General features: G+C 50.2%; 3 protein-coding genes across 6 annotated transcripts; 1 reads left to right on the top strand and 2 right to left on the bottom strand.

The window, feature by feature from the left end:
* Nucleotides 1-2,401: 2,401 nt before the first annotated feature.
* Nucleotides 2,402-9,580, bottom strand: LOC127034774 (uncharacterized). 2 transcript variants are annotated; one of them, XM_050923997.1, is made up of 3 exons: nucleotides 8,875-9,580; nucleotides 7,324-8,282; nucleotides 2,402-4,737 (listed from the first exon to the last, which is right to left on the bottom strand). In XM_050923997.1, the coding sequence occupies exons 1-3, from the start codon at nucleotides 8,982-8,984 to the stop codon at nucleotides 4,529-4,531; spliced, it is 1,278 nt and encodes a 425-aa protein (XP_050779954.1). In that variant the 5' UTR covers nucleotides 8,985-9,580; the 3' UTR covers nucleotides 2,402-4,528. The 2 variants fall into 2 exon arrangements, with proteins under 2 accessions (XP_050779954.1, XP_050779955.1); XM_050923998.1 differs by lacking the exon at nucleotides 8,875-9,580 and adding an exon at nucleotides 8,529-8,826.
* Nucleotides 9,581-14,006: 4,426 nt separating this feature from the next.
* On the bottom strand, nucleotides 14,007-53,130 carry LOC127034762 (thyroid adenoma-associated protein homolog). 3 transcript variants are annotated; one of them, XM_050923979.1, is made up of 31 exons: nucleotides 52,868-53,130; nucleotides 50,351-50,528; nucleotides 47,878-47,964; nucleotides 46,930-46,957; nucleotides 45,866-46,014; nucleotides 45,482-45,604; nucleotides 44,623-44,743; nucleotides 43,929-44,077; nucleotides 42,665-42,749; nucleotides 42,126-42,262; nucleotides 41,239-41,436; nucleotides 39,325-40,036; nucleotides 37,647-37,799; nucleotides 35,986-36,095; nucleotides 35,387-35,547; nucleotides 34,512-34,678; nucleotides 33,555-33,740; nucleotides 32,514-32,662; nucleotides 30,451-30,594; nucleotides 29,396-29,500; nucleotides 27,664-27,864; nucleotides 26,031-26,181; nucleotides 24,802-25,048; nucleotides 24,169-24,405; nucleotides 22,538-22,763; nucleotides 21,844-22,050; nucleotides 21,229-21,467; nucleotides 20,084-20,266; nucleotides 17,872-18,138; nucleotides 16,198-16,403; nucleotides 14,007-14,978 (listed from the first exon to the last, which is right to left on the bottom strand). In XM_050923979.1, the coding sequence occupies exons 1-31, from the start codon at nucleotides 53,113-53,115 to the stop codon at nucleotides 14,707-14,709; spliced, it is 5,826 nt and encodes a 1,941-aa protein (XP_050779936.1). In that variant the 5' UTR covers nucleotides 53,116-53,130; the 3' UTR covers nucleotides 14,007-14,706. The 3 variants fall into 3 exon arrangements, with proteins under 3 accessions (XP_050779936.1, XP_050779938.1, XP_050779937.1); XM_050923981.1 differs by lacking the exon at nucleotides 52,868-53,130 and adding an exon at nucleotides 49,393-49,556 and having other exon boundaries at nucleotides 50,351-50,436; XM_050923980.1 differs by lacking the exons at nucleotides 46,930-46,957; nucleotides 47,878-47,964; nucleotides 50,351-50,528; nucleotides 52,868-53,130 and adding an exon at nucleotides 46,632-46,914.
* A 10,517-nt stretch (nucleotides 53,131-63,647) lies between these two features.
* On the top strand, nucleotides 63,648-68,707 carry GSC2 (goosecoid homeobox 2). The gene is made up of 3 exons (XM_050924382.1): nucleotides 63,648-63,886; nucleotides 67,815-68,016; nucleotides 68,603-68,707. The coding sequence occupies exons 1-3, from the start codon at nucleotides 63,648-63,650 to the stop codon at nucleotides 68,705-68,707; spliced, it is 546 nt and encodes a 181-aa protein (XP_050780339.1).
* Nucleotides 68,708-68,949: the final 242 nt, after the last annotated feature.

The raw sequence follows: 68,949 nt of genomic DNA, 5'->3' as shown, positions 1-68,949 counted from the left end.
TTGGCACTTGAAGGCTCCCCACAGACCCTTAATTATGCCCAGCAGGTTCTTATCAGACTCTGCAGAACAGCCACGGCAGTCTGCAGTGCCTAAGTCATGCCTGGAGGGTGCAGGTAGATTCACGGGACAGCAGCTTATGCAGATATTCCTGCAGAGAACTCAGAGGAAGGCCTATGAAGCAGCAGGTAGCTAAGCACATTAGCCTGACAGGAACTGTGTGCTTCAGTGCATTGATCCTCACGTCCCCTTCTCTACTCATCGTCCCTTGGTACCTTACCCACTGCAAGAGGAGCAGGGTGCTTGAGAATCCCCCCCACTCGGTGCAGAGGACTGCAGCTAGTGCTGAACCCTGGGCTCTCATGTGCTGCTGCTGACACAGCTCTGCCTTCCCAGAAGCAAACATGCAACGCTGGCAGCTGAGCGGGCCACAGACATGGTGACAAGAACAAAGGTGTGAAGTGACATGAGATCCATTTCACTGACCTGCATAAAAAGGCTTCCACAGCCGCTACTTTAAGCATGTACCACAGAAATAAAAGTGGAATTCCTGGCATGTAATGGACAGGGGCAGAGATGGTCTGATGTTTGTGTGAACTGAGGCAGGCATGAAAGGTCTGCGGTGCCTATGAAATCCCTAATTCACTGACCAGCTGGGCCTCTGAATTCCAAGGGGACAAGGAGGAAGGTCTGGTGTTTTAATGAATCTAGTTCTATCATTTGTAATAGTTCGTTAGTGGAGCCATTTTCTCCCAAATATTTAAGGCACTGCCTCGGGGGAATGGGTGTTGTCCATCTGGGCACAGAGATTACAGAGAACAGCTGGAGACTGACTGTGGTGCCAAAAGGATGGATTCATAAACTATGCATCAATGTTGCCACCTGCAGATCTGTGGAGAACTGCTGCTCTGCTGCTTCTTCGCCTGCTCTCTTCCACTGGTGCTGTATTGCCATCAAATGATGCCTTCAGAAGCAGCCAGGCAGTGACATCTAGTGCCCGCCGGACAAAGGAGATACGTGCTCTGTCACCCCCACTTTACGCAACTATGCTACATGAAACTAAAAAATGTTTGGAGCAGGGGTAGGCAAACTTTTTGGCCTGAGGGCTGCATCGGGTTTCACAAATTGTATGGAGGGCCGGTTAGGGGCAGCTGTGCCTCCCCAAACAGCCAGGTGTGGCCTGGCCCCACCCCCTTTCTGACCCCCCCCCTTCTCACCCCCTGATGGCCCCGTTGCCCCATCCATCCCCCTGCTGTCTGTCCCCTGACTGCCTCGGGACCCTCTGCCCCTAACTGCCCCCTTGCTGCCCCATCCAACCCCCCCTCCTTCCTGACTGCCCCACCAGGGCCCCTGCCCTATCCAGCCACCCCTTCTCCCTGACCGCCCCTGGAACTCCTGCTCCCATTCAACCCGTTTTCCGCCCCCACCCCTATCCCTAACCACACCTCCGTCCCTTGCCCTCTATCCAACCCCCCTCCACTTTTCCCTGCCCCCTTACCACTCTGCCTGTAGCACTGGTGGCTGGTGGTGTGGCTGCACCAGGACAGGCAGCCATGCCGCCCGGCTGGAGCCAGCCACGCACCGTGCAGCACAGAGCACCGGGTCAAGCTGGACTCTGCAGCTGTGCTGCCCCAGGAGCTCGCAGCCCCGCTGCCCAGAGCACTGCACCCACAGCACAGTGAGCTGAGGCTGCAGAGGAGGAGGAACAGCAGGGGAGGGGCTGAGGGCTAGCCTCCCGGGCCAGGAGCTCAGGGGCCAGGCAGAACGGTCCCGCGGCCTGCTCACCTCTGGTTTAGAGTATTGCAAAATGAATTTGCTTTGTGCTGTTGGTCTTTCACTTGGGGATGCTAGGACTGGAGGAGTTCCTCAGTGCAAGTCTGACTTGTGAAAATACTTCTGTGAATCTCGACCGTGAAGTATGATTTCAAATCCTTTCTTTAGTGAGGAACTATTCTCCCCAGTTTGCAGGTGAGGACATGGAGTTGCTGAGGTTAGCTGGCTTGCTCAAGGTGCCAGTGTTAGAGCTCAGAGAGCACCCAGAGGGGTCCTAACTTCCAGCTCCCTGTCCTAAGTGCCAGGAAATGCCTAGTCCTCACTTGTGCCATGTGCTAAGTTGCTAATTTTCAAACTTATTTAGTTCAACCACTTCAGTACGTCAAGCTGCCAAATGTAACCCGAAGCCATGCAGCCTCCGTTGTATGCCGGGGGCAGGGTCACTAGTGATGATGGCTGCGAAGGAAAGAGCCCAGCTTGGCTGCAGGATCAAGGTTAATTTGGCAGGGCTGGCAGTTAAGAGTTGGAGTCACAGACAGGGGAATAAGCATGGAACCCCAGGATACTGCTTTTGCTTGTCACGGCAATCATTTCACTGGGGTTCACAGGTAAGACAAAGGGAAGCGAGACATTCAGTTACTTTTCAAATGTATTTCATTCCCTATGGACACCCACGTTCCCCCAGGAGAGACAGCCAATCTGTACACTTCTCATACTTGTCCCCACAAGACAAGCTAGTGTGCTGCAATCTGACAGGTGTCACCACCTTCTGGCTCCTAGATCCCACATCAGCTTTTGAATGTCCTGCTTTGTTTCACACAGTGATTGGCAATAACCTGACCTAACCCACACCAGACATCTCACAGATTTGTTCTTTCTGAAGAGCTCAAGTTTATTTGGCTAGGCATCCGCGCCAGTTACTGGTACAGCTGCTCGTCGGAGCACTAGCTGAGCTTGCTAAAAACCTCAAAGGCAACAGGAGTCGTCGGGCTTCTGAATGTCCAGGGAGCAGAATGCAACCAAACTCAGTGGAACCTTATCCATCCCCAGCATTTAAAGTCCTCTCCCCACCACTCCCTTGGGCAAGAGCTGCATCAGAGCAACCCCCATGAACGCTGCTCTGGGTTCATCCAACCAGCACAAGGCTCAGTCCCAATTTCCTGTCCCAGGGTGGAGCGTGCTGGCTGCACTGCTCCTCCAGCCAAATCCTGAGGTCTCAACTCAGGCAGCCCTCAGAATACGTCAGCAGGTGGGCCTCTGGTAATGGTTCTGTATCATGGGAGGGAGCAATTCCCCAGGAGACTCTTTTCCTCCCCACGCAAGGATCCGCACCAAAGAGAGGGCTGGAGATAAGATGGTAATGCAGGAAGATGATGCTTGCAGTAGACTAGTGCAATGACCTTTCACTTCTGGATGCTTCGGTTCCCAGCTGAAAAGAGGTCATCTCTGATCAATCTAACCAGTCTTAGTTCTCTGTGGGCTTTTTCTTGCATCCCAAAACCACCACATGCTTTGGGACTAACAGAAGTGACGGACCAGGACTGTCATGGAAAGGCTGATCCAGGTCACACTGGAGATTCTTTGGCAGAGTTGTGTGGGAAGCCTGTAGTATCTGCTGGGGTCTTGTCTGGCTCTAGCCAGGGTCAACAGCAAGGCACTTTCCCAAGAACTAAAATGAACTCTAAGCAAGTCATATACAAACAAGGCTGTTCCTGAATGGTGGCCCAGCTGGCCAGGATGAGGAAATGGCTAGGAGTAGGTGTGCCTCCTAAGGTATCTGGGAGAAACTTAGACTATCCAACTTAGGCATGAGATAGACAATCCTCAGAAGGGGAGGTCAAAGCAACCAGACCCGTGTGCGCTCTGGTTCTTGTTGCCTCTGGCAACGAGAGGAGAGCAGAAAACCAGGCAGTGCCAGCAGGGAACGAGTCTGGCGGTGCTCACTTGTTTATTTTAACTTAATACGTAAACATTAAAGGCCAAACCCTAAGTTCTTACTCAGGTAAAACTCCTGCTCTTGTCACCAGGAGTCTGCCATGAGAAAGACCCTTTGGCTTTGCTCTGTAGCTCCTTACACCGTAGTAAAGGGCTGGATCCTGGCTTGGACAGGGAGTGGGCTGCTATGCTGCTTCTCTACTTAGTGAGTTTATATCAACGTGGAAAAAAGAAGATACTGGTTTAAATTCCCTGCTCGTGGCTTAGCAGCTAAAGGGGGAAGGACCCGCAGGGACAGGAAGCAATGGTGTGGCTACATGTTCAGTCTTCTCTGCAATGCGCGATGCAGCAGGTGAAGCCCGGGGTGATGCGCTGTGCTGCTGTACCACACACAGATACGACCGTCTTTCCTGGCCCACGGACTGCTCTGGCACTCTGCTGAGGAAGGGACCCCGCGTAGGCCCACGCAGAGTTATTTTCTTGGTGCTGTGGCTCTCCCAAACATATGCGAGTTTTATGCTATGCCACCAAAGCCACAACGGGTGCCCCCCAATGTCCTGGGTGTGGCTCTCACTGCAAGTTAAGAGCATCAATGGAGTGATTTCTCTGGCCTTTTCTGCACAGGAACCAGAGTCCCTGCCATTCGCGTCTGTGAAGTTCAGCACCAGCTCAGTCCTCTCCTGCTCATTCGGAGCAGCAAGCAATTTTTGTTTCACTCAAGCACATGAAGCTCCAGGGAACAGCGTACTTGGAGCCGAGTGGGTCTGAACTGGGCTCTGAGCTCCACAGACTGGGGAGAGGCAGATCATTCCCTGGCAGCTGGTCACGTGTCCAGCTCTCGCCGCAGTTTGACAATTTCCAGTAAGAGTTTCTCTTTCTCCAGCATGATCTTTTCCTTCTGCAGCTGCAAGGTCTCTTTCTGCAGCTCCAGGATCTCGGTGTGCAGCCGGCTGTGCTTCTCCCAAAGCTCCTTGGCTGGCTCGACACAACCCCTCTGGCTGGGCAGCGAATCTTCGGTCACAGATGCGCTTGCTGAACCAAACAACAACCCCCCAAATGGTTAAAGCAAACGGAGTCAAGAGAATACAGAAATGCATGGTTCATCCCCAAAACCAGCCCCCGTGGGGCAACATCCCACCCACCACAAACAGCAGGATCCAACCTCCTCAAAATAAGGGTCATGCTCCAGTTCTGCCAGGACCAGTGACCTAACACTGCTCTGTCCTGCATCCAGGAAAGCTCGTCCAGACTACAGGAAGCAGCTCTACAGAGATGCCCTTTCTGATATAACACCCTTGTAGCTCTCTCTCTCCTATCTTCCCTCTTGTCTTTCTCTGGCCTCTTTTTCTCCCCCCTTCCCTCGCTACTCCCCTCCTGTTACCCACATAACTTACCTAGACATGAGATGTGTGGTAGCTCTGATGTCCTAGAACCACTAGTCATGCCAAGCATCAAATAGTGGTGAGGCCTGTAGTGCCTGATGCTACAAACAGTCATTTAAAGCTGAACTGGCACCTTAAAACTAATTTCACTTAGTGCTACCAGTGAGCCAAGCCATGGGACAGCCTCCCATGCAATCCCAGGGGGAGGAACAGCAAGCAAAGTCAGCATGGGCTTGTGTACTCAGGGTGGGACCCTGCCTCGAGAGCAGATGAAGGTTCTTTCAAGATGCCAGAGCATACTTAAGGTTGAGGGTGGGGCTGTCTTAATAGCAATGGGAGATCTGCAGCTGCCCTCCCCAGGGGAGTAAGCCCTGCCCCTTCTGTCAGATTTAATCATAGTGCCATGCGGAGTTTGTTAACACTGGCTGGGGCAGGCCACTGTCAACTTGTGCTGAAGCTCTAAGCAGCCTGTTTGGCAAGCTGGACAGAAGCAGAGCTGGAGACGCCCTCACTGCAGTGGGCTGAAGTGAGCGAGTGATACCTTAATGCCAACGTCCAATGCATTCTGGCTTCAGGAAGGAGCATGATCACACAGACAGCAGAGTGGAGTGAAATGTGATTCATTGGAGAATGAGTGGGAATATGGGGCATATCTGTGACACGATTCTACGCGTGATCTGGAGCTTCAGGACAGTTTAGCAACACTAAAAACGGTTACAGAACTTCTCCCCAGCCTCAAATTGTATGTCCACTCTCTTAAAAGCAGCGGTTCTCAAACTGGAGGTCGTGACCTCTCAGGGGGTTGTGAGGTTATTATGTGGGGGGTCATGAGCTGTTAGCCTCCACCCTCAAACCTGGCTGCACCGCCAGCATTTATAATAGCATTACATATTAAAAAATGTGTTTTTAATTTATAAGGGGGGTTGTACTCAGAGACTTGCTGTGTGAAAGGGGTCACCAATATAAAAGTTTGAGACCCACTGCTTAAAAGCAAGGTATCTCCTCTCGCTGGATTTGACCTGTTCCAGCTGACCCGCATTTCCTCTCTAGCTGCAATAGTAAGGAACCAAGATGGTTCTAAGCCAGCGGTTCTCAAACTGTGGGTCAGGACTCCAATGTGGGCCGGGGTCCCCAGGACTGGCTCAGACGTGCTGGAGTCTGGGGTCGAAGCTGAGCCCCACTGCCCAGGGCCAAAACCCAAGAGCTTCGGCCCTGGGCAGTGTGGCTCAGGCCTTTGGCTTGGGCTTTGCCTCCCCCTCCCCCCCGCCTGGGGCGATAGGGCTTGAGCTTTGGCCCTCCCATCCGGGGTGGTGTGGCTCATGCGGGCTCAGCCTTCAGTCCCTCCTCCTTGGGTCGTGTAGTAATTTTTGTTGTCAGAAGGGGGTCGCAGTGCAATGACATTTGAGAACCCCTGTTCTAAGCTGTTTACACCTCTGGGCACTGGGATGGAAATAGTATTTGTCACTTGACTGTTATCACAGCTGGAGCAGGAGAGAACAGGGCTGTATTTCTGCAGAGGCATCTTAATAGCAATAGTAGGAAAAATGCTCCCTGATGGACTGGAGATACGCTCCTGGGGGCACTGCTCACTGACTCAGAGCCATTTTCAGGGGAGATGTGTTTGGCCCAAGCCCTTGGCGATGGGCTGGGAGGAAAGGTCAATTCTTGGGAATTCTGGGCATCTTAATTCTGGGAGTCTTAATTATCAAGTGATAACAATGTGCTCCTCTCATGGCAAGCAGGGCCTGCTTAGGAAGGGGTGGTGCCTATTAATGACACTCCGTAACAGAGGGCAAAGCGGCACAGGCAGCTCTATCACCGGGGTAAGACCAAGTACAAATCCTGGCTCAGGTCACATGTGAAATAAGATTGGTGCCTCTTCCCACCCACTAGGTAACCTGGCACTGATGGAAACTTGTACTCCAGACAGGAGCAGGGCAGTGACTGGTCAGGGCTGAGAGATACTGGCAGAGCTCACATGGCTCCTGCTCAGAACAGGCTGAGTTCTGCTCCTGGTGACACTGATAAGTATCCAGAGTAGCTCTGCTGAACTGCATGGAGCATCTACAGCTATATGCTGGTGTAACGGGAGGCAGGATTGGGCCCGTTTGCCAGGCTGCTGCCAGTAACGACAGCCTCTTCCTTTCACGCACCAATTCAAATACTGAATTCTGCTGGGAAGGAGGAGGAGGAGTCGGGCACTGCATGGCCTGGCTAGTGGGCATGGCTGTCTCACCATTATCATCCACTGCTGTGTGGATGCCTTCGGAGCTGGGGCTGTCAGTCCTGCTGCTGTGTGTGACTGGGCTTGAGATGACCCCTAGGCAAGGCCATTCGAATACAGGGCTCAAAGGGCACTTGATCTTGTAGGCCAGTGCAAAGTCTGGGGAGCAGTTCAGAGGCACCGGAATCCTGCCAGGAGCAAGCACCTCAGGTCCATGGCTAAGTGGTGAGGTAGTTCTGGGAACTGGCACAGGGTGTGTCTCAGCTACGGGCGTACAAGTCAGAGGAGGATCCTTACTGGGGCCCAACAGTTTCTTTTCCACACTCCCTTGAGATCCACCCAAGCACAAATCGCTGGGCTGCGGGTCCCCTGGCACATGGATGAAGCTCTTTCCTGGACAGCCAGTCCCTGGTGCCATTTCTTCATCTGCGTCCAAAAGGACTTCCGTTTTGCAGAGCAGTTTGTTCCCCTGGCTCAGCTGAAGTCCATCATTCTGGCTGTGGAGGAATAAGTCTGACGAAGACTCCCGCATCCCCCCCGCTGCGCAGAGAGGCACTGCAGTTCCAGCCGGGCTGCTGGACGGCTTCGTTCTGAACCCAGGGCCCAGAAGCAACGGTTCTGCCAGCTCTGGCCCTGTCTTATTGAAGAGAGCAAAGATGTTGTGGAAGAGCCTCTCCTGGGGCCGCTGCCTCAACAAGGGGTGTTTCACCGTGGTCAGCTCCTTGCGGGCATCAATGACCATGTTATGCCACTTCTTGCGGATCTCGTCAGGCGTGCGCCGCACGAGTGGGCTGAGGGAGTTGACGGCAGCAGTGATCTCTTCCCACGCTCGCTGACGGTCCATCGTGTTCCTGTAGCGCCCGCTCTTGGGGATCAGGATGTCCTTGCGCAGGCTGAATTCTTCAAGGATGAGGAACTTCTCTTCTTCGGAAAACTTGAGTCTTTTTGGCTTGGCTGTGGTCATGTTGCCCCTGCGATTCAATTACAAGTCACTATTATAGCACTATTTACCATGAGATCCTGCTTAACTGTAGTGAATAGATGGGGCTCCGACTGAGCCCAGGTGGGTAGAAGAGGCTATTGTACAAGGTGGATCGTGACTCCATTCAAGTTTGGGTTTTTTGGGAGCAATCAATTGGCTGATAATTATGTTTCAGTACCTATAGGACCCTCTGCAACTTTAAGTTCAGGTGATTTAAGCACATAAATAAGATTACCTTACGATTAGATAACTTGGCCTTAGCCACAAATCCAGCTGGGCGCCTCACAATCAGCAGTGGCTGAACGTTGCCTAACCAAGGGCCTCACTGACAAACTGCCACAGCCTTAGACACACGGGATCCGCGTACAACTGAGCTGCCTGTGGCCATGCTGGCCTTTAATGCCAAAGTGAGGCCTGGTGGAGCACAGGTCCCAGCCTGCAACACAGCAGCTTCATCCAGCAAGGCCCATCATGGAGTCTGCATCTTAAAAGCACAAAATCCTTCCTATTAAGCAGTTACCCTCTATAATCATATCGAATCTCCTAGGGCTTTATGAAGGAAGGTAAATATCATTAATTACCACATTAAATGCAGGGAAACTGAGGCAAACGAAGGTGAAACAACTGGTCTGTCACAGAGCAAGCCGAGGACTAGAGCCCTGGACTGCTGACTCCCAATCCCGTTCTCCATGGAAGTATAGCCCACAAGGATTACAGCTTGCTAGGATCAACAAGCAGTAGCTCACATGGGCATCAGCTGTCCCTGAAGGCCAGATCTTTGTACTGAAAGTGCCACCTGTTACTTTGAACTGGAGAATTACAAGCTGCATCCAGCCAGCTCTGCAGGGCCTGCAGCTCTCTATTATTTTGTCAGATTTGTAGCATATGCTCCTTGGGGCAGGGATCAGGCCTTCAAAGGCACCCATGCCAGAGAGAGAGGCAGGAGGGACATCTCCTCAGCGCTGGGAACTTTGACCCGCTATGACACTTCCTGACACATGGCCCATCTAGCCCAGCATCCCATCTCTGTGCCAGGGGCCAGCACCGATGCTGCAGAAGAAGGGATAAAAGCCCCCCTCAAATGCACAATTATGCAATAACCCCCTGACAGGGGACATTTCTTCCTAATCCTTAATTCCTAGTGCCTGGCTGATGCCCCGAAGCACCAGCGTTTAGCTCTCTCGTTTTTTACTCCAGATGCTTTCATTGCTGGTCTAAACCCCCAAGTGGGCTGGGCCCCTGCTGAGCTCTCTCCCGCACCAGTATCCAGTGGCGGCTAACGACCTGCGGGGCGGAGCGAGCTGGGGGCGCTCCCCGCCCTGCGGTGGCCCCGCACCTCTGAAAATGGGGCGCAGCGCAGGGCCACTGCACGCCGGGAGCGGCCTCGGGGCCGCTGGGGCGAGCACGCGGGGCGGCACCTACCTGCCGGCGGCGGCCGGAAGCGGGAGCGGGGGGAGGCCGCGGCCGCCCCGGGCCCAGCTCGCCGGAAGAGGCGGGTTGCCACGTATCCCGTGACACGCGGGGCCGCCGTGGCCACGCCCCGGCCTGGCTCCGGGATCCCGGCCGGGCCCTGCCCCGTCGCTGGGGCTCGGTTCCGGTCCCGCCGCCCAGCCCCGGCCCGGGGGCTCTTTGGTTTCCTCGCCCAGCAGCCCGCTGCCGCCGGCCCCGCTTCCCCGTCCGGGGCCTTCCTCCCGCCGCGCTCCCCGGAGCAGGGACGGTGTCCTGGGGCTGGGCCGGGCCGAGCCGGGCCGGGCCGGGCCGGGCGGCAGCAGGGCAGTGCGGCGGGCGCTCGGGGAGCCCTGATGGGTGGGGGGTGCCAGAGCCCGGGCACGCGCCAGGCAGTGCTGTGGGCTGGGCAGGGGGCTGGCCCTGTGCCGGAGCAGAGGTGGTGATGTCGGGGGGGCTCCTGCAAGTGATCCAGCCTGTCAGGGGTTGGCCCGGGACCGAGATTTGATATTTTCAGTCATGACTGGCGCAGAAAATAGTTGGGGGCTAATGACCTTTGCCGAGCACAGGGAGCTGGGCAGCGGTGCCGCTGCAGAGGACGATCGGAGTATTATACAGGAAGACGCGGGTGACCTAGAGGATGGAGTGGTAGAGGTGGGATGAACTGTAGTGGGACAGAGTGTGAGGCCAGGCCCTGCACATAGGGACGAGTAGGAATTTCTGCTATAAGGTGGGGGGCTCATCAGTCGGAAACAACAGCGAAGGAGAAAGACCTGGGTGTGCTGGTTGGTTACAGGTTGACTATGAGCCATTAAATGTTCTGTGGGCCAGGGCCCACCCACTGAGCATCCAGGCCCGACTCCCAGCTGCGGCTCTGCTCTGCCCTGCTCCACCCAGGGAGCAGGGTTGGGGTGTGGGGGCTTGTCCCACTCTGCCTGTGTGCAAACCCCTGCGCCCTGGCCCTGCTTCCCAGCTAGAGTGGAGCAGGTGGGGGCACCCTTTTTCCAGGGCCCCTCAATTGGCCGAGGCCCCTGGGCATGGCTCTGCTGGCCTAGAGGCTAATTTGCAACTGCGAGGAGGGTGGGCGGCTGGTGGTGGTAGAGGAGATCCTCAAAAAAGCCTGCTGCCTCTGGGAGCCAGGCCTGGTGTGGGGCAGTGGGATGGGGAAGAGTGCCTTGTGTACTGGAGAGTGGCGTCTCCTCTCAGAGCTGAGTGCATGCTGGGACCCTCAGGGTCCCTGGTCAGAGCATCCATTGTCCCCAAGGCTGGCTGGAGGGGGGAGGGTGGGCAGGTGGGCTCACCAATCCCTCCTGCCCTTCAGCCCCCCGTCATTGCCTGCCCACCCACCTGAAGTTGGGGCCCTCCCAAATGTCCCATCCTGGCTATACCACTGCTCTGGGCATAAAAATGGCACATGTGGTCCTAATGTGTAGCAGGTGAGGTATTTCCAAAAAAGATGGGATGTATTAATGCCATTGTGCCAGGCACTGGAAAGACCTCACCTGGAACACTGGGCATAATTCTGATCACCTGTGTTCAGGGAAGCTGAATTCAAACTGGAGCAGATGCAGAGAAGGGCCACTAGAAAGATCAGGAGACTGGAGAGCTGAAGGTCGGTGAGCAGACTAAAAGAGCTTGTTTTGTTCAGTGTAGCAAAGTGAAGGCTGAAAGGGGATATGATTGCTCCCTATAAGAACATCCACACTGGGTCAGACCAAAGGTCCATCTAGCCCAGTATCTGTCTTCTGAAATGGCCAATACCCGGTGCAATAGAGGGAATGAACAGAACAGGTAATCATCAAGTGATCCATCCCCTGTGGCCCATTCCCAGCGTCTGGCAAACAGAGACGGGACGCCATCCCTGCCCATCCTGGCTAATAGCCATTGATGCACCTATCCTCCATGAATTTATCTAGTTCTATAGTCTTGGCCTTCACAACATCTTCTGGCAAGGAGTTCCACCGGTTGACTGTGCGTTATGTGAAAAAATACTTCATTTGTTTTAAACCTGCTGCCTATTAACTTCATTTGGTGACCCCTAGTTCTTGTGTTATGAGGTGTGATAGATCCAGGCCAGTTGGGAACAGCATAGTAGAAGGGAGATATACTGACCACTGGACAAGCAGTTTTCTGTTCCCTGAGTGACTAGAGCAGGGGGCTGCTCCAGGCTAATGAGAACACCTGACTCCAATTAACCTGCTAAGAGTCAGGTGAGGCTGTTAAGCACCTGACTCAAATTAAGGCCCCTCTGATGCTATAAAAGGGCTCACTCCAGTCAGGCCAGAGAGAGCCAGGGAGACAGAGGAGAGGAAGTGCGTGCGAGGAACTGGGAGCAAGAGGCATGCAAGAAGCTGAGAGTGAGTAGGCATACTGCTGGAGGACTGAGAAGTATAAGCGTTATCAGACATCAGGAGGAAGGTCTGGTGGTGAGGACAAAGATGATGTTTGGAGGAGGCCATGGGGCAGTAGCCCAGGGAGTTGTACTTGTCACGCAGCTGTTCCAGGAGGCACTCTAGACAGCTGCGATCCACAGGACCCTGGGCTGGAACCCGGAGTAGAGGGCGGGCCCAGGTTCCCCCCAAACCTCCCAACTCCTGATCAGACACAGGAGGAATTGGCCTGGACTGTGGCTTCTACCAGAGGGGAAGGTCTCTGGGCTGTTTCCTGACCCACAGGGTGAATCTGTGAGGCGAGCAAATCTGCCACTAAGTGCAGGACCCACCAAGGTAGAGGAGGAACTTTGTCACAGAGGAGTAAATAACACTTCCTTATTTACTTTCTCACCACCAGTCGTGCTTTTATAGACCTCAATTATATCCCCCCTTAGTCGTCTCCTTTCCAAGCTGAAAAGTCCCAGTCTTATTAATCTTTTGTCATATGGCAGCTGTTCCATAGCCTTAATCATTTTTGTTGCCCTTTTCTGAACCTTTTCCAATTCCAATATATATTTTTCGAGATGGGGCGACCACATCTGCACATAGTATTCAAGATGTGGGTGTACCATGGATTTATATAGAGGCGATATATTTTCTGTCTTCTTATCTATCCCTTTCTTAATGATTCCCAACATTCTGTTCACTTTTTTGACTGCCGCTGCACATTGAGTGGATGGTTTCAGAGAACTATTCACAATGACTCCAAGGTCTTTCTTGAGTGGTAACAGCTAATTTAGACCCCATCATTTTGTGTGCATAGTTGGGATTATGTTTTCCACTGTGCATTACTTTGTATTTATCAACATTGAATTTCATGTATAAATACATGAGGAGGGTAAACACCAGGGACAGTGAAGAGCTATTTAAGGTAGAGGGCAATGTTGACACAAGAACAAATGGGTATAAGCTGGCCATGAATCAACTTAGGCTGGCAACGAGACAGGTTTCTAACTATCAGAGGAGTGAAGTTCTGGAGTGGCCTCCCAATAGGCATGGTGGAGGCAAACAACCTAACTAGTTTTAAGATGGCGCTTGATCAGTTTATGACTGGGCTTGTATCCTATGAATGGAATTGTGGGCATGTTGGACTCTTTATAAACAGGTAAAGCAGTTGGGAAGTGAAGTGATGAAGTTACCTGTGACAGCACGGGACTGGACTCGACCCAGGAGGTTCCTTCGAGTTCTGGATCTTAATTCTCGTTTGAAATGGCCTAAAATGTCAGGTTCTTAATCTGAATGTCAGGCTTTAAAAATGTTATTTCCAAAACATTTTGAAAATAACACTTGTCTGCCATGGCTGTTGCTTTGTGTATTTTAAGTCCTGTAGGAGGGATTAGCACAGCTGAGTTCACGTCCCTACCGAGGCTTTAGATGTTTCATTGAAGTATCGGTGATAGACAGAGAGTCAGTCAGCCTAGGACTTCAGTTCCTACAAAGAGGGGAGCGAAGGAAAGTTACAGCATCCCTGACTTTGTGTGTGTGATCTGCTCTCAGACGGGATCAGCTCCTGTGCGTATTCCCCACCCTCTCACTACATCATACTGGAGAGTGACATGTGAAGGGTCCCTTCTGTACTCTTGAGCACAGGAACTCTGGGACAGAGGCTGTATCAGTGAAGCACGTGCGCAACAGAGACAAGACGAAGGCTTTGTTGGTATGAGATTGTTGTTGCACCAGCAGTTTGGACTAGAGTTAGTGAAGCAGCAGCTAAGCTTTGAGAGTCAGAGACTAACATTTTGAGGAATCAGAGGGCATATGCTAACTGACTGAAGACTTTTCAAATGGAAAATACAGAGACCCAGATTGCTTTATAACACTGAGTAACAGCAACACCCAATTAGGACTCTTTATTAGTGATAAAGTCCAAGCGATACTTTCTTAAGCCAAAAGCATGTTTATTGACTCCTTATAACAGGAGTCACAAACCTGGATAAAAAACAGTGAAATAAGAGCAGAGGAGCCGAGTTTGAGATGTGACCTCTGTCCTTCGAGATGTGTTCTCTCTGGTCCTTCGGGGAGTAGTGCATCCAACTCTCCTCATTACAGGGAAGCAATGTCTTGACCTGAGAATATCGGGCATACCAAGGAGCCTATGCTTTTCAGGTAGAGAGGAGCAGAAACATGGGCTAAGACCATCACTGGTATTTTATGTTGGTAGTGATGTAATTTGCAAAGCTGCCCTCTAAATGAAGAACTGGAAGCTATCACCTCCTGGTCTGATCCAGAGAATGTGTGGTTGATAAAATAAGTCTGAGGAACCAAGATAACCTGAGAAGGAGAGGGGCCTGGATCCTGGGTAGCAGGACAGTGTACCACTGCCCTTTCCTGGCTGGTGAATGGGGGGCACCTGAGTTACATCAATAACCTACCAGTTCTGGACAGCTCCCAGCAGAGAAATCAGGAAGGTGAGCACAGAGATCCAGCAGTGTCTCAGAACAGACATCTAAAGCACAGTGTGAAGAGAGCACACTCTGCCCCTTGGCTAATGGCTCATGGTAACTCAGTACAACACAGTTCTGCCACCCAGGATGATCAGACAGCTCTTACTGAGGACCTTGTATCTGTGATCCCATAGTCTAAACTGAAGGTGGGGGCCATTCCATGCTGGGCCAGCAGTTCCTGTACCAGCACAAGCTCACTTCTCAGCTCCTGGGAAGTGCAGTGGATCTCTGAAGCACTGATGTGGGTCCTTTCCAGACCATCCAGCACGTGGACCAGAAGTGTAGCCTTCACCAGTAACGCTGTGACAGCAGCATGCACCTTTGCACACCCCAGAGCTTTCATATGCAAAGGTGCAATGGCCTCTAAAAGGGAGCAGAACAAGGCATTAATAGGGTTAGGGTGTATATAGGATATCGGTGGCTGTCAAAAGTAATTTATAGAGACAGACGAACGGGCAAATATTCCTGTTCTCACTGTCCCATCCTCTCCACGAGCCAAATTCCCATGTACGTCAGAGTGCAGATAAAGCACCACGCTGCTGCAGCAGGAGTTGAGCTGTCACTGAAAAACCAGTGCCACTCAGCAGCAGCATGACGGTGCAGAGCCATGGATACCCACCAGGGACTTCTGGCTTTTTTCTGTTCCTGGCACAGGTGAATTCCAACACCTGACTTGGCCTGTCCACACACGGCCCAGACACGGGCTTGTGCTTAAGCCTGTGCTAAGCTTCTCTGTTTGTTATTTAGCTTTTTTCATTTACACAAATGCCAGGCAGCTCCACTGGGCATTTGCCTCAGCTTACCTTGGCTGCGCAGAGCACAGCCAGCCCCTCCCCAACATGACAGCTCTAGTACAGAGACTCTACTGCAGTTTCCCTTGCCAAGGGCAAATAGTTTATTACGCAGGTAACATCATGGGGATTCCTGGATGCAATTTCCGGTTATCCAAAACCTCCAAGCTGCTTCTCATTCTCCAGTTCACCTCTAATCACTATTCGTGATACGCTCCTAGGAGCTGGTTGAACTGTATGGTGAATTTGGCCAAGATACAGAAAACAAGTGAGGGTTGTCAGTCAATGGCACAGATCCTGCAAAGGGACAATTATGGAATACAGTGGCTGTTCCCTGGCTTTTCCTTTGCACTCTTTGTTTTGTTCGTCCCAGTCTCGGTGCTGTTTGAAGGGAGGCTGGTTTGTGGGGGGAAACATTGGAACAACAAACCTAAACGTAGCAGGTTTTTCTGCATGTGGATCGTGGGCTAGAGCCCAGGTGAATTGTATTAACCTGACTGAGAACAACATTGGAAAAAATGTAAAGAATACTATGAACTCACTTCAACCCCAAGTTCAATGTAGCTTGGAAGCTGAAATATGGCAGGAAGTAATGTGCTGCTTCTTCCATTTCACTTTATTTAAAGCAATTATTCTAGCACCTCATAGTTAAAGAGATTGCCAATTAGTGCAGGTCCTACATATAAACAAATTTGTGCCTTATGAACAAGCGTCATATGCAACCAGCTTTGGTTTGGTTTTGAGGCCGACACTGGGAAGGAATTAGATGCGATGCCAGTGCAGCTACGTACCTCGGCTCCACCAGTGCTTGCAGTGCTGCAGGCTGTGTAAGATGCTGGGTCCGGTGGCTTTCAGCCAGCGTTGAGTGAACTCACAAAGCCGAGTAGAGGCGGGCACCCTGTCTAGCAGCTGGAGGAGGAAGGGGAGCAGCAGTCGGGATAAGACAGCTGGCTCTGCAAAAACATTGGGTTCATCCTCTTTATACAGACTGACCGCTCTGAAAGGGAAACCAAGTCAAATGATAAACCCCACGTTTTGTCTCATTCATTGATCTGCTCCTCCAAACACCTCTGCATGATTTCACGCTGTGATGGCACCGTGATGGGTGTTGCATGAGCAGACAGGGCTTTCGGTATTGGTGACTAGAAAGGATGGGATTTCACATATTTTGTGTCTACAGATTGAAAGGCCCAAGGCCTCCTTCTGTGGAGGACAGTTCCCTTGGGATGCTGGCAACAATGTTTCCCATCTTTAGAGCACAGATTTACAGCACTGTACACCCATGAACTCCAGTCTCTTCCAGGGGAGTTGTGTGGATTAAGAAGTGTCATCTCCACTGCACAGAGGGAAAAGCAGAGAGATTAAAGGCCTTATTTTCAAATTTGAGTGGCTAAAGCAAGGCACCTATGTAATTGGCCTGATTTTGAGAGGTGCTGAGCACACACAACCACCAGTGAAGTCAATGGGAGCTATAGGTGCTCAAAACCTCAAAAAAACCCAAACAAAAACAGGCCACTTATTTAGCTGCTTGAATAGAGATTTGAATTCTTAAATTTAAGCCAGGACTTTCAAACGTAGGTGGACTAAATTACCTCCCCAGGTGACACAGTGAGACACTGGCAGAGATGGAGACAGAACTCAGTAGCCCCTGCCCTCTATTTTCAGCCTCACTTGCATCCAGTCTGGACATTTTTATTTAAAAAACAAGAACAAAGAAACCCCCAAAAAGACCATTTCTTTGCAGGGCCTAGTTTTTAATCTGCCCTTATAAAACCAAGTCGTCCCTATGGCTTTTATTCTGGAATACCACCTGGAGCGGCTTCCTCCGGAAGCAGAGACAAAACCAGGCTGCATTTGCTCTTTTCACTTCCACCAGCAGACGGCGCATCCCCTCCTTGCCCTTTGCTGGCACGCAGGGATCACTGCTTGCATGTCTGAGCTGGCCCTTTACCAGCTGGTCACTTGGGCTCCCTCCTAAGAGGCAACCGAATTCTCATGATTTGCCTTCGTTCCTGAAGACAGGTTTCCCAATCCTAGTCTGCATTGTGGCTGCTTTGCAATACACTGTTGGCATAACCAGCCATGGCGGGATCTCACTAGGGTATTCGTATACTCCTGTGGCATGAACCTACCATAGACACTCTTAAGCCATTTCTAGTGTCTGCAGCTAGTGTCGGGAGGATATGGCTGGGAGAAAACTAGGAGTGGCCAGATCTTCCTACGCCACAGCAATCCCTAGTTCTCCTCCCAGCCCCTTGGGACTACTGCCAGGCAGCTGCTCTAATACACACTGGGATATTGGACCAGTGCAAGTGGGATGTGGGAGCACAAAGGTGCCTCAAAGCAAGCTTTGTATCCCTTCTGGAGCTGCTGTGTGCCCTCCCCTTGGCCACAGCTGAAGATGGGTACTGAAATATTTCTGGTATGTGTCTCCTTATCACCGCTTTAGAACCTTAGCCGCTCACTTGTTGGCCTCCAGTTCTGTCAAGATGTTGCTGAGATCCAGCGTGGGGAGGTGCCGAAGCAAAAACTCAAAGGTTTCTTGGCAGCCCCAGAACTTTTCCAGCAGGACATGCAGCAGGCACACCAGCCCTCTGTTACCCTGGATGAAAACACAACTATCTTGAGGCTTCGCTCCCGACACGTGCTGAACAAGGCTGGCGAAGACAGAGGCTTCACGCCGTACTTCCTGATCCTCATCTTGTAGCAGGTAAATGCCCATGTCCATCACACTGAGTGGAAAAAGAAGGCAGACTTCATTGTAGTAGCATATGGTGCTATCTGAAGCATTTCTAAGCTGTCCAACCACAATGCCAGAGGATAATCTTACACAGGTTGTAACTGACAGGAAACTTGGATGGTCAGTATCATCATTACTTGCTTCTGGTAGTGCTTGTAATGTGTCAGGTGTTACATACATGAAAGGCCCTGCTGCCATGAGCTTACAGTTGGAAGAGACAAAGCTAATAGATGGAGGTTAGGGGAAAGGGGTAAATATACCAGCAGAATGGTCAGATGGAAACTAGCTACATCCTGGTAATGTTTGTTTAACAAAGATTCTTTCTTTTCTCTTTTGTAAAGAGACATATATCCTCAAGTACTCCACAACCTTGTCACAGTCAGCCTGTCTCTGTTCATCAGGGCAAAGTGCCCCATCCAATATTATATTGAGGATTTTCATGAGGACACTGTTGGGGAGAGTTGGACCCAACATTTACATTTTGTTTAAAAAAATATTGTTTTACAAATCCTTAGGTCAACAGAAACGTTTCCAGTATTTTTATTTAAACTCCAACTTACAGGTCTTCTGTTTAAATATTCCTATGTTGTGTTTGCAACTGGAATATTGCAGAGTTGAGTTACCCTGCATGAGGGCCAGAAAATGAAACTGACAAGTGCATTTTTCATTGTCCAGGCTGAGTGAAATGCAGAGAGTAAATCAACAGTACTTTATAGCAAAAAGGAGCTGAGGCTTTCAGGTGTTAGCAGCAGCAGCAGAGGTAACAGCATCTTGTTTTTAAAAATGTGATTTGTAACTTGGCAATGGCCCCTTTAATATTCTTCAATGCAGTTTTCCTAGTGCGAGTCTTCTATTAAACAGGCAAGTTATTAACCTTTAGGGCAGGAAACTGGGAGTTTGGATGCTGGAGCAGTACTGGAAATGTGTATTGTCAATGACCATCAAGAAAACCTGACTTTCATGCCACGAGTATTGCTCAAAGTCAAGCTGAATTAGCTCTTGCCAGGAAATTAAATATAAATAATGAGGTTTTTTAGTTATAAAGAGAATAAGGATGGATGATATTTACCCCCCACATACATGAGGGGGTAAATAGCTATTTAAGCTAAAGGACAGTGTTGGCACAAGAACAAATGGATATAAACTGGCCATGAACAAATTCAGGCTGGAAATTAGAAGAATGTTTCTAACCATAAGAGGGATGAGGTTCTGGAACAGCCTCCCCACAGGAGTTGTGGGGGCAAACAATTAGTTTCAAGAGAAAGCTGGATACATTTTTTTAGTGTGACTGTATGACGAGGTTGCTTGTGCTGGTAGGGGTTAAGGCTCAGCAGCCCTGAGGCCCATTTCTGGTGTACGTCATATGGACCTAAAAGTTCATGCTTTAGGTCAGGTAGAGATTTTCCCCTCCAGTGTATTCTAGGTTGTTTTTTTTAAATGTCCTTCCTCTGAAGTATCAGGGATGGCCACAGCTGGCAATGGGACATTGAATGGAGAGGGCCAGAACTCTGAGATGGCACCAAGCATTCTCTCTGTCATATATGCTTGACTGGCTGGTTCTTGCTCACATGCTTAGAGTCTAACTGATGGCCATGTGTGGGGTCAGGAAGGAATTCCCCACCCCCCACCCCGCCCCCAGGTCAGATTGGCAGAGTTTTCGCTGCCTTCTGCAGCAGATGGGTGCGGGTCAGTTACCAGGATTATGTGGGTGTATCTCATTGAATCATTTCCTGCTGTTGAGGGGGCCTCAGGCACTGGTGCACTGCAGCCCCTCCTACTGTCTGCCTGTGGCACATAATACTGTGGTCTCATTTCAGTGGTTGGGATCAGTGTGTGGGAGGTGGTGGCCTGTGATACGAGGTGTGAGAGGTCTGATGAGAAGATCTGGTGGGTCCCTTCTGGCCTCAACTCTCTGACTCTAAGTGTCAGCTACATACCGCACAGCCACGGACAGCAGGGATGGGCAGGAGGCTTCCAGGGCACTCTGAACCAAGTCAGCTCCTGCCAGCTTGAGAGACCTTGCCGCTGCCAGTCTCAAAACCTCCGAAGAAATGGATCTGCTGCATCTTTCCAGCATCACACACCATCGCTCAAGCAGAGGATAATCCCGAAGCTTGGAACTGTCACAGGACGAGTGAGAGAGGAGGAATGTCAAAGTCAGGTCATTCCTTCTGGCTCCATCAGACACCAGCACTCAGCTGACTGCCCCAACACAGAATTCTCCCTTTTCAGGGAGGTTCTGTACCAATAAGCCAGACCCATGACACTGCACCAGACTAGTGAAGCTGCCATAAATCCTTTGACATTGGTGCATTTGTTGATGTCCACTGCAAAAACTAAATCAAAATGCAGGTCCTGCAGCGAAGGGTCATGGATCTCTGCAGTACACTGTGGAGAAGCAATAGCACCTCTGGTTCTGTCCCTCTCACAGCAGTTACAACCTATTATTCTCCACCCATTCAAGCACAGGGTCTGGGAGTCCTGAGAAGCAGGGCCACTTGAGTTCAAATGCTACACCAGGCACAAAAGGATTACTGTAGCTGCCAGTATTTTAGGGTGACACCCGCCCCAGGGCTCCTTGGACACACACACCACTGTTTATGCTGTACCCTGCATACTGGACAATTCTCTACTGCACCGACACCTCTGTAACTGGCAGCCCTACGTTTCTTAGCCAGCACCATTCTACGTGTCGCTGCAGGCATGTAACTACAGCTCCTGTTCAGTTGCAAGCGATCTGCTTCTCTTCAATGTTTGTCTCCTCGCTTTCTCGAGGAGTGGAGTAAATTGGTATAAGACCACCTACCACGCAAGGCAGAGCTGCAATGCAGCGCCAGTAAAATTGGTATCGTGGAAGGGCACATGCCTCCAATAAAATTCAATGCCAAGCAAGTAAGAGCAAGAGGAAAAAAGCCAGGACAGACGCACAGACCTGAATATATTATATAGGCAATGCCAAAAAGGTGTCTGCTGTTGTAGGGATCAGTGCTGCTCCTACTGAACCCAGGGCAAAACTCTTATTGACGTCTATGGCTCATCAGAAAATTAGAGGGAGGGTACAGGAGAATAAGATTCTGCTTACCCCAGGACAAAGAGCAAGCTGATCACGGAGAGTGCCTGGAAGAGGAGGTCTGGGCCAGGAGACTCTGTTTCCACCATAGATAGCAGGACATCCACACATGCTGCTGCAGGACCCAAGAGTTTATGGAAAACATCCTGGGCCTGGGATGGAGGATTGCGGCACAGATGCACCAAAGCCTCCAGGTATAACTTCAAGAACTCTTTGTCCCGCCGACCTTGTAGCACTGACTTTAGGTTCTCCTGATGAAGAAATGGAAAATTCCCAGAGAAATAAGGAATCACCATCCCTCTTGGTAAAAGTCCTTTTGATTCGGGATGAGCAATGATGCTTCTAAAGCTAAAATGCAGCTGTGGAAATGCGGTGGATTAACGCACTAGCCAGTTGCCTCTAGGGACCTGGGTTCAAACTCCCAGTAGGATGCACAGGGAAAGGCATATGGTGTCAGTACTAAGTGAATGGCCTCAGCACAGTGGTTTCTAGGAACAGCTAACTAGCCACGCTCATCAGAATGAGAGCTCAGAAAGGCATGATCTGTTTCACAGTGTGGGGGTGTTAGGACTGCACAGGTCCTGAACATTCGCTCTGATTTAAAATCTCTGTGGAGCCTTGCCTTACCAGTAAGGTCAGCTGGAGACTCTCCTCTAAGTCCTTGCTTCTTTCTTCCTCCCCTTCAATCACCCACGTCAGGATGGCTGATTGTATATCAACATCTGCCCCTTGGAGGAGCAAGCAAACAGCACCAACTCTCTCAGTCCCAGCCAGGCTTGCTGCCTCCTTGCAGAGGAAGTGGGTGATGACTTGATGGAACACAGCAGAGCCCACCTGCAAGAAAACCAGAACAGCTGCTTATATGCTACTCCATGAAAGGCTTTGCTTTCCAGACCGAGACAAGATCCCTTTGATGTGGGCCAGGTTTGGATGAGTGCCCTACACTACATGCCCACTGCTAGCACATTGAATAAAAGTGAAATAGCCGAGAACTAAATTTAACCTACGTTTTCCCCTTAAGCAGAGATGCTCAAGGTTAAAGGCCATTCACCATTTTTGTAAGAGCACCAGAGACTTTTTAAATCAGAAAGCATTCCTCTCCTTCTCCAGCCACTTTGCAAACACCGACTGGTGAAGCCTCAAAGGATCCCACTGAGAGAACGACTGCTCCTTATCCCTATCCTGTACTCCAGACCCAGCAGAGTGTTTACAATGGTCCATTGTGAGTTTGCAGCCTGACTGGTAGCATATTCCTTATCCTTGAGCTGTTTCTGAGGCCCCAGTGAGCCACAATGACCACATCCTCAGGAGAGGCAAATACCTGGAGTTCAGAAGATCTTGCCTTCTGCTCTGGCCCGAGGCTGTGCAGTTCACTGCTCACAACCTCTCGAAAACGCTTTGCAAAATCCTGGGTACAGCTCCCCGCCAAGAGGGAGATGACTTGGAGGTAGGCTGAGCGAATCAGAGGGCACTGCTGTGCAGGGGTGACCAACCAGAACTGGCCTTCCATCTGGTGAGCCACAGACCGCATGGCATCTGGTGACGAACTGAAAGGAAACAGCAGAGTTTACTTAGCGAGGTACCTGTTGTAGTAAGATGAGGCCCAAAACATAAACTCTTGTATCAAAGGCCCAGTCTGAAGCCTGAACCAAAGTACTTCCAAGCACTGTTAAGCAAAAGCTGGGCTGTGAACCAGAGACAGGCCCCACTCACAGAGGCTGGTGAGAAGAGGGCTGCTAGAAGCAGGTGCATCCGCACATAAGTGCTAATAAGAGGAACTTGTGCCAAGATGGCATCAGAACACTCCAGAGAGATAACAAGGAACAGGCAGGTGCATCTTAAAGGCAGGGTCAAAAGGACAGCATGATGGATAGATCTGTTTGAAACAACATGATCAAAGGAGGAGACAGCACCCTAATGAGTCAAGAGGCTGTAGCTCAATACGTCAGTAGGGATGAGTAATCTGTCCTGTAACTGTATAAAAGTAGGTCCCGGAGTGCACATCTTTGTCTGGCCTAGGGGGCAGTGGAAAGTCCTGCCACTGACTGAGCGGGTCCATTGCCGGGGGCACAAATTCGTAGTATGTCTTGTAGAGTCTACGGGAAACTAATACTGTGCTTCGTTTGACAATAAACCTGGCTCAGGTTCCTTCGTATCTTACTAGAGTCTGTGGTCGTTGGAGGTTCTCTCGTGGCTTGCTGTGCCAGGGATCTGCGCCGAGCCATGGCAGCAGACAGAGGGAACACGCCTGCAGCCGACTGTTATCATCATTGAGCAAGAGCAGAGCACCACACCTGTAGCTACTGACAACATCCGTAACAATAGTTATGGGTTAGCTGTTACTAGCCACCTTGGATGCAGGAGCGTTAGCTTGTCTCTTTGAAAGGTGCTGGCCCAGTTCTCTCTGCAGACTGATGCATTACAATTCTGTTTCTTGGAAGGGGACAGGGTACTGCATTGATAAGGGTTGGGAAGGTCGGTCGCTACTAGACCACCTTGTATCCTGTCTTATGGTGGCGTCATTGGGCTCTTTCCTCCTGTTTCTAGGGTGTGTGATAGAACCTTTTCCCCATCCCTGCAACCAAACAGAACATGAGGTCAGCGTACATTCTTCTGCATTGTCCCTGGCACTCCATGAAGCGGCCAGCAGGGCTCCATGCAGTCTGGTCTGTCCTTATTTCTTGCCCCTTCGATAGCAAATGGAGCCATTTCACAAAAGGCAGGATTGCCATAAGCACAGGAAGCGAGTCAGGTGGTGAGTCTGTGATGGAGCCACCGCTCTGCCACTCAGCTGGGAAGCAACATTCCTAGGTTAATTTCAGTGTTTGCCTCGGCATTCCTTGCCAGGCTGCTCACGCTACGCCCCTGGCTTTGGAATTTGGATCTGAGGTCATGCCTTGCTGCCGTGAAAACAGAAAGGGAGTAAGGTAACGGCACTAGAAACCCACTCACCAGTTCGTGTCTGCAGCGTAAGCCAGCAGAGCCTGTATTTGCAGCAGACGCCCATGCAGCGTGTTGTGGGATAGGACACCGTCTCGCTTAGCTAAGTCCCCAGCCAGTCGCAGCAGGATCTTCCCGTATTCAGCTGTAGGGACAACAGGGACCAGGGCCTTGGCTGCCATGACTCGCACAGCGTAGATGGGGTTTCCTGCAAGCTGAAGCAAGGGCTCCAGGAAGCAAGTGGAGACGCTGCAGAGCGAGCAGTGCAGAGCGGGAAACAAAGCAAAGATTATCCTCCAGCTGGTCTACGTCCCTGCTAAACGGAGCTGAACGGACAGGGCTAGAAAAGGACGACAGCTTCAGAACATGTCTCGACTCTGCACGTCAGCTCCATGGGGTCTCTGAGCCCTCAGGACCAGCAGTGCCACTGCAGCGCCCTGCCGTCGCGCAGCCCATCCTCTGCCAGGACGCAAGTGACCCAGACAAGGACAGGGACCCTCCCCCTCTGCAGAAGACGGCTGAATGCCATTGGCTCTGGGAGGCTGTCAGCCTCACGCAGGCCAAAGGTAGCAGTGCCCCTGCAGGGACCCCCAGCCTGCACCCTGCCACCTGCCCATGGGGTGGTGGCCTCCACATTTTCTCTACCTGCTCAGTCCATCTGCCCCGGGTTGGAGTTTTGCCAAGAGCGTGAGGATGGCGTGGAGCGAGGGGCAGAGGTGAAACCTCCCTCCCTCTGGCTCTCCTGCCGTCTCCAGAGCTGAGTGCAGCTCTCCCAGCAGGATCTCCCTCAGCTGCGGGTAGCGGCTGAAGAACGCCTGAGGGCTCACCCCATCCTGAGCACAGCTATCGTCCCGGCTCCGCTTCGGACCCAGCACCCGAGCTGCGAGGGCGCCTGAAAGAAAACAAGCAGGGGAAGGACATCAGGAACTACGGCCATTGGCACATGGCAGCGTTGAACTAGCAACCCACGTACTCTGCCCTGCGTTTCAGCAGGAACAGTAAAGTCCACCAGAGCCGCGTTCAGGCAGAGGCAACACATTAGTGGCTTGAGCACAGAGACTCCCTGATGTCTCTCGTTGGAGCCTGCTTCAAATCCCAGCAGGGCTGGCTCAGTCATTCGTCATTCCCAGGCAGGGAGATGGAGTTCCAGGCAATTTACTCAATGGGGGGTGCTCTCAAGAGACTCCAGAAAGCAGGTCCCCCCTGCTCTGCAGGGCATTAAAGATGCTTTGGCCTGTTTGCTGGGGTTTGCCTTGGGCCCTTATCCAGCATCTCATGCTGAGTACCCTCCGCCCCAGAGATGGCTGCATTTCATTGAGGCCGTGTGTAGTGGGAGAGATGGAGACAAGTCAAAATTTAGATCCTGACTGGGACTGCCCCAAAGGTCAGCCCTGGGATTTTTTGCTTGGGACCATCTGTTGAGGGCAGTTTGGAAAATGCTTTGCGGGGGTGGGATTCTGTATAAAACATTATTCTTAGACCCCTTAGGGAGCAGCTACCGTGACCCTCCCTAAATAGCAAAGGAAGCGGCTACCAGACCTGGTAAGCTGAGCATTCTTGAAGTAGCCCAGCGCTTGCCTAATCTGGGACTCTTTCTAACAGATATAGGAATTAGCCTGTTCAGACTCACCATAGACTGGAGGACACGTTTTGCAAACCGTACAACACTGTCTCCTCCCTCCTCCCCATCACTATTGTTCACAGCAGAGCTTCTGCCATGCTCTTCTTGCTTTATGTTCCATTAGCCCCTCAGAGGGCACTAAGGGCCGGGCACTGAACAGAGCAATGGCCTTACTCCTGTGGAGACTGACTGATGGAAGGACACCCGTGTGTGCACCCCATGGCACTGATAGGAATAAGCAGCTATTACTCACTGAAGAGCTGGATGGCTGCGTTTCTCATAGCCCAGCTAGACGAGCCTAGTGCCTTCAGAAGCAGAGCCATCATAGGTGTGACATACTGTAGCAGCGCCGTTCCTAGGCCAGAGCCACGCACCAGTGTCTGTAGCACGTGCAAGGCAGAGACCTGCAGAGAACACACAACAGAGATCACCGTGGTGGCCCAGGGACATCTTGGTGCCCACTGGCAGAAGGCAGTGCCCTGGGTCTGGTCTCTACAGAATCGTTCATCAAAGGGTTTCTGGCAAGGTCCCTAGCGAAAGCCTGTGTCACACTGATCGTCATCATCACTGTGACATGTTTGTACAGATACTATGTAAGGAGGGTGTGTGTGTGTGTGTGTTTCTTTCAGGTGGGACCTGCTTATCCACCTGTGTGGCTATATGTAAATTGAGTACTGTCTACTTCACGACAGCTGTCTGTTTACTGACTGACCACAGTGCTAATTAAGAGATTGTGTAATCTCCATGGGAGATTCTCTGCAGGAAAAAACAAGCAGCAGGAGGTACCCTGTTTACAAGTGATGACACTGGATGGCTGGAACTATGTCTGAAGATACAATGGTATATCCAGGTATCCTTCACTGAGGGGTCAAGCTGCCAGCTGGCTTGTTGTATGAACGAAGGATCACAGCTGGTCTGGCTCTGATGAGAAGAGAGAGACTTTGGGTGAGTCACCTTTGAGACAGGGGAATGTCTTGTTAAGTTTAGGCTCACGTTGTGATTTTATTTTATACGTAACCATTTGTTCCCATTAATTCTGCCTGCTTCTTCTCAAATCTCAGGTCTTTGTTAAATAAACGTTTACTTGGTTTCACTAATCCGAGTACTGTCAGTTGAGTGGAGCGGTGGTTCTGAGGTGCAGCTGGTGTGTACTGTGCATTTGGGAGCAGTGGATCTGTGAATGTGGGGAGCGTGTAGTAGACTACGGACTGGACTCTTCCAGGGGAAGCCTGGAGAGCTCAGGGGCTGTATATGCCTATTCCTTACATGCAGAGGGACTGTGAAGCCTGTGTGGGCTGAGGGGGGGAGTGCATGTGTTGCCTGTGGCTGGTGGAATTTGTGAACTGACCCCTCACAGATATGGCTTCCTTATGCTAAGGGCAGGTGGTAGCGAGGTGCCTTGCAGCCGTGGATACTACCCCCAGAAGTGTCGCAGTCATTTCCCACTCGTAGAGCAGCTTTCATTGCAAAGGAGCTTGATGTACTACACAGAATGCACACGAGTCACTTCGGGGTGGGAGCAGGGACACAGCAAACACTAAGCAATAGTTTGGGGCAGCGAAAAGAAAGCTGTCTTCCTCAGCTGAACTGGCCAGGGAAGGTAAGTGGGTGTGACGCTGCAGTGAACAGCTCTACTCTAGTGAAAACCAGCAGGACGCCGGGAGTGGGCACGAGTGGTTTGCTTGTGGGTTTGGTCTCCTCTGAGAGATGGTGCTGCTGGCAGCACAGAGACCCCAGCCGCGTTCGGAGGGCAGGGTGCTCGCTCAGCAGCATCACTGGTGCGGAGTCAGGAGGCAGCCTGCCTGGCTAACCAAGAGGCAGGTCTCTTCTGCTGACTATCATCCACTAATGTGGGAGCTGAACTGCTCGGCGCTCAGGCCTCTCACCTGAGGGAGGTCCAGCGTCTGGTCCCAGTTCTGTGGGAGAGGCGTGTTGGCCAAGGCCAGTAAAGTCTGGATGCAATGTGCTAGCAGAGGGCGCGCCTTGGAGGGATCCTCCCCACCGAGGATACACAGGAAGAGCATGGGGAAGCCGGCTGCCCTGCGGGTAATGGAGCTGCTCCTGGGGCCGCTTAACAATTCCAAACCCTGAGAAACAAAAGCAGTGCTGGAAGCTGTATGTGACTGAGAGATTAAACCTTGCAGTGTTCAGACTGGGATTGCAGTTTAGGAGCTCTTAGCTCCCAGGCCTGTACTCACACCGCTGGTAAACATCCAATGCCCATGTTTGTTCTGTAACAAGTGCTGGGCGTGATATAGTAACTCCTCAATTAATGTCATCCTGGTTAACGTTGTTTTGTTGCTGATCAATTAGGGAATGTGCTCGTTTAAAGTTGTGAAATGTTCCCATTTGGCAGCCAGCTGCTTTGTTTCCTGCTTGCAGGAAGAGCAACCTGTTGCAGTTAGCTGGTAGGGGCTTGGAACCAGCGTGGACTGGCAGCCCTGCCATCAGCTCCCCCCTCCCGTAAGTTCCCTGCACAGCAGCTATCCAGCAGGATAGCAATTGCAGCTGTCCCTCCCCCCCCACTGCCATGTGCTACTCCTGTCCTCTGCCTTGGAGCTGCTCCCCAAGACTCTTGCTTGCTGGGGGGGTGGGGGGAGGAAGAGGAGGTTCTAATGTCAGGGTGCCCCCCTCCCTGCTCCTGCACCCTGCTTACCCATCTTTCATAGAGCAAGGGGGACACAGGATGGAGGGAGCTTGCAGCAGCTGCAGTCTCAGCAAGCTGATCTAATTAACAAGGCAGTGTACTTAAGGGGAATGCACATATCTCCCTCCATTCCTGCTGCCCTGCAGAGTGAGAAAGTTAACCCTTGAGGGCTCAGCCAATTGCTAGTTCATCATTTAGCAGAAAAGGGAAATAGCCCACCCTCTGACTCCTCCACCTCAACCAAGCTTCACAATCATCATCACTGTGTACCAGTATTAAATTGTTTGTTTAAAACTAGAGAGAGTGTGAGAGTGTGTGTGTGTGTAATAATATACTCTTTTGTCAGGTGAAAAACATTTCCCTGGAACCTAACCCCCCCATTTACATTAATTCTTATGGGGAAATTGGATTTGCTTAACATGATTCGCTTGAAGTCGCATTTTTCAAGAACATAACTACAACCTTAAGTGAGGAGTTACTGTACAGGGTTGGTACACGTGGACTTAACAGCTGAGAGGGGAGAGCAGGATCCAAAGGGCGTTCTGCTTAGTCCTCAGTGGCTGTAGGCTGGTTTGGGAAGAGGGGTTCAGTGGAGTGGAAGGGATGCTCAGACTTTTGAGGTGTACAAGGCCCCAGCCAGGGATTTGGGGGAATACAGCAATGATCTTTGGTCCTTAAATTTACAACTGTTCTAAACCTCTCTAAAAACCACACACAGGGGTGTGTGCTCAGCACAATACATGAGTGAGGGGTCAGAGGTCAATGATTTGCCCATCAGAACTCTGAACTGACTAAAGTTAATTAGTCTGTATCCCCTTCCAGAAGGGGGCTGAGTTTTCCTGTGTTTGAACACGTACTGGTGCCCTGATCCTGACTGAGGTCTTTGGGTACCTCTGTAATATAAGTAACAGTTACCTTCAACTGAATGACCTTCTCCCCTTGGTGCCTAGAGCAAGAAATGGTTGCAGTACCTGTGCCAGCATCGTTCTTGGCACTGCCTGCAGTTCTGCATGAGGATGGTTCAGCAAAGCAGTGCAGAATTTGGTGAATCCCATGCTGCAACCTTCAACTGCTCCCTAGGACAGAAGAATACTCCAGGCTTTGCAGGTTCAAAGGGCTTTCCATCTGCTCCCTAATCAACCTTCACCACAGCCCCATGAGGGGGACACTCGCCTCTTTTCACAGATGAGGAAGCAGAAGCAGATAAATGTAATAACTTGGTCAAAGCTGCAGCAGTTAAGTGTCAGCACCGGGATTAGAAACTGGGAGCTCCTGACTCATAGTCCCATGCTTAAACCAAAGCCCCTGGCCTACATGATAAAACATTAAAACGGAAGATTTTTGTGGAGCAGAGAAGTGGATTTTGTAGGTGAGGCTAATTATGAATCTCCGCTGTGGAATCAAAGGGGACAGTCAAGCCACTCGCTTGTCTCATGTGATACATCAAACCCCCACTGGGGTTACCACACATTGTCTAGCCCCTACAGTAGCCCAGAGGCTGAGTGACAGAGCTCATAGCGCTATCTAAGAAACAGTGACACGACCAGTTGCATCCACCCAAAGGGATCCAGGTTTACTGCTGGGACACACGGAAGGTAGGTCAGGAAGAAGAAGAGGAGAGGGGATTTCGGACGCTGTTCTGTGGTCATTGCCACTGTCCAAAGCTGTAATGACTGGCTCCAAATGGAGCCCTGCCGTCTCCCTGGCCAGGAGCTGGCCCTTGTAAGGGTTAAATGGAGACGTACTGGTGGGAAAACATCTGCTGGATGCTTTCCTGGGTGCTATAAGTCCCCGGTAGCCCCATTAAAGTCAGTGGAGTTGTTCCAGTGTCATGGGGTGTAACAGCAGAATTGGACCCAGGGACCTGACAAATGGCCCTTAAACGACAGACCTTACTGCCCGCAAGGGACAGTGAAATGAGCCCTGGGCCATTCAGAAGGGAGGGAGACCCCCGCCCCCCGTCAGGCCTGAGATGGGACGGAGGGTGTGGCACAGCCTATCCATCCAGGCCGGACGCTGTTCTTACCCAGTGCCGGCACTTCAGCAGCACTTCCTGAAACACTCTAGCCGCCATCTTGACCACCGTGAGTGGCAGGAGTGGCTCAGCCCCTGCCGGTGGTGCCAGAGGGAGAATCTTCTCCACGAGGCCTCCCAAGAGCAGCCCTATTTCCTGCGGGGTCCGAAGAAACAAACCAAATTAGGCGTGAGAGCAAGACTTGGCTCAATTGACGTGGCCTCTCTCCTCCTTGGGGCTAGTGAGGGATTTGGTGCATTGCTGGCTTATGCTCCAGGGTGCTTTAAAACGCTGAGAGCACACGGTGCCCGGCAGACATGCCTCAGCCTTGTTTCTACTGGCACAAATGGAAAAGCCCCCTCCACACCCTTGCCCCAGTCAATGCTTCAGTAAGGTGGGGAATTTATACCTATGCAGTCTCTGGCAAGGATCAGTCTGAGCCAGGTTTGGTCCTGTTGCCATTGAAATGGTAAAAACTCCCACTGATTTCAGTGGGAGCAAGATCAGGTCCCTGATTATCCCATCACCTTGATCACTGATGTTTGCGAGTACCCAGGAATCAACAAGCTTCCCAAACCAGACAGGCAGAGAGCAGCAAGTCTCTGTCGTGCAAGGACCCTGCAAGTTCTGGGAGGCATTTTAATACCAACGCAAATCAATCAGGGTGTCGTTTATTATTGCTAAAGGGCAATAGCTAAGACTAGTGCTTTGCAGACTAGTGTGAGAAGCCCAGGTCCCTGCCCTGAGACGCTGAGTTAAGCAACGTACAGATAAAGGAAGTAGGGGGACGACTGGAACAAAATTATCTGATTTTGTAATGCTGAGGCGCGGCACAAGGAAGCGGGAGAGGACAGTTAGCAGAAGGTGGTCACAGAAGTGAATGTTCAGGAGGACCTTGAAGGAGAAGAGCACGGTGGCTAGGAAACATGGCTCTAATGAATGCTCCCTCAAGCCGTTTACAATTCTTTACTGGTCTGGCAGCCAAGTGCAATGCAGAACAGTGCAAAACTCTCTTCTGCCTTTCCAAACATGCAAATCAGTGCTAGAAATAATTTCCTAGCTGAGCCTGGCCCTCAAAACCCTCAGTGAGCAGTGTAGGAACTGGCTGATCCACCGAGTCAAATCATCAATAAGAGCAAAATTCTCCTGGAACAGGGACAGTTCTGCTGCAGCCGAGAGCCTCTGTCCTGCTGTCTGTTTCCTGTGATGATAAGATAGCAGCAGCAGAGTTATCATCTAGGCCTAGATTGTCACAGGAATTTAGGCTCCCACCTTTCAGTGAAGTCAATGGGAGTTAGGTGCCTGAACAGCACTGTGGATCTGGGCCAGAGATTCTAGAGAATTACACAGAAGCCTCTAGTGATAGAGACACCAAAAAGACACCTGGCACATTGTTATAAAGGCTCCATGGTGCTTGATCTTACTAGCCAAGTGCAGGAAATGCTTGGAAGAACTGTCCTCATTTAAAAAGCCATCCTATTGCATGACGATATAGGAAGGGATCCATTCCCCAGCTGGTACCTGGACTAGCAGAACAGGAGCTGAATCAGGAAGACTGAGGGTTTGGTGCAGAGAGGCAAGGGGAATGGGGCGGGACCTGAAGCAGCTGGAGCCCATTAGGGTCTCAGGAAACCAGTCAACTATTAAAAAGGAGGAGGCAGCAATGACACCGAGGAGGCAGTAACTACTAGTGAGCCATAGCGAGGAAGCAAGGTGAGTTGGCTCTGTCCACACCAACTGGGAGTTTGTCTTGGCTTGTGTTTAACCCTGGGGTAAAGGAGTTTGGGCCTGTAATTTATTTAACTGAGGAAATCAGATTGAGGCCTGGGAAAAGGGCCCTTTCTGTTTGCCCTGAGTATGAAAAGGGGGAATTCCAGCACTGGGGTTAGTGCAAGCTGTAAAGGGAATTCTTTAAAAAACCAAACACCTTAGTTGAGAGGACTATGTATCTGGCATGCTTCCCAAACTAAAGGTATCCCGTGTCCTGGCTGCCTCCCCTGTCCCAAGCCTCTTGATGACAGAACTCTACTGGCAGGGTCTTAGCTCCCTTCAGGCCCCTTATGAAAGCTCCTTACCTTCACTGAGACCCAGCAGCAGGTCAGGATAAGGTTGTGCTCCTCGGACAGCAGGATGGCATCCTCCCCATCCTGCTGCTCCAGGCCTTTCCCCAGCATGATAAGGGAGCCAATAGCATTTACCATGTCTGCAAATGAAGGAGCAGCAGCTGCAAAAACACAAGCAGAAGGCAGATTTATTTTAGCCCCAGCATAGGTAATGATGGGTGGGGAGGTAGAGCAGAGCCTGCTATGGGTATGAAATCCAGAGGAAAGGAGAATGGAAATGACCTTACAAAGGCAGATGGTCACTTGAGTCTTGCTTAAGTCTGAGAGAAGGATCAAATCCATCATCTTCTGATTTGTGGGGGGAGAGAGAGACAAACTTCCATAGTGTGGCCAGTAGCTAAAGAGAGGTTGTGGTATGGAGACCCACCCTTCCAAACCATGATCCTGTGGACTCTCCCTGCTTTCCCGTTGTGACTGTGTGACATCCCTGTCGTAACTGCAGTTGTGTGTTCAGGTTTTTGTTGTCTTTAAAGTGCCATGTTCCTTCTTAAAGTCAATTTCTGTCTCCTTCTGCCCTTTACTGCACTTTTCCCCAACCCCCTGGTATGCTTTTCTCTCCTCCTGCTCATTCTTCTCTGCCACCTGGGCCCCTTCTCCATTGTCACTTGGTTGCCTTAACCCTTCCTGTCCTAGCCATTCTGTCTGGCTACCTGAGCCCCTTCTCCTGTGGGGCACCCTACCGTGTGTTCGTCCTGCCCTGGGCACTCCTCTTTTCCTTGGCCACTTGTCCCCTTTCCTCCTTTTATGGAGCAGGAGCCTCTTTTAGAGGCAGTTAGGTGGAAGCAAGAGGAAGCAGGTGGTTTTCACAGACCTGCAGTCGGCTCTTTGGAAAGTAGAGCCTGGAGGGCTGCAGAGGCAGCTGGAAATGAGACCATCTGTGACCAGCCAGCTTTCTGCAATCCACAGTTTAAGAGCTCTTGGCACGTGATGGAGGCAGGTGTAGTTGAAAGGGCATGACACCGTGGGGTGGGCTGGCTGGGAACCCTTCCTTACCTGGCTGGTTGGCATTGGGCCCCTGCCTGCTCTGGAGCACCCCCAGGAGGAAGGTGCTGATGTCTCCCAGCAAGGTTACCAAATGGCTGAGGAGCTCCTGCCAGTTCTGCACATGCTCTCCCTTCAGTATGGAGACTGCCCCCTCCGGTACCTCGAGCAGACACCTCCGCAGCGCCACCATCACTCCTACACAGATAACACTCCAGTTATCACAGGGCTGGATGCTTGCATGTTCCCTTCCCATGTAATCCCCCAACTGAGCTGGGTCACTGAAGTTCAGTGCGAGATAGAGGCAGCCTGTGGCAAAGAACTGCCGTCCCTAGATGATATCCGCACAGTACCAATAGAGGGCCAGGTATAAAGTCAAGCTCCCTTCCCAGAGACGTGGCGTTCCAGATAGATAAGATACATAACTCCGACAGGAGCTGTTTAATAGCGTGTGGAAATGGGGCTGACGTTTGGGACAAGAAAGGAAAAAAATACTGTGCTGAGGGGGATCTGAGGCCAGGAAAAAGTCAATAGCTGCTTGGAAATTTAGCCAGAGCAGCTGGAAAAAGTGCCACAGACAAGTGGCCAACACCTCAGCTCTCCATTCCACAGCAAGCTTGACCCCTTTGTCCCAGCCCATAAATACACAGCATGTTTAATCTTCAACGTACTTCTCAAAACGCTCACCAATCATCACACGGCCTATGTGACATAGCTAGGGCTACCCCAAACCCAGATGGGGACATGGGCAGAGAGGTGAAGCAACTTGCCCAAGGCCACAGGGAATCTCTTCGTATCTGGGAGTGGAGTTAGTTGTGCTGTGCTCAAGCCAGTTACTTGCTACATGATTTGCTGAATCATAGACCAGATCCATCACATGACACACAGCTGCAGTGTGACAGGACTGCAGGGGAGAGAAGGGGCATGGGAGCTCTGATGTCTCCCTCCTCATGATGCCCGGGGACGCACCATGCATTGGGTTAGTGCTCGCTGCCTGCAGCAGGTCTTGACAAGCCATGGCGTAGTGAGCTTGCAACATGCGGAGAAGATACTGAGCAAAGCACAGGCCTCGGTGCTGCAGAGTTGCCGCTGCTTTTCCCTCTGGGAATAGTCTCTCCAAGGTGCTGCCGTCTGACCTGGAGGAGGAGGAGGCAGATGCTAACACCACTGACAAACCTCAGAGGGAGCCCTCGCCTAATCGGCACAGTGACAATCCTCACTGCCGAGGGCTGGAGGCCTTGTGTTCTAACACTGTAACGCACCATCGCCTTCAACCTTTGTAAGGTTACTTCAGATCACGGGCTGCTGCTGTCTGGCCTGCAGTCCTGCTGAGGTGAATTATAAGTGACCCCTCTGAATAGTAAGAAATATTAATATTCTTGCTTCATAGCTACTTTTTTTTTTTTTGATGCTACATCCTTAATGCTAAGGCAGATGTCAGTATTGTTCCCTAGGAAGCAGGAGAAATCTATTTGGCCAGGGGCAGGGCGGGTGTGCTGAAAAAGAAAAATCAAGTAGTTCTATTTCAGGTGGGAAAAGACACTTCAGACAATATCTGGCATGAGGATCTGTCCTCTGGGATCACAGAGGCAGAGGATTAAACAAGCGGGTGGATGTTGGTGCCCTGTCCGAGTCTGAGATCAGAGTAACTGGAAACACATTTGAGTGCTACGTAAGTGATATCAAACTGGTTGGAACTGGGAGTCAGCTAAGCAAGTCATGGTGAACCGTGTGTGTGGACAGACAGGATTATGTGTACACTACCAGGTCTCCTGGTCTCCTTCCCACATGGCCCCTGTCTAAGTCCTTTCTAGAGTAAACAAGAGCGACAAGCCAGTCAATACTTCTGGAGGATGGTTTTCATCAACACCGCTCCTGCTTCTGCCTCCTGCACTCTGGGGCTGCTCACAGCCTCCTGGGCACGCTCAAACAGAGCCACAGCAATGGGTTCTGGGAAAGCCGGTGGGAAGTAGCGGATGAGCAGCTCTGATGCCAGCTCTCGGACCTGCCAAGAGAGGAGAGGGGTGGAGAGAGGGGAAGGTTATGTCAGGACACAGGTGAGGAAGCAGAGAGGCTGTGGGGAGCAGGAATCCAGAGCCAATAGAATCCATTCAGGCCTGTAATTCTGGAAGCAAAAGGGGCAGCCGTCGTTACTTTGTTCTTCTGTACTGCCGTGGTAGCAGGAGGCTACTGAGGTTCCAACAAAGCACAAGTACACAGGCTACCAGCAGCAGCACGCGCAAGGAAACGCTGGCAGCCAGATCTGCCTCTTTACTGAGGGGGACAGCGTCCCCAGTGCTGTCCCTGCCCAATCTTGATAGGGTCCCCTGCTTCCGTTCAGTGAAACAGGCCACTCCTGCTGCTCAAGCCAAGCAGCTTGTTACCAATTCCAGCTGTCTACAACACAGAGCTGTGGCAGTGTTGGGGACAGAGGGCTGCTCACCTCATTTGTGCTGTCCTGCAAGCAGCTCAGAAGTGCCAACAAGTTGCTTCTCGAGAAAAAGTCCCAGCAGCCCTTCTGCCTGGCCCAGCTCAACAATGCTTCCATGTTCTCTGTGGTGACAGAAAGGCAGGACGGTGAGATGTAGGCAGTAAGTGTCGTCAGGGCTGAACTCAATCGAAAGGGTGGTGGCAAGCAGCAGGGAAAATGGGTCCTGCTCGTTCATAACGACTCTGGTTTATTCTCTGCTGCCAGTGCTGGGAAAGAAGGGATTTTTATCCTGTACAGAGTCATGCAGCTGCAGCAGAACCTGTGTCCCCAACCCCAAGGGCTCCTCTGTGCGAGGGAATGAGGGAGAGCAGAGTACCCAACACAGCTTCTGCTACACAGCGTATCGCTGCAACAATGCACTGTCAGTGCTGAAAGTACAAGTTAGCGTTAACTGGGCTGGGGGCTGCGAACTAGTTTCTATCCAATGAACACTTGGGTGGGTAAAGATTTGACTCCACTGAGCCTTGTGCCATCTCACACACATGGGAGCTTATCGTAGGTAGGGCCCTACCAAATTCACAGCCATGAAAAAAGCGTCACAGACCACGAAATCTGGTCTTTTGTGTGCTTTTATCCTGTACTCTACAGATTTCACGGGGGAAACCAGTGTTTCTCAAACTGGGGGTCCTGACCCTAAAGGGAGTTGCAGGAGTGTTGCAAGATTATTTTAGGGAGGTTGTGGTATTGCCACCCTTACTTCTGCACTGCTGCCTTCAGAGCTGGGCAGCCAGAGAGCAGCAGCTGTTGGCCAGGCACCCAGCGCTGAAGGCAGAGCCCCACCAGCAGCAGCAGAGAGTACGGATGGCATGGTATGGTATTGCCACCCTTACTTCTGCACTGCTGCCTTAAGAGTTGGGTGGCTGGAGAGCGGCGGCAGATGCTGACTAAGGGCCCAGCCCTGCAGGCAGCAGCCTAGAAGTAAGTGTGGCAATCCCCTCCCAGGCCATCCTTCCTTCTGTGCTGCTGCTGGCAGCGGCTCTGCCTTCAGGGCTGGGCTCCTGGCCAGCAGCCGCCGCTCTCCAGCTGCTCATCTCTGAAGGCAACGCCTCTGCCATCTGCGGTGCAGAAGTAAGGGTAGTACCACAACCGCCCCTACAATAACTTTGTGACCCACCCCCAACCTCCTTTTTGGGTCAGGACCCCAACAATTACAGCACTGTGAAATTTCAGATTTAAATAGCTGAAATCATGGAACTCTTGATTTAAAAAATCCTATGACCGTGAAACTGACCAAAATAGACTGAATTTGGTAGGGCCCTAATCATAGATGGGGACTCTGCATTGACCTAACATTCCTCATAAAACGTCAGAGGCTCTTGATTATTTTTTTTTCTTCCCACCCCAACCCCTCCAGGGACGTAGACTCCCAGCTGCTCAGCAGCAGCCCCCAGAGTTGAGGGCCAAAGCATGTAGATGGAGGTTGTTTGTAAAAGGCTACAGGATATTTTTCTGGATTTGATACACACGCCCCCAAAATCACATGGAGAGGCCATTCCGTGAGGGCATTTAAATGTGGACACCCTGCTGATGGCTACTGAAGGGGGTCAGAAGCAGACAGGTTGAGGAATCTACTCAGAGCTCATTCTGTTCAGGGGTGGCCTGCTGTTACCCACGTGGAGGCTGCCCCTTCTTCCTGGCGGGGCTCCAGGTGTCGGTGCAGGTCTCCAGCACCGCTGCCAGGAGCAGCAGGGCAGTCTTCTTCCTCTGGTAATTTGACCCTGGGGTCAGAAAGGAAATGCTTAACTGCAGCAGCCACTCCACAAAATCTGTATGGGGGTGAAAAAAGCACCTCTGGGTTACTTGTGAGCAGTGCACAGAGGGAGGGCGGGGTGAGCTCTCTGGAGTATGAGGGTACACCAGCTCGTCACACTAGATTGACTATACCGTGGGATAGTGCATGGCTACCGAGGGTCTTCCCAGCGTCTAATGGTCAATTGGCACTTCATGACAACAGGGGGACTAGGAGTTGGCTCCTTCTCCTCCAAAAGCCCAAGCCCCAGCTGTCAGCTGTGCCAGCCCTGACACACACAGCTGGTGGCTTTGATTTCTGTCCCACAGAACGCACTGACATACACGTTAGCCAGTTCATCTGCTTCCGTTTAACTCCATGGGGGATTTTTTTTACTTGAAAATCTACTTTTCGCTCTTAATGGTGACTCTTTGCTCAGCCTGGGTAACAGAAAACCCACTCACGAGTTTCACATTTGTTCACACACTGTTTTGCTATGTTCAGAGAAAGTATCCCCCAGCCTAGACCACTTGTAGAAAGGAACTTTATTTCTGGACATGCTCAGACACAGTTTGGTTTTGGGCCAGGAATGCCAAAACGTCCTATCACTCCAGGCTGTTGCAATACGATCAACACCTCTCTCTTGCACAACACTTCTCGAATTGCTTTACACTGGAAGGTCAGTATTGTTCTCCCCATTTTTACAGATGGGGAAATAGAGGCACAGAGCGATGAAGTGACTTGCTCATCAGGCCTATGGCAGAACCAGGAATAAAACCCAGGTTTCTCAAGTCACTGTTTCTCCTCTGTAAGCTTTCCAGTTCTCCAGACTCTTGAAATGTGGAGAAGCACCCAAATTTCAGAGTGTTTATTCCAACTGAACCCAAATGCTTGACCCACTGATGTTGGCCCAGCCTCATTACCTGTACTGCCAACCTCAAACGTTCTAACGTCAGGTGTCAAGCTCCCCAAACTTATGAGACTAACAAAATGATTATAATCCCACCCCCCCAATCAATTTATTTGCCATCTGCTTTCTGAGCCTTTAGGGGGTCACATTTCCTAGCTTTTCTTCACAACCAGGCATGCTAGAAAAAATAAATAAAAGATTAGAGTCTCAGTCACATGACTCCAGGAGCTGAGGCTTTAAAAAAAACACCCAAGATTGTGAAATTCATGATCAAGTCACAAGAGTTGGTTTCGCTGAGTTACACGCCCGCTGGCTGGCTCGGCGGTAGCAGGACTGGAGCTCGGAAGAGAGCAGTCCTGCCAGATAGCTGTGGAATCACAAGGCCTGGTGCCAGAAGACAGAATAAAACTTCCATTTATGGTCCAAGTTGCCCCACCCCCACTGTCCAGGCCCAGTTGCACGATCCACCAGGGCTCCCTATGCGCATCCCAGCTCAAGTGGGCCACAAAAGGGTAGAGCTAGGTGATGGCTTTGTGTGTGAAACACTTAATCCTGGAGGCCGCTGAGGTGAGAAGAGATGAAAAGTTAAGCAGCGATGGGAGCCTATGAGGACCAAAAGCTTGGAGTGAGGTGTCAGGAGTGGATCACTCACCTACTGCTTGTGCAAGTGCTCCTTCTGGATCCGCGCCGGCGGAGCGCTCGGTAGCTTTGCTCTGCATCTTGCTGCGCAGCTGAGAGAGCGCGCTGTCCCTCAGCCTGACCAGAGCCTTCCTCACTGCAGCCTGAAGCAGCTGCCGGAAAGACGACGAGTCACAGTTCAGGTTCAGTGGCAGGAACTTCTTCAGTAGACGGACCTCCACCTCTGACAAGGCCTGGTTGGTCCTGGGGCTGCAACACAGGAGACCCAGTGCTGCTAGGCGAATATTGTCCTCCCTGGAGTGCAAGCAGCAGCATAGCCTTTCCAAAGTCTCCCCATCCAGGGGCAAGGCCCCGGTGATGATCTTGCGGCCGTTCAGCAAGGCGACCCACGCCCGAAGGTGGGCAGAGTCCCCACCACTGCAGCTCTCAGCAAGCAAAGCGTAAGAGGCGGGGAAGAGCCGCAAAGTCCAGACAAGAAGGTAGTTGGAAGCGTTGCTCTGAAGGAAGGAGATGGGAGAGGTCAAAGCACTGGCCAGGGTGGGCAGCCAGTGTAGTGCCCACTTCTGAGCCAGCTCCTCCTCTGTGGCAGGTTCCTCTCCCTCAATCCACTGCTTGCGCTGCTGTTGCAAAATGGTTTTATACACGTCTGATGCAGCTGGGCACAGGTGGTTAGTGGAAAGGCAGTTGAGAAGGTGCTGGGGAAGATCCTTGTAAGTATCCAGAACCTAGAAAACCCCAAATAACTTTACGGTCCTTGTTTGCTTCAGGCAGCCCCTGAACTCTCCTACCACACCAAGGAAACAAGCCTTGCTCATCTTATTAGAAGCTAAAACAAAGGCTATATTATGACAGTGGAGGAAGAGCAGCCTTCCCCCACCAAGGAGGGGTGGATCCCAACACAGGTGGTACTTTCTGATCACTGGTGGCACTAAGCAATGCTGAGATACCACAGTGATCAGTGCTTTTGACTAAGGCTGCATTCAAATCAGTGACCTGGTGGTAAAAAGCTACATGTTCCAGCCCCAATTTTCCCAAGCTACCTATTGCATTTGATGTATTGTTTCTGTCCTCTTTCGTGAGCTGGCTATCCTCTGTGCAACAGCTAAAGAGCTAACCTGGGGCTCTCAGTTACCAGGTCAGAGAGACTAGGAACACCCTAACAGCAGTACTGGGGTCAAAACAGAAGACCCCCAGTAACCCAAAGACAATCGTAGCAAAATATTCTGTCTCCGTCTCTAGGGAGACCACAATGGGGCAGGAAAATGCTGCTGTGAACTCTGCATTGACGTGTCTTGGCATCCAGAAAGGCATGGTGATCGGTAGGAGGGGAAGTGCCTCATGCCATTGAGCACCTCCTTGTGGTGGATCTTGGGGACTATGGGGGCCACAGTTAGGCAGAGATCCAACCACTTCTCTTCTGTCAATGCATAAGAGAGCTGGATATACAAAGGTCCCACAGGGGAAGTAACAAAAACACAGGCTGCTACCACTTGAACCAGAAGAGATTCTCTATTAGCTGTTAGCAGGACAGGGCCTATGACCCATGGCAGAGCGATCTGCATCCCATCCCCTCTGGCACAAGGCGCACGCACTATCAATCTCATTCTGATTTTTGATGGAGGCCGCAGGGAGACCCAAGTTATCCAAACACAAGTTCTCTGTGCAGATCCTCAACCCATAGCGTGTACCAATGTGCCCCTCCTTTCTCAAAGCAGTGACTGAGGGCTTGCAGGCCAGTACAAGTTCTGGTGTGTTTGGTTTTCATCTAGCCCTTCGTGGGATGTGTTGGCATCTGCATCACATCCTCTGTTCCTTCCTTAGCTGTGCCTGGCACATGCAATACCTGTCTCACTGTGGGCAGCACTTGCTCATCCCACCCACACGTTACGTGTCTTGGATACTGTGTGCCCCCACCAGGCTTCCTTACTTTCTCTGTGCCCACGTAGGGGAGAATGGCACACAGGGGGAAATATCTGGCTTTGACCTGCCAGGGCATTGTGATAATTCTCTGCAGGAACTGTTCATAGAGGGGCCTCTCCAGGTCCTCGAAGTGATGGCACTCCAGGCGGTAGATCTCTAGGAGATGTTGAAAGGAGCTACGTATGAACTCCGACGCCCCTTCCACCTGAACGACGGAAAAGAAAGGCAAACTAAGAAGAGATTCTCCATCATGTCTCATTGCCGGATATTGCTGGAGGGGCTTTATGACATCCTCCACCCTCCTTTATCTGTCGCTAGGGATTGCCTGTCCTGTGGCAAATGATAACCAACATTAAGTTGTCCCGTTTTTGCCCCCAGCAATGGGGGCAGGGGACCCAACACAGCAGCCTGATGGGGCTTGGTAAAAGGCCCCACGATGTCCCCGCTAGGGCTTCTTAACGGCATTTGCCAATGGAAAGCTGTCTTTATGAAACTGATGAGACGGCTTGCTGAGTACAGGACTGCTCAGTGGGAGCACAGCTGTTGGCGTCTGGCTCCTCCAAGCTGCGAGAAAACTGGGCTTTCCTCGCAAAGTGGCAGCGCTGACCGAATGTCGCATCAGCAAGGAGGAAATGGCAATGCCAATGCGCCCAGCCCTATAAAGCAAGGTCAGTCGTATCTTAGCAACACTGCCTACGTTACTATGCAGTGTATTCTGCTCCCAGTGCATGTGAAATGAGCTAGGGACAGACTAAAACCTGGCCAGGCTGCACTGTGCACTTTTCTTCACGTGAAAGACTGGGAAGAAGGGAAGATTTCTGGATATTTTCTGGCTGCCTTGGAAGAGGGTGTGACCTGTAGGAGCTACGTTCCCCCCAAGGCTGGGTGCGTTACCGGGCTTTCTGCATTGTTCCAGATGAACTGGCTCAGCTTGTGGAGCAGTTCAGAGTTCTCAGCCAGCATGCGGCTCTCCTTGACTTTCCGGATCTCAGGCAGACACTCCAGGACACGTTGCAGCCAGAGGGAGAAAACTGAAAGCACAGAACAGACTAATACAGAGCTCTTCCAGCCAGCAAAACAGCAAAAGCTCCCACAGCTTAGTGGGCAACCAGCTAGTGGGAAAATGCCTGCCTCTCTGAACACCATTTCCCCTGAGATTTCTCTGTGAATGTACCTTCCGCAGCAGGGGCTCGAGGCAAGATTAAGGCAAGTGTGTGCATTACAGTAAGATGGTACTGAGGGGCCCAGGCTGGATTTAACTAGGCTTTAATTTCAAGGTGCCCTAGATATCCTCAAGCAGCTGAGTCACTCTTAGAAATTCCCCTTCCCATATGGTATGTCTATGGGGATTTGGAGGTTCCTGCTGCAGTGGGTGGCAAACCTTTAAAACCCTCTTGATGTATAATCGGAGTAGGGGGGCAGATCTTTATTACCTTGGAAACGGTAGTAATGATAATCCTTCTGCTCTTCGCTCACAGCCCAGACAGCTGGAAACAGCACGTCCAGCAAGAGACAAGCCTGCAGGGCATACATCAGTGTTAAGCAACAGCCGTCAGCTGAGCTACCACTGTATTCGTGGTGTTGGGCTTTTCTTGTGGATTGATAGAAGAGATTCCTAGACACCAACAGAAATTCAAAGAGGCCCTACTAGGTCATAATTAAGGCTAAGACTTTGTCACGGATATTTTTAGTAAAAGTCACGGACAGGTCACGGGTAATAAAGAAAAATTCATGGAAGCCCGTGACCTGTCCTTGACTTTTACTAAAAATATCCATGCTAAAATGGGAAGGGGCTGGGCAGCTAGGGGGTGGTGGAGCACTGCGAGGGTCCCCCTGCTCCTCCACGGCAGCTGGGGAGCTGTGGGGGTCTCAAGTGAGGAAGCTTCCGTCACCAGGGCTAGGCCAAGCTGCTTCAGCAATGGGCACTATGTAAATATGCTGAGTCAGACAGCCTTTAGCCAGGGCGGTCTCTGCTGAAATCCACGGAGGTTTCCCCACATGCCCCCTAGCTGGGCAGGTTCAGTTCTCTCTTGGACTCCTCCTGCAAAGCTCTTTGCTATGACACCAAGAAACACCGATCTGTTCACATGCAGTTTTACTCTTTGGCTCTTGAGCCACTGAACTTTTGCCTTCTTACAGCTGATATGCAGCAGTGGATTGACTAATTACATAGAACGTTCCCCCTCCATCCAGCTAAGGCCCTGGCCATAGCAGGTGAACCAGCAATAGCAACAGTCATGGTGCTAACAGACTTCTAGCATTCTTCTTCTCTTGATTACCCCTATGGTGTGTTTGTGCCTATATCCGCTAATGAAGGGGTTACTCACAGCACAGCTTGACTTCCAAGATTCTCCCTGGGAAACAAATCTATCCATACTGATCAGGGAAACTAAGACCTCCTGGCAACAATTACATCTCAACACAACGCCTGGTGGGAGTGTAAGGCCTTTGCCAACTCTCAGGGCTAAACTTGCTGCTGGTGCAGCTCGATCCAAGTGAATGGAACTGGCTTGCTCAGCAATGAACTAGCGTGCACCCCTTGTCCGCTCCCCAGTATCTAAAGCCACCCTAAGTACTTGCTGAGCCAACACCCAGCAACGGGTGAAAGGCTTTTCTAAACCCTTCGTCCAAAGCCCAGTCTGCTTGTCCTCTGCATTCCCCGCACAGAACACTCGTTCTAACTTAGAGCTCTCCTACCTGGGGTGCGAAGCTGTCCAGCCGGCAGCTAAGGATCTCTTTCTTGCAGCAAGTTAATAAACCCCTAGTAAGCACCAGTCTCGCTAAGCCATCTGAACTCAGGACAGACGTCTCCACCTTCAGATCCCCAAATCTCAGCTCTCCTGGTCCTAGGGAAAATCACCAAATTAGGACAGAGCAAAGACGTATCCAAACACTGACTTTCAAACCGCAAATCAGCCTTTTGTTTCTCAGGTTAACTTTAGTCCTTCATATCCATTAGTATTAATTGTAGCACAGGTCAGAGCCAGGCACAGTGTGAGCAGACAGCGCAGAAATATGACCCATGCAACACAGGGCCTTCCCTGAGCAGACTCTCCCAATCATGCTGAACCATGTGGCCGAGCCTGCCAAACGCAGCGTACGCTGCCTGCTCCAGACTGGGAGGGACTCAATCTGCAGAAATAAAAGGTCAGTGCATGTAACCTACTGTGCCACCTTGCCCATGGTCCGAGAGCCCCATATCCAGGCTTTGCTGGACACTTCCTCCCCTTCCTTCACCTGGGAAGGCAGAGTGGCCTCTAGGAAATTGTGATCAGTTCCTATTCAGCCACTGACTCTGTCACCTCCCCACCTTTGGAAGGTGCTAACAAGGATCTGGTGCTAACAAGGATCTAGTGCTAACAAGGATCATTGCTGAAGATCAAGCACGCACCTTGGTCGACTAGCTGGAAAAGAGTCAGCACAGCTCTGGCCCCTCTCTCTGGCTCTGCAGCAGTGTTCACCAACATGCTCACGGCAGTGCTGGCCAGCAGGCGGGCGTCCTTGTTAGCTGTCTGAAGTCACCAGGGAAAAGGAAACTCACCTTTTAAAAAGCTTGTCTTTACAAAGCCATTTAAACATCACTTACTGCCCTCCCCTCTCCCTGCAAACAAAAGGCACTTACAAAGCCACGGGGGATGTGCTGCACTTTTGCAGCCCATAGGGTGGACTGGATCCCTCTCATCACAACTCTCCCCACTCCACTGCATTCACACTTACACGGCAGTGTACATGGATACACTGAAACGTGTATTTCACATGTACAGATGTATGCCTGGGTACGTCTCCAGCTGGAAAGGGTGGAGACACCCATTACCAGCAGCTGTCACCTAGCATGGCACTATATCACTGCATTCTAACGTGGCTTCACTTTAGTGCAGTTATTGTTCCCCCTCCACTAACCTCCATGGGAGCTGTGGATACTCAGCACCTGTGCGTAACAGGCAACTTTTGTGTAGGTGCCTGTATTTGAAAATGTTGGCGTTATGTGTTCTGCCTCAGTTTCCCCAAGGAAACCGTAAAGTGGGGCTAATAAAATTTGCCTCCCTGGCAGGAGTGCTGCGAGGTGAAATTAGATAACGTTTGGAAAGCGCTTTGAACAGGTAAAGCATTATCCTTATTTCTCTATCCAGGGACAATTTCTCCTCTCAGATCCAGGCTGGCCTGGCTTCACGTGGGCTCAGAATCTCTGTAGCAGCTTGGCTGCTGTCTCATCTGGGCCATGGTTGGGTAGCTGCCTGGACTATAATCACCTGCCCCATGATGACTTGCAGCAGAGATCCCAAAATGCTCTGCAGGATTTCACTGTTCTCAGCTTCACTCCACACCAGAGGCGACACTTCCTTTGGCATCGCCTGGAAAAGCTGCAGGCAAGTCTGAAGAAGTAAAAGGATAAAGCACAACCCTCTGTCACCTGCTAGATCTTTTTCTTAACAGTTCGACAATGTGCTTCCCCCCAACATGAGGGGGACGTTTTCTTCCAACCCCTAAGTCCTGCTGTTTTACGGGGCGAGGACACCAAACTCCAATGAATGTTTGGGTTTTTAACCCCTTCTCTTCCTCTAGTGCTAGTGGGAGTTACAGCATGTTACAGGCATCCAGAGGAGACTATAACGCCCAAGTGATGTGGATCTTACCTTGACCGTGATGTAACTCCACTCCCCGCTCCTTGCCATTGGGTCCTGCAGCACCCAATTCAACGTGGCAGCTACACGCAGCAGCAGCGGGGCTAGGCTGAGTCTCCAGTGGTGTCGGCCTAGGCTGCTTTCCTCTATGAACATGCAAACTGCGGATAGGGGGGAGAGAGGCACACGGTGCATCAGATGCCAGGCTCTGCAGCCCGAGATGCTGGGTCAAACACCTCAAGAGGTGGCCAGCAGCATCTATGTGCACACTGCAGCGAGTTATGATCAAACAAACTGATCCAGATGCCCACGCTCCAAAAGGGGGGCCCTGCTCTTATGCGGGGCTGGGGAATCCCCTGCCAGTTGGTTTGGGTCCCAGGCTTTGAGGCCGTTCCCTCCCTGCAGGGGTGAATATCCCTGCTAACTCTCCTGAGTGGAGATTCAGAGATGACTCTTCCCCTGCCGGTGTTCTTAACTCATGAAAAGAGACAGGGAAAGGACAAAGGGTCGAATCTCTCCATTCTTGGATGGTTATCTGGAGCTGGTGATTTCTAGTGCTTATACCACTTTTCATCATCAACTGCGTATATGCTAATTCATTCACCCCACCCTGGGGAGAGAGGCGAGTATAATGCTCCCTATTGTATTTGTGGGGAAACTGAGGCACCAAAGTGACGTGACTTGCAGAAGGCTGCACAGAGTGTATGTCTTCACACCCAGATCCTGCTCCTGACCATGCTGAGGATTTGCCCAGAAAAGCTCAGTCCACAGACAGCACCTGGCTTTTGGGCCCACATCTGTTGCCGCTGATCTCCGTGGGAGAAGGGCCAGGACATCGGTGACACTTCTGCTCGTTTCGTTCCCCAGTCAGACTGAGTAGCGGACAAAGAGATTCAGGGACTCATCTGAGGCGGGCCCCATAAGTTGGTAGCTCAGTTCATGATGAGCGTCAGGATGGTCTCAGCTCAGTCTCTTATTAACCACCAAGGCCTCCATCATGGATATTTGGGTTCATGTGGTTCTGGGGGTTAGTGTCACGGCTCTCAAAGGGGGCAGGGGGAGTCTTTGAGACTGACCTGTCTGGAGCTCTCCTGGAGACAGCACCTGCAGGGAGAAGGAAGCGCGGGCACGTTTAACACTCATGGAGGGCACAGCTGCTGCAGAATTGCAGCTAGAGGGAAGCAGTGTGCTAGGAGAGGTCTGAGGGGTCATTAGAACCCGAGCAAAGCGCCTGCCAGCTGAGCTTAGAATCAAGCCTTCCCCCTCAAACCACAGCACACAGTTTCCCCCACCCAGGGCAGCACAGCCAGTGGGCCAGCCAGATCAGTGGGGCAGGGCTGAGACCCTCCATTTGTCTCCGGGGTCCCAGGCCAGTGCGGCTGGGTGTTCTGCGGGAGCAGAGCTGACATACTCACCCCTAAGGGAACAAACGAACACACTTCAGTCAACTCCCTGAACTGTCACAGACTCTCTGCTTTCTCCCCTGCACTGATGACAAACAGCTTCCTCCTTTAGAATCTGCCTCTTCTTCCTGCCAAGTTCTTTGGCGTGGTACAGATCACAAAGACCTGCCGTGTTACAATTCACTACGTAGGAGGGCCACCAACCCGGCATTGGGCTGAAACACCACGACCCAGAAGAGCAGGAGGCTGACTGTACAGAAGGCTGTTTTTATTTACACACAAAGATCTGGTGAACCTGCAACTCCAGGCCAGGGAACAAAAAGAACCTCCAGGCCAGGTACCGTGGAATGTGCTAACATTGTCTCATTGTACAGGAGCTTTAAAATACAATGGGAGTAAATACAGGGGTCCTAGGTAGCCTGAACTGGGCTTTTCCTGCCATATCACCATCCCCAGATCCAATGCTGCCCTTTGACTAAGGCCCCAATACTGCAATGCTATCTGCGAGCTCAGACCCACTGACATCAACAGGATTCTGCACAGGTCTAGGGGTCCAAGCTGATGGATCCTGATGCGGGATTGGGGCCTCCCTTTGTCTTCCGTGCTGGGAGTTCCTCTCACCTGTTTGTACTCGGTCAGGCTGCTCATTAACTTATTCACTTCCTCAGCAACCAGGGATTCTTTACCTTCCGACAACTTTGTAACAATCTGGGGGGAAAGGAAAACTCAAATGGTCCAGGTGTTTCAGGATCGTGCACAAATACCCAGACCAATATGAGTCTGTCTACACTGCAGCTGGCAGAGAACCTCCCAGCCTAGGTGGATGGACTCGCGCTACTTCAGCTGGAGTGAGCTCGCTAAAAATAACAGGGGGGACGTTGTGGCTCTGGTGGTGGGCTCGGCCACTTAACGCCCTGGACCTGAGACCAGGTGGCTATCGCGAGTCTCCAGCAGAGCCACAACATCCACCCTGATATTTTCAGTGAGCTAGCTAGTGCAAGTCTGTCTATCTGGCTGGCTCCCAGCTGCAGTGTAGACATGCTCTGTGTGCTCTCAAGTAGGTAGATAATATGCTACTGAACCCAGAATTAGGATTTAGACACAACAGACGTTTCCCAAAGAGACAAGTACAGCCTCCTGAGTAAATGATGTGTGATTAAAACTAGCTGTGAAACAATGCACAACAAAAAAAGGTAGGAATTTCAGAAAAAGAATCCATTTAATAAACGCGTTACTGTTGTCAAGCACCATGCCAGATATGGAAAGTTAATGCTAAGAGTCTGTCTAATGTCAGAGGGGCAGCCATGTTAGTCTGGATTTGTAAAAAAGCGACAGAGTCCTGTGGTACCTTATAGACTAACAGAAGTACTGGAGCATGAGCTTTCATGGGTGAATACCCACTTCGTCAGACCCACTTCGGTTAGTTTGTCTAATGTCAGCAGGCTTTTCTATTAAATAGCTAAAATCAGCTTTAGTGCTTATTTTCAGTCAAGGGCACAAGTTACAACAAGGAGCACTGGGATCTGGGATTTTAGTTCAGGCCCCTCTCTGGGCTTGTCTACAAGGCCCTGCAGTTTGGACTACGGATAGGCACATTGCAGCACGCGCACCGAAGTCCTTCAAAGAGGACTATGTTAATGTGAACCAGGTACCTTTTAGTCTGTGTCCGCAGCATCCACAGGGGGCAGTTACAGCATCGCACTACAGTGCACGCTGCAATTCGCCTCTCCAGACTACAGGACCATGTAGCCATAGCCTCTGTTCTGCCTTTTTTTAATATGTATTTATTCTCTTACATAATGAAAGAGCTGAAGAAGAGCTCTGTGTAGCTCAAAAGCTTCTCTCTTTTACCATACGAAGTAGGTCCAGTAAAAGATATTACCTCTCCCACTGTGTCTCTATAATGAATGAGAGACCGGACAGAACAATGATCCTCCACTTGCTGGCTCTTCTCCTTATATCTAACTGCTAAACGCACAGATTTTGAAGGCCAGAAAGGCATCACGATGGTTATCTAGTCTGAGCTCTTATGTAACACCGGCCAGAGAATTTCACCCAGTAATTAAGGCACTGAGCCCAATCACCTGTGGTTAAATGACATTACTAAGTTAAAAACAAATGAAATACTTTCCCCACTATTCACTTTCCACATAGCAATGGCTGTAGGAGTTGCCACCGAATGTTCTTTGATTGCAAATGGGAGGAGGAGTAGTCTGCACTGTTGTGACTGGGAAGGTGGGGTGGCCTGCGCAGTTGTGAATGGGGAGAGAGGTGTCCAGGAGCCAGTGTGGTCTGTGTTGCTAGAGCCGGGTACAAAAGTCAAGTGTAGGTAGCTAAGCAAAGGGCCAAGCCTCTGTTTTTATTCTTGGTTTTCCTCGAGGGAAGGCACAAGCTGTAACCTTTACTCCCAGGGAAACTCAGTTAAGATTCAACATCTAGTTTGCAGTAAGGTTCTTTGTGTAGACTGAGGCACAAGACCACCCTGTAAGTGAATGGTCCAGTCAGGTCTCAGTCCCAGTTTGGGGTGGCAGGAGCCCAGGCATCTATTCCTAGCACTGACTTGCTGTAGGACCTTGGGTAAGTCACTTAACATTGCTGTAGTTCAGTTTCCTCAGCTGTAAAATGGGGATCGTAACACCTGTCTACCTAATACTCTTGTGAGCATACCTGACTGTACAGATACATCTACACTCCAGTTAAAACTCTACAGCTAGCCCATGCCAGCTGCCTCAGGCTCACGGCCCCTTTAATTGCAGTGCACACATTTGGGCTGGGCCCAAGCTCTAGGATCCTGCAAGGTAGGAGGGTCCCAGAACTCAGGCTGCAGCCTAAGCCCCAACTTCTACACTGCAATTAAACAGCCCCACAGCCCAGCCCGGGTCAGCTGCATGGCCTAGCCCAGGGGTGTCTAACTGCAGTGTGGCCACCGCTTCTGAGTCACGGATAACAGGTGCTGTAGAGGCACCGAGTGTTTATTATTTTGCAGGTGCCCTTGCAAACAATGGAAGTTGACTGTTGTAGAGCAAACCGTGGCATAACGTTGCAGCCTGGCCCACCCAGCTGAATGGAGCGGCTGCTGTATAACACGATTTACCTGCTCGAGCTTATGGAAAGAGCTGGAACTGCTGGTCGTCTCCATTTGGAAAGCGAGCACGCAGCGCACTAAGGGAAGCACATCCGCATCGTCTAGTTCCCATAACCCCTTGCTGAGCTCCTGAAAGAGCAGAAGAGCCTCCTCCAGATTTTTATCTTTACACCTCTTCACAGAACCCCTGGAAAAATTAAACACCGGATTGTCATGTTAACACTGACTTGTTCCAAATATCTCCGACCGAGAGGGAAAGAGTTCAGACCGCAGCTACGGTCAGTATAGTCACGGAGCGGGACAGGGAAAACTGCTTAGCTTTTGCTTAGCACCCATCCAGACAGTATTATAGCGTGCATGTTTAAATTATATTTATTCATTTAAATCTATCGTCTAGATTTTCATAAGTGACGAGTGATTTATAGGTTCTTCACTTGTTTCCTCACCAAAACCATCTGGTGTTCCACCGTAACACGTATATAAAGGCTGAGGCCAAGGTTTGTAAAAATTAAAATAATTCTGCAAAATCTCTAGATAGGAAGCAGAAGAGGGGAGGTCGAATAAGATCAGACTGGCCCTGTGTAATGTAAATACAGCGCTGGAAAAGGGTCGGGGCCCAATGTCACTGAATAGAAGAGAAATAGCTCAATTTTATTCTGCTTTATAGCACCAGCCTTGTAAAGCAAAAATCAACCAAACTCTTCATATAACCACAGGTACAAATCCATAAACCAAGCCGCATCTCCAGCATGAACACAGCAAGGAACTCCAGGGGGGAGCAGAGAGTGACTCCTCTCAGAAAGTATCCCCTGTTCTTGGGCTTGGATCCACAGATGGGCAGCACCCTAGAGCAAGACTGATTTTGGCAGGAATCTGCAGACTCACTTGCAGGCTGGGAGTCTACGTTAGCAACAGGCTGATATCTGAAACAGAATGACGTGCCACAGTGGGAAGGAGCAGTTGCAGGCTGAAAACTAGCATCGTTTTGCTTTGCATAAGGTGGTCGCTCTACACTCACTATCACTTTCCAGTCAGAATCAGGGGTAACCGTGCTTAGCTGGAGATAGGAGAGAGGGAAAGTGAAAGAGGAATACAACCGATTGAAAGAATTACCCTCCCTCCCTACAGAACTAGTTGCCTGCAACACTGAATAGTCCTTTACTTGTTTTCAGTCCTCACATTACTGTCATTTCCAGCTCTCTCTCTCTCTCTCACCTGTCACACAGCAGGTTAGTGCAGGTAGTTTTTACACCTCTGAAGACCTGGCCTGGGCATAAGTCTGATTAAAACAATACGTGAAATGAATTTGATTTCAAACTAAGGACTGACTGTCCGCATCTCCCACACCCGGACAGGAAGTCTGTGCAGTGAGGAGACAAGGGGGCTGCGGCAGGTCAAAACAAGAGGCTGTGGCTCAGCAAGTCAGTAGAGAGGTGTGCTGGCAGTGATGGTGAGAAGGGGCCAGGGGGTGCTGAGGCTCAGGACTGACACGCAGTGGCAGAGAGTCCAAGACTGGAATAGCCTGACTGTGCTGTAGGTCAGAAGAGACGTGAACTTTGTACTCAGCCTCCCACAAAACCCACTCACGCTGCTCAGCTCTAGCCAGGCCCTCGCTTTTGGAAACACTAGTATTTAACCCACATTTACCCAGCTACTAAAAACAAGGAGAAGTGTTGAACTGGCAGCCCCTTGAGGCAGGGACTGCCTAGCAAAAGGGGGTGCAGGGCCATGCCTCCACCAGCCAGCCACTACAGTCATACAAACAACGAACCCTGAAGAATGGTTACAGAACAAACACTTTTGATCCCTAAAGGGAAGTTACATTTGGCTTCAAAGTTAAACCTGGTAGAAACTTTCCCACCATGAAAACAATTCACTGAAATCCGTTTTTTCTCAAGGAAATAGACGCCAGCTCCGTGCACAGCCCAAACACCAGAGCAATGCAACCTGACAGACAGAGTGACTATAATCCAAAGTGAGACCGATTCCACTGACCCTTCCTCCCAGCACTGCAGGAAGTGGGGACAGCGCATCAAAGGGGACAACAAGCTGAATGTCAAGATAGACTCTCCCACGCTGTGTTAGTAAAGCAGGTAACAGCCTAGCTTCTTATCACATGGGTTTGGTTTTCAATTGAGTGTCTCTTTAAGCTGCCATGAACCAGTCACCACGGGCCAAACTGTCACAGGTCATTGCCAGGTGATAGGAGAACCCCCCCAGGCCACCGTCCTGTGCAACCTGGGCTAGGGTGACCAGATAGCAAGTGTGAAAAATCGGGACAGGGGTGGGGTGCAATAGGGGCCCATATAAAAAAAAGCCCCAAATAGCGGGACTGTCCCAATGAAATCGGGACATTTGGTCACCCTAACCCGGGCACAAGCCCAGGCGCTGGGGAGCGGGGCAGGGACCAGGGCGGGACCCGGCTTCTGCCCCCGGCCACCTCCCTGGCGCGAGCACCATGCGGGGGAGCTGCTCTCAGTGGACCACAGGGCAGGAGGGGGTCCGAAGGGGGCGCCCCGCACTCACCCTGCGAACTGCTGCAGCTTCTGCAGGAAGGCGAGCAGGGCCCGGCAGAGCCCCCGCAGCGGCTCCCTGCGCCCGAGCCCCCGGTAGAAGGCGAGGCAGGCCTGGGCCTCCTGCGCCGCGCCCATGGCTCGGCCCGCGGGGGGCAGGGAGGGGAGCCAGGCTGCCCCGGGGACGTAGCGCGGCACGTGGGCTTGGCAGCTCCGGCACACAAACAGCTCTCGAGTCCCGACTCTGGGTGCACTGAGCATGCGCCCCCGCACTGCGCATGCCCAGTAACCTTCGCTGTTGCCGCTGCCCCCTCTCTGCCCTCACTTCCACGGACGATTTGCTGCCTGCTGCTGGGGGGGGGTTGAAAGCATTAAGGGGGGAAATTGCAGCGGGGGGGGGCTGCCAGGGTGTGAGCCGGCGGCAGAAATGTACAGGCTGGGGGGGGGGGGGAATCAAGCGTCTGTAGGTAGAGGCAGGAGAGGGGCCGAAGGGGAACAATTGGGAGGGGGGAGCCGGGGGGGGCGCTGCCGGACCCTGTGCGGGGACAAAACCCCCGTTTAGGGAGGGGCAGGGGGGACAGTGACCCCGTGGGAGGAGCCACCTGCTGTGCTCGGGGGGCGATGGGGGTGGGCAGAGGCTGTTTTCGTTCTGCTCACAGGACACTGCATGGCAGCCGCGGAGCAGGGGGCGGGTTCCTGGGGCTGGGGCTTAAAGGCTCTGGCCGCCCAATTCCCCCTAGACTGTCAAAGCTTAGACACTGCAGCTCCTCTCTGTCTTACACAAGTGCTGCGGGGCTGTTACTGCTCCAGCCAGGAGACCCAATGCGGTGCAATATTGTACAGACGCCCCCTTCCTCCCTCAAACTCTGCCTCTCACATTTTGACTATGTAAAAGTGTCTATATGAAATCACTGCCTGCTCCTTTCTCTTATATAACGTGCTGAGTTGCTACCTCGCTCCCAGAACCCACATGTCCGCACCCCCTCATATACCCCAAACCCCAGGTCAGAGCCTGCATCCCTCACTCAAACTCCCCATAGCCTGCAGCCCTCCTGCACCCCAACTCCATCCCAGAGCCTGCACCCCAAAAAGGGCCGGATTAACCTTTTGTGGGCCTGGTGCTAAATATATTTGTGGGCCCCCATTGGGGAAATGGGGACATGGAGCAGGGAAGCAGAATCCTCAGAGCGAGGGTCTGGCCGCAGGCAATGGGAGATGGGTCATGGCATGGCAGGGACAGCCCCACTCCACCCAGCCCAGTACAAGGGCACTGTTTGCAAACCGGGAGCTGCCAGACGCACACTGGCCAGCCCGGCCCTGCACTGCCATGGTGCTTCTTCCCCTTGGGGGCGGGCCCATGCTGCACCATGCTACCCCCTGCCCAGCACCCCTCTGGCTCCCTACGCCCAGTGCCGCACCACCCAGAGATGGTCACGTTGCGTAGCGGAAACTGCATCTAGTTGCAAAATGGGAGGGTTGCTATACGTGTTGAACTGCAGCAAACTAAAAATATTCCGGAGGAATTCAGAAGTGATGAAGGGTTTGAAAGAACACTGGTACATTCTCTTGAGCTTGCTGAAGAAATAGACTTTCTGACAGAATTTGAACCAGAGCCAGTTTGCATTCAGCAAAAGAAACAGCAGTTTTTGTATGAAGGACAAGACACGCCCATTCAGAACCCAAAACAAAGGTTCAAAGTGAATTTCTACTTCGCAGTCCTTGATACTGCTATTCACTCGGTTGAGGAACAATTTCAACAGATGCAGCAGCTAGAGTCAGTGTTTGGCTTCCTATATGATACCCACAGCTTGCAAAAGAAAACACCAAAACAGATGAGAGAATTTTGTATAAAACTGGAGTCGGCGTTGACTCATGAAAATTCAAAAGACATTGATGCTACAGATTTGTTTAGTGATTTTCAGGCTTTCTCAAGATGACTTAAGAAACATTCCACTCCTGAAGAAGTACTGACGTTTGTTTGTGAAAATAAACTCACAGACAGTTTTCCAAACATTTGTATAGCTCTACACATTCTTTTAACTTTGCCAGTTTCCATAGCTAGTGGGGAACGTAGCTTCTCAAAGTTAAAATTGATCGAAACATCTGCGTTCATCAATGGTGCAAGAGAGACTTGCTGGACTTGCCACAATGTCAATAGAGCATGAAATCGCTGGAAAACTGGATCTGAAAGAACTAGTGACTGAATTTGCAAACCTTAAAGCAAGAAAAGTCAAGTTTTAAGAGCACAGAGTGTGTTTTATTCAAAGTGTTTTGTAAATACAGGTTAAAGTTCATTGAAGAGTTTTCTTATTTGTATATTGGATGTTGTGGTAATGGCAGTTAAAGCAGGATACTGGATGATTTTGGATTTGTAATAATAAAAAAAATTATTATTATTATTAACTAACATTTGACTGCATTTTTATTTGAAATCGGACTGAAATATCATCTAGCTGTCATGTACGAATCTATACTGAAAATTTTGTGTCTCTATTTTATCTGATCTCAGAGGCATTGGTTCGACGGATGGATGGACAAACTGAATAATTAAGCCTCTGTTTAAAAAAAATGCTTAAAAACATTAAAAGGAAAAAAGGGGAAAAATGTTTCCCAGTTTACCAAAAACCTCAGCCTAGATCTGCCCTGGGGGCTTGGGGGTGGGGGTCACTGATTGCATAGTTTGCCTAGGGCTCCTGTTGCTGGCAGCTAATCTAGGGCCGCCCCAGGGCAAATAATACCCATCTCAAAATGCACGAAGTAGAGAGTAATGCCATACTGTGCCTTCTCTCTTGCACTTTCTTTCACACACAACACCACACCATAAGAAAATGAATAGTAATTGACAACAGTCACCACCCTGAGGTCCAGACAATACCCTTCAACATGGAAAAGCCTATGGAAGCTGCCACCTCAGATTTCTGCTGCTCAGTTGGGAACCAGTTTGGTAATGAGAAATCCATTAAAGCAAGTGGTGTGGGAGCTGCAGGATCTTTTGCAGGGATTAGTGATCAAAGTGGCCAATATTCCTGAGATCACTAATGGATTTAAATAGTTGGGTTTCCCATACGGTGGTGGAGTCACTAAAGGAACCAGTTTTCCCATTCTGTCCTCCCTGTCAGGCACAAAAATACATTAACAGGACGGGGTACTATTATTTGGTGTTCCAGACCTTAACTGATCATCACAAGAAGTTGATGGACATCTGTCACGTGGCCTGGAAAAGTCTGTGATGTGAGAACTTTTAAGATCTTTAGGTTCCTCCAGAGAGGATAGAACGAAACACAATAGTGACAAGGATGGTGGGCAAGTTCCCACTATGATCTGTAGGGTCCCAGAGTACCCACGAGCCATGCTGAGATGGTTGAGCAGGCCAAGCGAAATCTCTGCTCCTGGCTGACGCATTGGTGAGGTCTGTGCCAAGATGGCTGAGCAGTTAGCAAGGAAGTGTCATTCACAGAGACAAGGTCAGTAACCAACAACACGGAACCAGGGAGATGTCATGTGTTTCAAAGCTCTCCCTTCTCTTCTGAGTGCTGGGCCCCTATTCCTACAGATTGCAAAGCCAACAGGAAAGTTTTGTAGGTGCTGTTTCAGTCACAGGGGAAGGCAAGGTTTCCCCATAGCAGCCAGGAGGAAGAAATTCCTGTCCCAGCTAGGAAATAGACAGGGTCTGTGTCCAGCTGTTGGAGAAGGCTGCAGAGCACCTCCCATTCCTCAGACTTACCTATCATGCCTCCATTGCTGAAAAAGGCTCTGACTGCACCCTCCTCAGATACCAGTGGATCCTCTGTCTCCAGTCCCTTCCACTCTTCCCACTGTGCGGTCAACCCCCACTGCAGCTGCAGGAGGTTGTGTGATACAAATCTCCTTCTCCATGGCAAGAGCTTACCTCCTCTTCCCTTGCAGCCTCCAGGGTTCCCACAGGAGGTGGTAGGCATGCCGGGCACATGCCTCCATCCTGTCCTTGCCACAGTTCCTAAGTGAACGGCATCACTGACCCCTCCTGGTCTCATGAAGTGCACCACCTCCCAGATCTCAAGCCTTTGGCCACCACCTGGCTCTGGGTGGAATCATGCAATTCTCCACCCTCAGACTGAGCCGGGGGTTGCAGTCCCATGGTACTAGCTGTGATTACCTCAGCATGTGTGACTTAGGCTCACACCCTGCGGTTCTGTCCCCTCCTAGAGCAATGCCAGTGGTAAAAACAGTGACCAGCCGGGCCTCCTTAAAGCAAAGTATTTATTTAGAACACAAGCATTTTAAAGAAAATATGCCTTAAAAACAATACAGCAGACTGGACACATTTTCCCTAAGACTTACCATTCCCTGGAAGGCCCATTTCTTTAGATGCCTCTATCAGCCTGCCTCCCTAGACGGATGCTGACAAATGACCCTCCTCTCCTCCCATTGAGAAGTGCATTTTAACTCTGCAGTATTCTTATGCTCGCCAAGTTCCCAGCCTGGCAAAACAAGCTTGCTTCCTGGGAAACAGGATCCTTGAAGCTGATACCTTCGAGCCCTAGAAGGTCATCCTGGAGTTCTTGGACCAGTGCTCTTTGCAAGCTGCTGAAGAACCTCGCTTCTGGGCTGGCCTGCTTTCCCCCCTGACATTCAGTTAAAGAGAATGGGCCAGATCCACCACTGGATCCATTGACTGTAGGTGCTGGTTGGGATAGCTCAGCTCTTAACCTGAACAGCTAGGACGATTGTGTGGAAAATGGCATCTTGCTGTAACTGGTAGTGACTGCTACTTCCTGGGATGGCCACAGACAGATCCTAGTCTGCAGCTTGCAGCTACATTTGTTATATTCACTGTCCCGCTTTACAAATGAACATGGAAGCACAATTCCAACGCCTGCAGATATCAACTCCCTCGGATACCTGTTTTATATTAGTGAAAGTGCACTCATTTCACTGGTGTTACCCCAATGTAAACCAAGGATAAGTGAGTGGAGACTCAGGCCCTACGTGCCTGATTCTCTGTTGCCCTGAACCTTGTCTAGCTGTGACACCTGTGCAAAGTGGGGGGTAGAATGGTACCAAGTCAGAACTCTCTGCTCACAGGTGGGCTAGTGGTGGCATTGTACATCCACTTCCCACAGGTGTAAATGGCTACACAAGGTGCAAGGCAGGGCAGAATCAGGCCCAGGGGCTGGTGGTGTCCATGCTGTGTGAATCTGGCTCAAACAGCCCTTGTGCTGTTGACAGAAGGCAGGGGAGGGAAGGGGGCATTTTTCTCTAGTTTCCCCATAGGAGGGTTTTTTAAAACCTATAAATTCACTTTTGACAAATGAACGACTAAAGCAGATTAACCTTTTTGTTAATCCTCTATAATGGCTTTTGAATCTCCTTAACCAATAAGAAAGCGATAAGAGCCCGTTTCTTTTCTTTTTATCTAGATCTACATTGTTCCCCCCTTGTCTATTTTTTTCTTGTTTTATTTTCCTTTTCTTTTCTCATATGAAATAGCCCTGAGATCTTATCTCCGGAGAGGCTCAGTAAACACAACATCAATAATCCCTTCCTTTTATTCCCTGCCGGTAACAGGGTGCAAAGAAGTGTCTGCCGATTGGGATTTGATTACCAGCCGCTATCGAAAGTCTCTTTGTAAGATCTGCGTGCTAAATCCCATAATTCTTTGATAAAAGAAGTATTACCAGTCCATTTTCTGAAGTGAAAGGTATGGGGGGAATGAAAGAAAGCAATCAGCAGAGATACTAATAGGCTAAGCGTGGGTGTCTGGGTGGTGGAAAGGCAGGGATGGCAAGAGGAAGCTGGGGAAAGAAGCCCTTTGTTACAGACGGGAAATAGGAATTAATCCATTTTAGGGGGCATGATTCTTACAGCGAAAACCACCCAGGGTAAGATTCTGCTCACACTTACACCAGTTTCAGTGCCTTTAGTCCGGATTGACATCCGTACATCTGAGAGCAGTATCTGGGCAAGATTCTCCTGGTGTTTGTTCTGTGCTTCAGTGTTTTGTATAAGGGAACTTCTAATAATAAACAAACGCCTGTACAGTCGGCCTGATTCTCCACTGCCTTGCATCCTGTGTAAAGTAGGTAAGACTATAAGAACTGCCATATTGGGTCAGACCAATGGTCCATCTAGCTCAGTATCTTATCTTTTGACAGTGGCCAGTGTCAGGTGCTTCAAAGGGAATGAACAGAACAGGGCAATTATCAAATGATCCATCCCCTGTCGTTAGGATGACTAGATGTCCTGATTTTATAGGGACAGTCCTGATTTTTGGGTCTTTTTCTTATATAGGCTTCTATTACCCCCCACCCCCATCTCGATTTTTCACATTTGCTGTCTAGTCACCCTACCTGTCATCCAGTGCCAGCATATAGAAGTCAGAGGCTTAGGGACACCCAGAGAACGGGGTGGCATCCCTGGCCATCTTGGCTAATAGCTATTGATGGCCCTGAACTGAACTAATTTTTTTTTAATCCAGTTATAATTTTGGCCTTCACAACATCCCCTGGCAATGAGTTCCACAGGTTGACTGTGTGTTGTGTGAAAATGTACTTCCTTATGTTTGTTTTAAACCTGCTGCCTGTTAATTTCATTGGGTGACCCCTGGTTCTTGTGTTATGTGAGGGGATAAATAACACTGCCCTATTCACTTTCTCCACACCAGTCCTGATTTTATAGAGCGCTATCATATCTGCCCTTTGTCGTCCTTTTTCCAAGCTGCACGGTTCCTGTCTTTTTAATCTCTCCTCAGTTGGAAGCTGTTCCATACTCCGATCATTTCCATTGATTACAAACCTGACCAAGTCAGAAGGGCACAATGAAATTCTCCCCTCACTCCAATCCCAGTATATTTACAGAATTAAAGAACAGAGTTCTTATAATACATGATTCCAATACAGAGTAGCAGAGGGAGAAGGCTATTAAGAGGTAAAGAAAGGAAAAGGAGCGAAGATACTTATATACCCGAGACAGGTGTTTTCTAGTGAGATTTGAAAAGAAAGGGAGGCTCAATTGGCAGAAAGATATAGGGAGGCTTCCTGAGATATCAGGAGCGGAAGAGGAGAAGGTTTTCACTCCGTCAGCAATAAGGTAGTGAGGAGACTCATAGAGAAAGTCGGTGCTAGATGAGAGTAAGGAGACAGACGGGTAGTAGAGAGAGTAGAGAGGTATGTGGATGGAGTGGCTCTCAAGGAGGCTCAAATATGGACAGATTTCCCAGGGTAGTGCTAGTGGGCTTCTCTTACTTGGGGAACCCTCCATTCAGAACAAACTCACTCTGAGGGTATGTCTGCACTGGCAGAGTTACAGTGCTGGGACTAACAGCGCCGCTCAAAGAGCGCTAAAGGGAAACCGCTGTTGTGTGTTCACACTGTTAGCTGCCTGCTCAATTGTGTGTTCACACTTGTGGCACTTGCAGTGGTATTTGGAGCGGTGAACTCTGGGCAGCTATCCCACAAAGCATTTCTTCATCTTCTGCCGCTAAAAGTTGTAGGAAGGCAGAGGGGTGGCAGGGCATCCTGGGTCCTGTCCCAATGCCCCATGATGCATTGCTTCACATCCCAGCAATCTCTGTGCTTCCGTCTGCATTTGGCACCATCTTTCAACGGTTTGTGTACTGCACACTCTGCTCTGCCTATTCAGTCTGCAGGAATGAACCCTGCACTGTTGATCAATATGCTGCTCACTCTCACTAATGTTTTCCTGCACTTCAGGAGACTTTAAAATATTTCAAAACAAAAAGTTGATGCCCGTAATGTAAGTGCACTGTAACAAACATGGCCCCAGAAATGTGAATTATTGTTATACAGAATTACCCAGAAGTTCAGGTGTTCGTACGTAAATGAAAATGTATTCACCCCACACAGGAGAAAAAGAGAATCCAAGGAGTGAGGGGAGGATTTCTTCAGCCCTTCACATAAATATGTCACAGGACGGCCAGGAGAGATCATATTAACCACCCTTAATACATCTGAGATGTGGAGTTTTCCTTTACCCAATTTGCTTTGAGTCAGTGAACTGTAATATTGGCACTAAATAGGAAGACATCATATAGCGTTGCCTGAAAAAATATAAGGAACTGGCCTTTATACAGGCTTTGTTTTGGTGGATCAAAGTTGTATGTAAAAGGAAATTGATCAAAATGTTAATCAAACCTTGTGCGAGGTGCTATTTTTCCCATGGAGAGTCCTGTTAGGAGAAGAAAGGAGGTTCTGCTAATATTTACTTGAAGGAAATAGTGAGAGTGAAGCAGTGAGAATATTTGTGATCAAGTGTATTTTTATTTATTATACGGCAGGTGAAATATACCTGTACTGGAAAAGGCAGTAATAAAGGGACATTGAAACCAAGTAATGAGTTACACAGGAACTTGGTTATAGAGCTAATGATCAGAGAGGCCTGGTTAACTGCTCGATTAGTATAATTACATAGACACAGCTCAACAGTTCATATAAGGATTCTACTGGCATCACTAAGAAAACGGAAAGTGGAAGATCTTTACAGCTGTTTCATCATGATGGAGAAAACAATTTCTTAAGTGACTTTATATTGCTGCATAATGAACAAAAAAAATTTAAAGTGGATAAGCACCTTTAACTTTCTCTCGATCCCAGCTTATTCATGTTTCCCAATAGCAAAACCAGAATAAGACCATTGTATCTGTCATCTGCTTCATCCGCTGTGCAGCAACAGTTCCAGCACTGTTCTGTAACTAAGTTGACCTCTGGGTTGACCTAATCTGGGTTGACGATTCCAGCACCATTGACATGACACTGAGGGTCCCCAGTCCCTCTGGCTCATCCTAGTTTGGTGATGAGGTCCCATGCCAACAACACACCACAAAGGGGCCTTAACCCTTTTGGGTTGACCTAATCTGACACCATTGACACAGTACTAAGTCCCTGGATCCCCTCCCCAATGCTGATGTGACAGAATGGAACAGCAAATCGAATTCCAGATGTGTGAAGAGAGTGACACCATCCATGACCAAACGCAACAGACTCTAGGAAGTGAAAAGGCCAAATGAAGGCAGGATCCCGTCCCTGGCCTTGTGTGTCAAGCTGTAGGGCTAGAAGCATCTGAAAAGAGACCACTTGACGCGTAACAGGTGATACTGAAAAAAGTAGAGAGACTTTGGGAAAGAACTACTAGTGGCTCATTGTCTGTGGCCATATCTTGTTCCTTGATCCCATTAGTTTTGATGAGCTAAATGGGTCAAGCTGCCATGGTATCTAGACGGGAGACCTTCAAGAAACAATTAATTAGACAGCACTCTTCTCTCTTAGCTATTATTCAGCCAATGCCTTGGCATGGTCTGGGAGACACAGTGCTACAGACAGTGTTATTTTTAGATGAGACACTGTTGCCAATTCTTATGATTGTATTGCAAGCCTCGTGATAGTTGACATTTTTCTTAAACCGTCCGTTCCTGGAGTCAAGTTATCTTGTAAGAATCCCATCTTTCATTTAATAAAGCAAAATTTCTAGCCCTCAGGGCTACAGAGAAAAGCTTAAAAATGTGACACCTTCCCCCCAACGGCTCAAAAACAAGAAGGCAAATAAAAAGAACCCAAAACATAATACTTGTAAAATCTCATGATTTTTGGGACTGTGACGTGATTTTTGAATGCTCATGGTTGACAATACTGGACATAAGGCTCTGACTGCATCCTGGTCATTAAAGATCCCATGGCATATTTTGTAAGAATGGAATGTTAACTCTGGTGTCATGGCCCAACTTGAGCGACTGGAGTGTCTAGCTCCCTAAATTCTCCCTGCAGTTCAATATTCATCTTCACTTCGTCTCGACTCAAATGTGGTGTGGCTATGCCCTGGGATAAAGCAGACCAGTTCCACCTCATAGGTGGCTGCACCTCAATGGTGAGTGGTTGAGCCCTTTATATACCACTTGCCTACCTCACAGGAGTGTTGTGAGCCTAATTAATTTTTATAAAGCACTTAGAGATCCTCCTATGAAGCATACTATATACATACAGAGTATCTGTAGTATCGTTATTATTTGGACAGTGGGGAAAAATACAATTTCCCTGTGGTCTGAGCAGAAAATAAATCAGCAGTCACGGGGAGTCCTCACCTAGCAAAGGGCTGCATTGCTGCTAAAAATGATTCCCCCTCCCCCGCCAAGCTCAGCTCCCCTCCCTCGCTCATATTGTATGATATGACAGTTTCCTTTTGATGGGCAAGCTTTCATTTGGCCAGAGAAAGGGATAATTTGCTTCTTTTAAGGAGTTAATCCTCTGGTCCATTTGTGGGCTGGAGAACAGCTATTCTCCTCCTGCCTTGGATCGGAGGCTCCAACACAATGGAGATCATACCCACCTTCAAATCTACACTCAAGATGGAGAAATCAGATTTCCTTCCGGAGTCATTTCTGTAGGATTAGCTAAATCTTAGATCCACACTAACCCCTCACAAAGCTGCCAAGATTAGTTAGAATTTATTTTATTTGCAGGGGGGTTTACGGATTTATTTCCAAAGGGATTATATATATATATATATATTAACTTAGGGTGGCCTCAGTTGTAAAGCAGCTAGCTTAGAAGAGGGGGGCGGAGGAAGACATGTATGTGTATATATAAAATAAAAATCCCAGGTGCAAGAATGACAATCGCTTTAAAGAGAAGACAAAACAATAATTCTGTCTGGCATCACTGGTCTGGTTTAAAAAGCATCCAAGCGTAAGCCGTCTTTTTGCTGGGGAGCCACAGTTAGGTCTCTCCCAGAGAGCAAGCCCCACTGTTTTCAGCTGCTGAATGTGAGCTGCCAAGTGCCACAACTACAGTTCCGGGAACAGGATGTCTTCAGAAGCCCCATTGGACACAGAGCTCAGCAGAAGAAGCCTCAAGAAGCAATGCTCGTTCACCATCGAGAACATTCTCTCCAGCCCAGCAGAGAGAAGTCCCCAGGTTCTGGTCCCATTCTGTCTCCAGGGGATCTTGGACTGTGAGCCCAAGGGGTTGTGTGGGCTGGAGGCCATCGCTGCTGGCTCTCTGCAGGAGGAGGAGGAAGAAGAAGAAGAACTGGAAGCTGCTGGGTGCAGCTGCTGTTGCTGTTCTCATGCAAGCACCCGTTCCCTGCAGGATTCTTCAAATTGGCTAGGTAAGTATTCTCCTGTTTTATGAGTCATTGTGTGGATCCCATAGGCGGCAGGGCGGAGGGCATTGCAGCTGGCACTCACGAGGGCACCGACACAGTAGGGTAGCAAAACCTGGGACTATAGTGACATTACTGCATTGTGGCCTGCAGCCCTGTCATCATGCCCTGGGATTTTGTTAGCCCTCAACCTCAGCAAAGTTGGGAAGGGTCAGTTCTCAGATGTGGGGCTCCAAAGAACAGTGCGGGTGTTGCAGGATATAATGTAGGTGATTCAGTAGCTGGCACACTTCTTTCCAAGGCAGTATTGTATCAATGTCCCAACATTGTTTAAACGTGGCACTGGGCTGCTGCTGCTCTCTAAGATAAAGAAGGAAGGCCCTGAATTCTGATAGTCATCAATGAACCTATGGCATTTGTTGCAACAGGAGAGATGTTGATCTAATTCAGGTAACTAGATTCTGCCAAACTACATCCCTGCTACAGCTGGGTATTGCTCCTTGAGCCTGTGGTTTGTACAGGACTGATATGCATTTAAGCATGTGTTTAAAGTTAAGTACGCTGAAGTCCTTAGACGAATCAGGGCCTGTTTGCTGTAGTTCACGCCAAGAGTGGCTGCATTTCAGAGCGGATGAAGTGGCTCATGTATGGAATTTGTATCTCAGTTTGTGTGTGTCAAGTGCTTTGGGACAAAAGGTGCTATATACATTTAAGACATTAGATTATTAGCAATAATTTATTTTTTATATTTTTACAGAGTAACCATAGTTTTAAAATGGCTAGTTATCATTTGTAAAGCACTTTGAAGATGAAGAGCTTGGTATAAGAACTAAACAACATTACTGGGCTAAAAGCTGTAGCCAGTGAGTAAATCTTCAGTAAAGTATACAGGATTTGGTTCATTATTAGGGGAGTGACTTAAGTAATAACACTTTCGTTTCATTATATGTAAAAAAAAAACATTATATTTCTATATCAGTTAGTTCTGGAACAGCTGTTGTATAATTCCTGGCACAGTAAAGAAAAAAGAACATGCAGAGATTTCTTAGTTACAAGTAGTTATGATGGAGTCTCCCACATTTGGGTTTAAACTGTTTTTCACTGGTAAGCATCCTCCAAAATGGACTCGCAGATCTGATGGCAGATACAAGCTCCGACCAAAGGAAAAGGCATTTTTTCCTCATTACTCTCCATGACTGTCAGTTTCGTGCCATTAATTTGAATGTGAACATGGGAGAACTTACTCATATAACATTTGGAGTTTGGTTTGTGCTACGGAGAAGTCTCCAGGGACCATTGCACGGAGACTACCAAAGCCGTTTCACTTGAGACCACAACATGAGTGTCTAGATGTGAAACCAGCAAAGAGTCCTGTCATGCATCCGACGAAGTGGGTATTCACCCATGAAAGCTCATGCTCCAATACATCTGATAGTCTATAAGGTGCCACAGGACTCTTTGCTGCTTTTACAGATCTAGACTAACACAGCTACCCCTCTGATACTTGACACCAGATGTGAAACGCTAGTGTAATCTGCATTACTTGGCACAGTCTTTTCCTACCAGGGACCACAAAACCACCTGCGGATTCTTGCTGTAACCTAGCCAGTCCCACAATCCATCATGACCACAAAGGCAAACATTTGCTGTCCAGTCTGATGTTTCTTTCCTTTACTCTTCTGTGACCATGGACCCAATCCTGTGACATCTCAACCGCTGGCTGAAGGGCTCTGAGCACCCTGAGCTCCCCGTGACCTCAGGGAAAGCTGAGAGTGCTCATTACCTCGCAGTAGAGGGCCCTTAGCCTTTACAAACTCCAGTGCAGCTCTCTGGGGGTAAAGACCCAAAGCCCCTGGCGATGAAGGCACTGCCCTGCATCAGCCATAGAAGCTGGTGACGTTTCACAGTGGGGAAGCAAAGCTGACAGCATCACTGTTTTCTGTGGGCCAGCTCTCTTTTCTCCTGTTGTTTTCCTTTTCATCTGCCTCACAGGGAGGTTTCTGCAGACCTCCGAAAAACAGGTCAAGAACTGCCTCCCCCACAGGAATGGCGCCAGGATGTTTGGCACCCTAGGTGGGGGTCCTTCTGTGCTCCCGGTCGGTGGCGGCAATGCTGCAGCTGGGGGGTCCTTCCGCAATTCCAGTCTTCGGGCACTTCAGCAGTGGGTCCCGGAGCGAGTGAAGGACCCGCTGCAGAATTGCCGCCAAAGACCCGGAGTGCGGAAGGACCTCCCGCCGCCGAATTGCCGCCAAGAGCCGCAAAATGCTGCCCTCCTAAATCCTGGTGCCCTAGGCGACCGCCTAGGTCCCCTAAATGGAAGCGCCGGCCCTGCTCCCCCACCTGCTTTTGGCCAGCAGCCCTCAGACACTGGTGTATGCGCTGAGATTGCTGTCCAAGTCCTAATGGGCAGCGTTAACCCCAGCTCAGGTTGGAAGGTCTTTCCTGACCCTTCCTGGAATTCCCCCTTCCCCTTTGATACCACTCGAGTTCTGCAGAGTTACTTGAGAGAGCGCTCTACAATCCTCCTGAATTCTGGGAGAGAGAGAGAGAGACTTCCTGTTCAATCTTGTTAGCTTTTTTGGATATACCCTTGAGTTGTGTGGCGAGGGTAGGGGTGGATCTGCTAGAATGGAGCTTGGGACCCTACTGGAGTGCTGCTGACTCTCATGACTTCGAGTGTTTTTCTTAAAACCCCAGCTCCTGAAATTAGGAAATCTCACCTTTCATTGGAAAAAGAAAAGTTTGTTTCTTGCTCCCTGATTGCAGAAAAAAGCTTGGAAATGTGGTCCAAGTGCATCCCGAAGGCTAACAAACCACAAAACAAATAAAAAGAATCCCAGATTTATTATATTAAACCATCTTGTAGCTTTTAATCCAGTCTCATGGTTTTTGGGAGCCTGACTCATGCCATTTTAATGCTTGTGGTTGGCAATACTGCAGCTGGGCAGTAAACCAGGAGAACATAGCCAGAATTCCTTCGCCCTTCCCAAGTGGAATCCTTGGATCCTTTTTGTCTTTTCCTCTTTCTTCTTTTTGTTTCCTTCCTCTGAAGCATCTGAGACAGCCCCAGAGCTGGAGAGGAGACACTGGATGGGGCTGGCCAGGGCTCTGAGGTGGCACCAAGCATTCTGTCTCTCAGGTGCTCGACTGGCTGGTTCTTGCTCACATGCTCAGGGTCTAACTGATTGTCACATGTGGGGTCAGGAAGGAATTTTCTCCCAGGTCAGATTGACGAGGGCTTTGGGAGTTTTTCACTTTCCTCTGCAGCGTGTGGGTGCAGGTTGCTTGCTAGGACATCTGGCTGCATCTCCTTTCCCTGCCATTGCAGAGGCCTCAGGTACTGGTGCACCTCAGTCCCTCCTGTTCTCTGCCTGTGGCACACAGTTGTCTAGTATCCTGAGGGCTGGAATACCTTCCTCCAAGCTGTTGAGTTTAGTATGCAGGTGCTGGGAGGTGTTGGTGGCCTGTGATATACAGGAGATCAGACTAAGTGATCTGGTGGTCCCTTCTGCTCTTCAACTCTATGCCTCTCCTGGAACCTAGAGGATTCCAGTCAATCACTGTTTCCTATCCCAGGCCTCACATCATGGCAACCATACTTTCATTTCATCCAAGGGGGCTGAATGTGGCTCTGTCCCAAGCCAGTCAATTCTGATCCATCATGAATCACCGAGAGGAGCTCAAGCAGAGTCTGAGTATGCTGCCTCCATAGCAGCCCCAACTTAGGCCTACATGGAATTGAAGCGGGGCCGGCCTTTCTTCAGAGAGCGCTTTGTTTTGGTTCTGTAATCAAACTGGTAAATTCTAACTCTCCTTTTATTAGACACCAGGTTCCCCTGGCCCATGAGGCTAATTCATCCCACTGCCAGGGCATGTAAGAATCTTCATGGGAGCCAGAACGAGCTGCAGACCTTCCATCAGATCCAAAGGCGGACCCGTCGGCACCGGACCATCTTCACTGAAGATCAGCTACAGGCCCTGGAGGCTCTTTTCAACCAGAACCAGTACCCAGATGTTATCACCAGAGAGCACCTGGCCAACCGCATCCATTTGAAGGAGGAGAGAGTAGAGGTGAGATTCTTCCACACTACAGAGATCAAAACAGTTTTTGCCCTTGTTTACTAAAAAAAATAAAGAGGAATCTGGTTCAGGAGCCGTTTTTATGCTCCCTCAGGGGGCTGCAGATGTAGCACCTCAAAGTGCAATTGAAAAAACACATTGTAAATTCTGTAAGCCATAGGATAAGGCCAGTACACAATGGATGTGTGTAGAAGAACACTCACCCATTGCTTTTATGGCCTGACACACTCACAGGCACTCTCTCATGCACACACCGCTTAACTCTGTGGTCACTGCCCTGCTTTCAAACATTTTCATGTTCTGTAGAACACTTTTGTTTACCATTGGGATTCCTGGCTCATCTGCCCACCTTGAAAGTAACTGAACATGAATTCCAGGGAGGAAGTCCTCAGGTGGCTCTTGTCCTGAGTTACCTGTGCAGGATCAGCCTTTATAACCAGAGTACGGCATATTGCCAAATCCTAGCACTTCCCATCACGCTGTAAAATCCAAAGTTGTAAATGCCAATTGCTTTCAGGGCTGGCCCGTTTCACGGAGGCTGGAGATAAATGTTGCATTTCTTTCATTAAATGTCTAGGTTTGGTTTAAAAATCGACGGGCCAAGTGGAGGCATCAGAAAAGAGCTTCTGCTTCAGCTCTGCTCCTTCAAGGCACCAAGAAACCCTCGGAGGAGAACTGCTAAGGGACTGACACGAAAGGCTTACAGGGTTACTGTGAAAAGCACCAGTTGCCCTGATCCACTGGTTTTGCAGCGAGGTTGGACAGATGGAAGAGGAGTGGGTCTGGAAAGGGAAAGCAGTGAGGGAATCTTCTGATTCGATGAGATAAAGGGCAGGTAAAGGTCGGTGCTGTATTTTCAAGTCCTTAGCTTTTTCATCCAAAAAAAGTGCATCTCATGACAAATAAAACAAACGAGTCGTAGCG

This window comes from Gopherus flavomarginatus, chromosome 15 (genome assembly GCF_025201925.1).
Source record: "Gopherus flavomarginatus isolate rGopFla2 chromosome 15, rGopFla2.mat.asm, whole genome shotgun sequence".
NCBI lineage: Eukaryota > Metazoa > Chordata > Testudines > Testudinidae > Gopherus > Gopherus flavomarginatus.
The sequence above is the reverse complement of the archived record's forward strand: the minus strand, read 5'-3'. Positions and strand labels throughout refer to the sequence as shown.

What these genes read in the sequence shown, in the direction of transcription:
- LOC127034762 (XM_050923979.1), bottom strand. Translation starts at nt 53,115, where the DNA reads ATGCTCAGTGCACCCAGAGTCGGGACTCGAGAGCTGTTTGTGTGCCGG. An exon ending in GCCCAATGCCAACCAGCCAG is followed by an intron (nt 32,663 to 33,554) that starts GTAAGGAAGGGT and finishes GTGTTTTTGCAG; the next exon opens with CTGCTGCTCCTTCATTTGCA. An exon ending in GTCTCCAGCTGACCTTACTG is followed by an intron (nt 21,468 to 21,843) that starts GTAAGGCAAGGC and finishes TTTCTTCATCAG; the next exon opens with GAGAACCTAAAGTCAGTGCT.
- LOC127034774 (XM_050923997.1), bottom strand. Translation starts at nt 8,984, where the DNA reads ATGGAGAACGGGATTGGGAGTCAGCAGTCCAGGGCTCTAGTCCTCGGC. An exon ending in GTTTCCCTGCATTTAATGTG is followed by an intron (nt 8,283 to 8,874) that starts GTAATTAATGAT and finishes ATTGAATCGCAG; the next exon opens with GGGCAACATGACCACAGCCA. An exon ending in CACAGCAGTGGATGATAATG is followed by an intron (nt 4,738 to 7,323) that starts GTGAGACAGCCA and finishes TGTTTGGTTCAG; the next exon opens with CAAGCGCATCTGTGACCGAA.
- GSC2 (XM_050924382.1), top strand. Translation starts at nt 63,648, where the DNA reads ATGTCTTCAGAAGCCCCATTGGACACAGAGCTCAGCAGAAGAAGCCTC. An exon ending in GAAGAACTGGAAGCTGCTGG is followed by an intron (nt 63,887 to 67,814) that starts GTGCAGCTGCTG and finishes TCCCACTGCCAG; the next exon opens with GGCATGTAAGAATCTTCATG. An exon ending in TGAAGGAGGAGAGAGTAGAG is followed by an intron (nt 68,017 to 68,602) that starts GTGAGATTCTTC and finishes TTAAATGTCTAG; the next exon opens with GTTTGGTTTAAAAATCGACG.